Raw genomic sequence first — 60,948 nt, forward strand, 5'->3', positions numbered from 1 at the left:
TACATAATTAGGATCTTATAGCCTGAGAATGTTTGGTTTGGCCTTATTTCATGTTCTTGTTTGATGAAGAGCTTAGGGTAGGATCAGATATTCGAATGTCTATAGGGTCCAGTGTTATGTAAGGCTAGCATACACGAGTGCTGCAGGGTTGGTGGAAGTTTCATGGGTGAGTTGTGCAGGGTCAGTCGGCCAGTTATGAGATATTTAGCCTTCCTCTAAGAGTGAGGATTGAGAGCATGCCATACTTATATATATTGTTAGGGCGTTGTGATAATACTTGAGACAAATATGGGTAGGTGTGGAAGGTAGTATGGGTCCGTACTACTGAAAGCACATGACACATACACATAGCAAGGAAGTCACAACCCCTAGGGCTTTGTTGGGAGTTTGATCCCAGGTTATTATATGGAATGTCTGCTATCTTTCTATTATATTTTCAGAATGGTGGTTACTAGACGATTTGTGACTGGATCTGGATCAGGATCAGGAGATGGCGGTCAGGAGGGACTAGCAGTACCCAAGGTCATTGGTCAAATGAGGTCGGCTGAGTTGGACGCCAGGATTCGAGAGATCCTGCATGATGAGGTTGCTACTCTGTTCCAGGCACAGTTGCCGGAGATGTTTGGGTCTATCAAGACCGCTATGGTGGAGTATTTTGATGAGCGCTATGCAACCCTTACTGAGACGGCTGCCATTGTAGCCTCTACAGCTATAATATCTATTGGTGGTAGGACAAGTCAGGCTTTCCAGTACCGGGACTTCAATAACACGAAGCCCCTAACTTTTGATGGGTTTCAGGACCCGCTCATAGCCATGAGGTGGCTTTCTGACGTGGAGGGATGTTTCTTCACATGCTCATGTCTTGCTGACCAGAAGGTCAGATGTGCTCTGAACCAACTGAGGTCCAGAGCCAAGGGCTGGTGGAGGTTGATGACAGTGTCATATATTGATGATCAGAGAGCTGCAGTTACTTGGGAGCAGTTCAAAGAGATGTTCCATGATTGTTACATTCCACGGGTTGATCGGGAGTGACTAACACATGAGTTTCTGGATTTGAGACAGGGTTTGGAGTCGGTGACGGAGAACACCCGTATGTTTACTGAGAGGGCGATTTTTTTCCTGAAGTTTGCTTCCGAGCAGGCTCAGATGACACGTTATCTAAGCATGCTCAAGACTGACATTCGTCAGTTTGTTGCCACCTAACGTTGTGATACATCGTTGGAGTTGTAGAAGGCCGTTAGGCGGCTTGAGTTGGAGATTGAGTTACAGTTGTGGGAGCAGAGGCAGGCCCCGGGGCAGTCACAGTCTGCGCCGAAGCAGCCTAAGACCGCTAATTCTAGGTCTGGGGGCCAACGTGGCCACACTTGTGGGAAGTGTGGGAAGGGTCATTCGGGAGTTTGTAGATCTGGTAGTGCGTGCCGCAAATGCAGCAAGGAGGGGCATTTTGCGAACGGATTGTCACCAGCCAGCCCTGATTCAGGATATGAGGATCTGCTATCACTATAATCAGGTTGGTCATGTGAAGACCAACTATCCACAGGTCGCTGACAGGCTGACGCAGGCTCTAGCGCCGGTTACACTAAAAATTACTAATGGGAGACAGGGTAGAGCAGAGCCTCCGAACGCTCGGGGTTGCGCCTTTCAGCTTACAGCCGACGAGGTCAAGACAACACCGAATGTGGTTGCTGGTATGTTTCTATCCCTTATCTTGTTGATTATATTTGTTTTATGCTTATATGTGTTTTATGATTAGGTACATTTTTAGTGAACTCCTTACCTGCCTTGGAATTATTTGACTCTGAGGCAAGTCGGTATTTTGTCTCTCAGTCATTCAGTACGGAGTTTGGTTTTCCAGTAGGAGAGCTAGAGTGTCCGTTGTGAATCTCTATCACCAACGAACACAAGATTTTCGCTTCTTTTGTCTATCGGGGCTGCGTGTTGGAGATCTTTGGGGTATCTTTCCCAAGAGACTTGATTCTAATTCCCATGGGGGATGTATGCGTGATTGTGGGTATGGACTGACTTAGTCGCTTCGGTGCCATGATCGACTATGAGCGTCAACGGGTGGTAGTTTGAACCCCAAGTGGGGGAGACCTGATTATCTACGGCGAGGGAACCAGATTGGGATTAGGGTTTTGCTTAGCTGCCAAGGCTCGTCTGTACATTCAGCATGGTTGTGCGGGTTATTTAGCGTATGTGGTTGATACGCGGGTCAGGGATCAGGTTTCGGTTTTGGATGTACCAATTGTTAGAGAATTCACATATGTTTTTCCAAAGGAGTTACCTGGAGTGCCTCCGGAGAGGCAGGTCGAGTTCATGATGGACCTAGTGCTAGGTGCAGCCCCTATCGCCAAGGCACCGTACCGATTGGCACCACCAGAGATACAGGAGCTGTCATCACAGCTACAGGAACTGCTGGGCAAGCACTTTATCCGTCCGAGCAATTCTCCATGGGGAGCATCGATCCTCCTCATGAGGAAGAAGTATGGTTCACACCAGATGTGCATTGATTACCGGGAGTTGAATAAGTTGACGGTGAAGAACCATTACCCACTTCCATGGATAAATGATCTTTTCGATCAGCTGCAGGTAGCATCTTGGTTCTCCAAGACCTGAGGTCCGGATACCATCAGGTCAGGGTTAGGGAGGACTTGGAGAAGACCACATTCCGGACTCATTATGGACATTACGAGTTCGTGGCGATGTCGTTTGGGCTCACCAGCGCGCTGACAGTGTTTACGGACCTGATGAATCGGGTCTGCAGACCGATGCTCGATCGCTCGGTCATTGTGTTCATAGATGATATCTTGGTGTATTCCAAGACCAGAGAGTAGTACGATGAGCATCTCCGTGAGTTATTGGGAGTTTTGAGACAAGAACGGTTGTGTGCTAAGTTCTTGAAGTGCGAGAGGTTCAGTTCCTTGGACACCTCATTAACCAGGAGGGGATTTTGGTCGACCTGGCCAAGATCGAGGCGGTTATGCAGTGGGAGGTTCTGAAATCTCCCTTGGATATCAGGAGCTTTTTGGGATTGGCAGGGTACTACCGGAGATTCATACTGGATTTCTCCAAGATTGTTGTACCTTTCAGTCGTCTGATGAGGAATGAGGTGGTTTTTCGGTGGGGCCCTGGACAGCATACTACATTCGAGACGTTGAGACAACAACTTTGTGAGTCGCCAGTGTTGACACTCCCTGATGGAATTGAGGATTTTGTGGTGTTTTGTGATGCATCAATCACCGGATTGGGAGCGGTCCTTATGTAGAGAGGACGAGTGATAGCATATGCATCATGAAAGCAGAAGCCACACGAGACGACGTATCCCACACACGATCTTGAGTTGGGAGCGGTAGTGTTTGCTCTTAAGATCTGGAGACATTATCTCTATGGGGTCCGCTGTACCACATACACAGACCACAAGAGTCTGAGACACATCATGGATCAGCCAAACCTGAACATGAGATGGCGCAGGTGGTTGGACGTAGTCAAGGATTATGACTGCAAGATCCTTTACCATCCTAGTAAAGCGAATATGGTCGCGGACGCCCTAAGCCGCAAGTCAGCTCGGTCTTCTGTTCCAGCTGCATGTATGAGGATATTTGTGGACTCTCCACTCGTGAGCTTGATTAAGGAAGCTCATGTTGAGGGTATGCGACATGATAATTGGAAGCTTGATAGGATCAGGGGCGAGAACACCCGGTTTGTGCAGGATAGCAGCGGGTTGTTGACCCATTGTGGTCGGGTCTGGGTTCTGATGTCTGGTGGGGTCAGACATATTGTATTGGAGGAGGCTCATAAGTCTCGATTCTCCATTCACTCGGGGGCCACCAAGATGTACTGGGATTTGCGACTAAGTTAATGGTGGCCGTGCATGAAGAGGGAGATTGCTTGGTACATTGAGAGGTACTTGACCTGCCGGATTGTCAAGGTCGAGCATCAGAGGCCGCATGGAAAGCCACAGCCTCTGGAGATTCCCATGTGGAAATGGGAGCAAATCACGATGGATTTGATCACCAAGCTACCGAGGACGGCTAGGGGCTTCAACGTTATTTGGGTCATTGTGGATCGATTGACCAAGAGCGCCCACTTTCTAACGATACGAGAGAGTATGTTAGCCGACATATATATCCGCGAGTTCGTTTCTCACCACGGGGTACTGGTCTCTATTGTCTCAGATTGTGATGTAGCCTCCCGTTTCTGGCGAAAGTTCCACTAGGAACTGGGCACATGGCTGCTTTTCAGTACAGCCTATCATCCGAAGACAGACGGCCACAGTGAGTGGACCATAGAGTCTCTCGAGGATATGCTGAGAGCCTGCGTTCATTGACTTTGGTGGAAGTTGGGACTCCTGCCCACCTCTTGCAGAGTTCTCGTACAACAACAACTTTCATTGCAGTATTGGTGCTCCACCATATGAGCTGTTGTATGGACGGAAATGTCGCACCCCCGTCTGTTACGGTGAGGTTGGTCACAGGGTGATGGGACGGACAGAGATAGTTCTACAAACTATCTAGAGGATTCAACAGATCAGGCAGCGACTACAGACTGCTCAGAGCCGGCAGAAGAGTTACACCGACTAGCACCGATCTGAGCTAGAGTTACAGGTGGGTGGCATCGTACTACTGAAGGTCTCACCCTAGAAGGGTGTGATTCGCTTTAGAAAGAGGGGAAACTTGGGTCCCCGATACATTGGGCCATTCAGGATTATTTTCAGGGTTGGCAAAGTGGCGTATAGACTGGATCTCCTAGAGGAGCTTAGTCAGATCCACAACACTTTTCATGTATCGCAATTACGGAAGTTCATACTAGATGAGGAGGCAGTCGTGTCATTAGATGATATTCAGGTCGATGAGCGCTTGAATTACGTGTAGAGGCAAGTGGCCATTCTGGAGAGGAAAGTGAAGGTTCTATGGAACAAGGAAGTACCTCTGGTAAAGGTACAGTGGGAGCACATGATGTAACGCCCGTGGATTAGGGCTAGTCAATTTAGAGACGATAAGCATCAAAAATGACTTTTTGATAGAAGATTATTTAGAATGAATAATCTTAACTAAGTTGTAGTATATGTCACAAGGTTTCTGTGCATATAAAGAACGCCGAAATCCGAGTTATAACGAAGAAGTAATGACCTGTCGAAGTTTCGAGATAGAACCGGCACGACACAATGCGACGTAAATAGTGAAATTACCTTAGAGCGTTATTTAGCCCTAGTGATCTAAAAAAAAGTGGTAGAGTTCGTTAAACCGAGAGTGTGCATAAAAAGAATGCCCAAATCTGACTTCGTATGAGGAAGTTATGATTTTTCTAAGTTTCAGCTTAGCAGTTTGCAGCCCGAAACTCGAATTCGAGATCAGTGATTGTTGATTGAAACAATTTAAATGAGAATCGAAAATCTCGTCGATAGTAGTCCAATGGTAAAATAACAGACGAAAACGGACGTCGGATGAAGAAGTTATGAATTTAAAACGGAGTTTTCCTGTCCCGACCTACTAAAAATATATAATAAAAAATAAAGTCAAAATTAGCCGACGGTGTCTAAATGAAAGTTGTAGAGATTAGTCTCACCTACGCGTGGATATAAAGAACGTCAAAAACGAAGCTCGTATGCGAAAGTTACGCAAGTTTGAAGTCTACTTAATCGAGTATGCCCAGCGTAATTTTGGAGTACGCCCAACGTAAGGCTTAGTACGCCCAACGTACCAAGATTTATGCCCAGCATAATCTCAGATTTAGCACCCTATAAATAGAATGCGAGGCTGCCTTATTTCTTTGCTCATTTCCTCTTCTCTCTCTCTCTCTCTCTCCTGTTTTGCCTCGTTTTTCGTGCAAGAAATATCCCAAAGCCCTTGTATCATTCCCGAACCCCGAAGCAAGTCCCGAAGCCCCAAAGATCCCGAGAATTGCAATTCTCGAGCCAAAGCTCTGCCCACGAGAAGCCAATTTTTGTGAAGATCTTCCAGATCTACCGAAGAATACTACTTCTACAAGCCGTAGTGTTGTCCGATCATCTTCTGATCAAGTGAGTGTATAGTCCCTTTCACAAACACGATTTTAATACAAGTATTGTTTGAATGTATTAAGTATATGTTTTGTGTGAGTGTGTGGTTACTTTCTTCTAACACATAAATATAAAGTATTAGCTCTGAAATACGTGCTATGTGTTATATATTATTTGTCTATTTGAGATGGGCTTGGAACTGATGTTTTTATACGGGTGTTAAATGATTTAAACTATATATGTATTTTATATCTACAAATATGTTGGGTAGAACATGGGTAGATGAAATATTGGTGACTATGGAGTTAGCGCCTATTGTATAAACCTTGGTGACTATGGAGTTAGCGTCTATTGTATAAACCTTGGTGACTATGGAGTTAGCGCCTACTGTTAAGTAAACCTGGGTGACTATGGAGTTAGCGCCTATTGTATAAACCTTGGTGACTATGGAGTTAGCGCCTACTGTTAAGTAAACCTTAGTGACTATGGAGTTAGCACCTACTGTTAAGTAAACCTTGGTGACTATGGAGTTAGCGCCTATTGTATAAACCTTGGTGACTATGGAGTTAGCGCCTACTATTAAGTAAACCTTGGTGACTATGGAGTTAGCGCCTATTTGATAAACCTTGGTGACGATGTGACTTCGTGCCTGTTGAGTAAACCTTGGTGAATATGGAGTTATCACCTGAAAACTATGGATTAGTACCTGATAGATAAACTTTGGCAGCAATGGACTTCGTGCAAATCCCTTAGATAAATCCTTCGGAATGAATGGATGAAGGATAGTTGATTCTTAGGGTAAACCCTTAAGAAATAAAGGAGATATGGGGATGTGTGTTTGGGTTGATTGTTTGATGATTGAATATAATAAATGTATTATTGTGGGTTGAAAACCCTATATGCTCACCAGGCTCCTAAGCCTGACCCACTCAGTTTTCTTTGTATCACAGGTATCGATGCGAAGACCCATTTCACTGAGAGATTAAAAGAGATGTAAATCACTAGTGTAAATGAATATATGATATGTTTATGCTTATGTGTTTGTATCGGAACATGACATCCCGATGTTTTATTATTAAATGAAAATACATTCTCTTTGAGAAATGTTTTGATAAGTTATTATCATATCTTGTTTTGGGAACAAATTCCGCAACCGTTTTCTTTAAACGATTACTCTAACTTATAAAAACAAACCATAAAAAAATCGGTCTTTTCTGGCCATGAAATTGGGGATGTCAAACATGAGGGGATCCGAGTGGACCTGGGAGCCGGAGGCAAAGATGAGGGAGCATTATCAAGATTTTTTTGCCGCATCAGACTTCAAGGACGAAGTCTACTTCAAGTGGGGGAGAGTTGTAACATCCCAACTCCCTTGTATAAATTTTAAAGCTTTATGTTCAACTTTTTAGACGTACTCGACGAGTTGGTTGCCCCAGCTCGTCGTGTAGAAAAGGATCCGACTGCGTGAACTTTAGCACCTACTCGACAAGTTAGAGGACCCAACTAGACGAGTTGGAGCTGGAATGCAAAAACCTAATTTCCAGGGTTTTGCACCCTATTTAAAGGCTCATTAGCCACCCTATTCCTCTCTTATCACCCCCTCGACCTCAGAAAACCCTAACCGTGTATTACTCCTCATTATGTGCATGTAAAAGCTTGGAATGTGGTTTTAGTGAAAGAAACTTGAAGATTCAAGAGCTTGGATCAAGGAGAAGCTTGTAGATCCAGTACCTCACTACTAGAAAACAGCCCTTTAATGACGCGCAAACAATGACACGCGGTGATTTACGATACACAAAAGCGTGTGCCCTAAAAATAATGTTATCTCTTCTAAAATTTGAAGGATAGTGGACACGCTTTTATGCGTGCCCTAAAATTAATATCAAACAAAAAAATAAAAACACAGAGGGCACTTATTTAAAAATGGGTGTTGTCTAGAAATGTCGCTTTATATTTTTTTAATGAAAGGCGCGTTCTTTTCTTTTGCACCTAGGGGGAAACGAAAATCCCAAAAGTTTGAAAGGCCGCCATTGTTACCCTCTGCCTTATTTCCATCATTCTTCTCTCTCACTTTCTCTCTCTATCTCTCTCGCTCTAATACCCATAAAAACCCTAATAACATCACCAATCCTCTTTTTTCCCACAGTAAAATCGCAATATAATCCCGTCTTTTGAACATATCAAACCCACAGGGGTTCTCGACGGAAGAGATACAGCTTCATACGAGCCCTAATTTCTCATCTGAATTCGTTAACTTCTTCAAATGGTTCTCAGACTTTTTTTTCTCTCTTTACATTTTCTTCTCCTTCATTTCTCGATCCCCAGAAGGTCAGGAGAACGTTGCGTCTGCAATCGGATTGCTAGGTCGTAATCCTGAGAGCGTTGAACGTCGGTGTATGCTCGGTGTTTGTTAAAATTCTCAAAGAAGGTCCCATGAAAGAGCAAGCGGTTGTCACCTGGGCTGTATCATTCGATTAACACAATTCATCAAACCCTATAATCGTAAAGGAAGCCTAGCCCCCATAGCTTTCTTCACACTTCACCTCCTCAAAGATCTATCGGTAATAAATCAAATTATTCTTTGCTTTATACTATTTGTATGCGACCTTCTAATCTCTTTGATCCAAGTTCTATTTAGGCTCCATATGGAGGAAGTATCTTTGTATGCGACATTCTAATCTCTTTCATCTTTTTTTTACATCTCAACGTGTTTCTCGGAAGCATCATAACTGGAACCGCGCTTCAGCAACTAAAAGAGTTCTTGGATCAGTCGCCATCCCGGAGAAGACAGAGGAAACCATGGATCCTGGTTCATTGCTTTGGCGTGTAACCGAGCCTCGATTACAGTGGTACTTCTTGCTTGGACTTGTGTACTCAACCATCACCCCTATTCTCCTTCCATTTATCATCTTCTTCTTTGAGTTTGCTTATATGTTTAGTCATCATATGAACACATGTCAAGATTCGAATTTGATGCCTTCTATTGACCTCAAGAATGCAATATCAGTGAATAGAAACTCAGAAGATTCAATGAATTCAGGGAAGATTATGTTTTTGCGATTTGCACATGTGTTATTGATATCGTGGCTGTGTAAGTTGTTAGGGTTTTTGTATGTTAACTTGGTTATGTTCGAAATATTGTGTTCAGGGGATATTCCAGCTGCTACAGAAAAAGATGTTAACGTTGTTGTGGATGCTGCTCACAAAGCTCTTAAACGTAATGGAGGGAAAGAGTGGGCATCAACATCAGGAGCTCATCATGCGAAGTATTTGCATGCTATTGATTCAAAGGTGTTTGTGTGTGGTTATCTGTTACTTCATCTTCTTTGTCTCAAATTCATAAGTTCTATATACAGATAGTGGAGAAAAAAATCTGAATTGGCAAAACTTGAAGCCAACGATTGTGGCAAACCACTTGAAGAAGCAGCTTGGGATATGGTATGTTAATTGCGTATAACTAGGTTCATTAACAAACTTGCTAGTATATGACATTTAATCATTTAGGATGATGTTGCTGGATGCTTTGATTATAATGCTGGTCTTGCTGAAGAGTTGGATAGAAAGCAAAATGCATATGTTAGTCTTCCAATGGATACATTTAGGTGTCATCTTATCAGGGAACCTATTGGTGTTGTTGCATTGATTACTCCATGGTATACTTCATCAAATGATTATCTAATTACGATTCTGATTATTTACGATTCTGATTATTTAAAGCTTTAATCAAATGATTATCTAATTACGATTCTGATTATTTAAGGCTACAATAATTAGATTTGTATGATTATTTGGTTGTATAGCTTTCCAACATCCTGGGATTTCCCAAAATCACATGACCTTTGAAATATTAGAGGTGGATTACTTGTTTGAGACAGGTACATGACCTATTTCTTTTAATTTTTTCTGCTAAATCCACAAAACTGTATGCCTTTTCTGCAGAGTTAAAATGGAAAATAGTACTTGTTTGGTGGCACTGGGAAAAGATGATCATGATCATAAATTTTCTGATTATTGATGGTTAACAAGTGTGTTGAAGTAGTAAAAAAGTTTCTTCGTATGTGTAAACTTTAAATTGAGGGTATTTTTGTAACTTTACTCAGACATATGTCTACTTTTTGTCATTTGTCTTTGCTCTCTTCCACACAATGACAGTGCCACTGTAGTCCGAGGAGGCCAAAAAATTCTCACCATGATTCCAGGCAACCCAACCGGACATCCATGTCCCTGTAATCATTATTAAAAAAAATGAATCTTTTAACATTATTAAAGAAATAATTTGTAGTTATCTATATTCAACGGACTATTATCGTCATATTTGCATTTATGTGTGGTTATATATTTTTCCTTTCACAGTACTGTAAAGGAGAAAACATATATACCTGTAACATAAATGCATACATGACAATAATAGTCCCTAGACTATATATAAGTACACAAGTAAACTGCAAAGGAATCTTTTTGCAAAAATCGTCCTTATGACACAGTTTTGATCCCCAAAACTACACTGTTAGTGTAAATATGTTAATTCTTTAAAAGGGTAAATTGGTAATTTTATAGGAATTTAACATATTAAAACTCAAGAGTTAAATCTAGGGACAAATTTTACAACAAAAACCTGTTATCAGATGTCAGCCATGTTGAAAGAGCAATTGATGCTTTCCTTAAGTTTCTCATTTGGAGGGACCTGGACTCTCTAATTATGTCTAGAAAGAGAAAAGGAACAGGAAAGACAACACAGAGAAAGAGAAAAGAGAATTGAGCATGAACAACATAGAGAAAAAGAGAAGGAAAAGCAACAAAGGGAAAAAGAACATGAGTTGGAGAAAAAGAAGATAGAGAGGGAAAGAGAAAGAGAAAGAGAAAGAGATAAGGGTAAAAACAAAGAGACTTTCTTTTGACTTATCTTTGAGGTACACACTAACAGAAACCTGATCTGAAATAGACTAATGCAACATTTTTAATTTTTTTTAGTCCTAGTGTATCTCCTTCCCATGTGAAAAAGAAAGAAATAGAGTGCAGTCTCGAGAGTGATGCAAGCTGCAATTTGATAACACCTTTTTTATGTTCTTGGATTGTCAAATTTAACAGCCTAGCTGTTGAATTTTTCAAAATGATCATTTTGCCCTTGTCTCTTTCATCTTCTTCATCTCCATTCTCAAGCACCGTAAATCAAACAATTTCCAACATAATCCCAAAAATCCAATCTAAACTCAATACAAAATATATTTAGATTCGTAATCAAAACCTAGTTTTATAATCTCTTTCCCTGGAATCAAACATTACAAACGCTTACTAGATGCAATAACTCTTTTAAGATGGAAGAACAAATTCATAAAACATAGACAAATGGTAAAACTCATACATACAAACTACTAGAAATAGAAAATCAGAATAAAAATTTGATTTCAAATGAGAGAGGAGTTTATTGAATTTCAATTCAAGAACTAAATGAGCTCTAGCTATGGACCAAAAAACACTAACCACAGGGATTGAATTTTTTTTCTGTTTGTTATTTAAATATAATTTTGCACCTTAATTTTATGATTTTTTTTATTGAATTTAGCTTTTAGGATAAGCAATAAACTGTGCATAAAGGATACCCATATACCCTTTCATATTCTTATATTATGAAACACTTCAAGAAGACTGAAAATGTCATTGCAATTTCCAGGAGTTGGGAGCTGAAATTAATGAACTTGAAAAGCAAGAGACAAACTTGAAACTGAATTAAAGAAGGTGCCTTTAGCCTTCTTATTAATGAGCATCATATATATATATATATATATATATATATATATATATATATATATATATATATATATATATATATATGTCAGTTTGATTGTCTGAAAGTAACTCCATGTTTTAGGTCAAAAACTTGTTGGTTGTTGCAAATGGTCGTCTTCAAAATGCCACAGAAGAAAGGGAACAGTTTGATGATGCTAATAATCAGCTTCTTGTAGAAGCAGATACTTGTAATGCATGTTATAAAACCTAATCTGAATTTCATGATCATGATTCATGGCATATGAGGATGAACTTCTTGAAAAAGAGATTGCCAACAAAGATAAAGAGGTGCAAGTTCTTCTCTTTTTTCTTGTATCTGATTATGTAAGTTAACTAATTTAACCTGTATTTTTATTCTTTTTTAATTTTTTTTCTCAGATTGTCCAACATAAAGCTCACATTTCCGAGCTTAATCTGCATGCTGAAGCTTAAGCTAGTGAATACAAACAAACGGTAAACAATAGTTAGATTTTTTTGATTAAATTCTTGATATATTTTTTTACAATCTTAACTTCAAAAAACAGTTTAAAGCATTGTAGGCAATGGCTGTTGCTGACCAAGTCAAATCAGATGTTTTTGTTTCCCACATCTCAAATTCACCATCAAAGAAACTAGAAAAGAATGGATCAAGAACAAGAGGTTATGGTTTCCCTTTTAAATGCATAGGAATAGGATTAGCACAACAAATGAAGTCTGAGAGAGATGAAGAGCTTACTACTGCAAGAAAGCGAATTGAAGAGCTTGAAGCATTGGCTGCAAGTCGCCAAAAAGAGGCATAAATTTCAAATCATTTTATAGATAAAATTTATCTTTTTCTGAAAGAACATCATGTGAAACTTTCTGCATTAAGTGAAGAAACACTCATATATAGCTTACTGGATTAAGGGCTTGTTTCTTTCTACTTAGTATTTCTTACGGGTTGTGAACAAGCCTCTCATCTCACATTTGAGTTTATAGGAATCAACAATCACTGTGAAACTTCTAGTGTTTAGATTTCTTACTGGTTGTGAACATTTGTTTCTTCCCTTTCTACCCTTCACTTGCACATTGATGATTTGTCAAGAATGTTCAGACTATTTTCCATAAATACCCCATGGATTGAGTTCTGTCTCTAGTATGTTTAAACAGGTTTGTGATTTAGGAGTTGGATTCTATTTTTTTTAAAGTAGAATGCAGTTATTTGTATTTGTTATCATCTGTTTTTATCTTTTTGACGCAATGCAGCATGTTGCTGTTGAAGGCACAACCTTGGTCAAACAGGCAGAAGATGCTGCAAGTAATAAGCAGGCAAAAAAGAGATTGTAGGTTGATCCTGCTACATGGCCAATAATGATCTTTAGGGTCTGCTAGAAGGATTGGAGATTGCAGTTAAGCTTCTATCTAAGACTTCACATCAAGGACTTGATGAATTTAAGATATCATATTTTGGCATGGCTAGAAGCTTTGGAGGAAACGAGACTCAAGCAAATGTAAACACATAGAGAGTTGTTGGCACATAGTAAGCTAGATAATGCAATTGTATATAAATGAGTTCATTTTTTTATAACATTTACTCACTATTGGAATAATTATTTGTATTTGACATATTAGTGAAATGAACTATCTTTGTTATTTATGGTATTTTATTTTGTATTATGAGATTTTTAGTGTATTATTTAATTTGAAAATTAGTAAATCTATAAATAATATTTTTTTAAACATTTAAAACTATGATACGCAAAAACGTGTGTCATCTTCATTTATGACATGGCCTTTCTTGACAGGGGCTTTCTTGATACGCATTGCGTGTCATTAACACACGCGTTGTAAGGTTACGACACGCAATTGCGTGTCATCTTCCTTTATGACAGGGTCTTCCTTGATACACATTGCGTGTCGTAAACGTGCGTCCTAATTGCGCGTCTTAAATGAGCGTCGTAAATGCGCATCGTCTCTCTTTATGACAGGTCCTTCCTTGATGCGCATTTGTGCGTCGTCTGAGCCTTTTACGACGTGCAATGAGCGTCGTAAAAGGCTGTTTTTCTAGTAGTGCCTACTCTGTATTGGCTTCCATTTGAAGGTAACAAGTTGTTACCTTGATCATTCTAGTGTTAGATCTCATCATTTAAGGGTTTAAGGCCATTTCTAGCATATTTGTGGGTCATTTCTGGTATTGAGCATGATCTGAAGTTGTAACTTCAGATCTGAAGTGGATCATTGGTGGTGTTAGGTGTTGGTGTTTGGAGCCGTGTTTCGAGAGTTTGATATTTTAGTTCTGGTAAACATTGTGAAGTGACTTCTTCTCACTATATCAACAGGGTTTAAGGCACCAATGTCGACCCTTCTTTTGGATTGATATCCTGGTTATTACATGATGATATGCTTAGTGACCTGTTAGGTCGGTATCCAAGTATATAGGATAATGTTCTGTTTAGTGACTTGTTAGGTCGGTATCCTGGTATATAGGATGATGCTATGATTAGTTATCTGTTAGATCAGTTTGACTGTTTATACATGCTAGCATTTGTTATCTATGTGTTGATTGTATGTTTGGGGGTGGGTTGAGGTGGACCTGCTTTGTACTGAAGACCAACATACCTAGGGCGGCTCTGATAGACTGTAGGTCCAATGGGGCACATTAGTCAGGCCGAAGGCCCAGAGAACGGTCCAGACAGGATGAAGGCCCAGAGAGGCAGTCCAGACATGTTGAATGTTCTGAGAGTGGACCAAATAGACTGAGGGCCCGGTGTGGGCAGTCCAGTCATACTGTAGACTCTATATGCATGTTCTTTGTTATGATACGGTTATGGTTTGTAGCGTTGGTATTTTGGGGGAACTCATTAAGATTCGGGCTTACAGTTTTGGTTTTGGTTACAGGTACTTCAAATGATCACGGGAAGGCGAAGGCTTGATCGTGCACCTCCTCGCATTTTATGTTTTCGATTACTGGGATACTCTGATATGAAACTATTTTGAAAATGTTTTGTAATATATGATGGTTTTGTTGAATGTTTGAAAAAGTTTAAAATTGGCTTGAATTTTATGGATGTTACAAATTAGCTATGTCGGCTGAAGGACTACCTCAGTCCTCCCTATGACTCTATGACCATCCTCTCCCCAACAAATTGGGGTTCGATACTTCCTCCCATAAAGAAGCTCTACCGGCGCACCAATGTTGGAGTGATAACTATTGTTGTAAGAAAAATCGTCTAAGGGAAGGTAGGAGTCCTAAATCCCACCGAAGTCTATGACATAGGCTCTCAACATAAACTTAAGTGTCTGAATGATTCGCTCAATCTGACCATTGGTATGCGGATGATAAGCAGTGCTAAGATGCAACCTCGTACCTAGTTCCTCATGGAACTTCTGTAAAAAAACGAGATGTGAACTGAAAATATCGATCAGATACAATGGAGACTGGAATATCATGCCGAGAAACAATCTCGCGTACGTACAAGTCATCCAATTTCTCGGCCGAAGAACTCTCTCGAATGGCTTGAAAGTGAGCACTCTTGTTCAGATGATCCACAATAACCCACATCGTGTCGAATCTCTTACCCATCCGAGGTAACTTGGTGATGAACATAGAAATAAGTTCCCGTTTCCACATGGGAACCTCCAATGGCTTCAATTTGCCATGCGGCCTCTAATGCTCGGCCTTGACCATCCGACATGTCAAGCACCTCTCGACATACCAGAATATCTCTCTCTTCATGCACGACCACCAGTAACTAAGTCTCAAATCGCAATACATCTTGGTGGCTTCAGGATGTATCGAGAACTTGGGCATGTGCGCCTCCTCCAGCACAGTCTAAATGATCCTACCACAATCTGGAACCCAAACCCATCCATATTGGGTCAATAACCCATACTGTCAATAGCAAACCTTCCAATCTCACCCCCAAGTCTCTCCTGCTTCCAATTCTCCTTTTTGACTCCCACGACCTGAGCCTACCTAATTAAATCAAGAAGTGGAGAATCAATCGATATCCTCGTACATAGACTCTCAGCAGTAGAACTAGACGTCTTGCGGCTCAAAGCATCAACGATCACATTTTCTCTCCCGGGATGACGCAAAATACTGCAACCATAATCCTTGACCATGTCAAGCCATCTATGAGATATCTCAAACTTTGGTGATCCATGTAGATAGTACACTGGACCCCATATAAATAATTTCGTCAAATATTGAGAGCGAACACCATTGCTCCCAACTCCAAATCATGAGTCAGAAAACGACCCTCATGCGGCTTCAACTTCCGAGAAGCATAAGCAATAACTCTCCCTTGCTGCATAAGCACCGCCCCCAAACCAGTGATGGATGCATCACAATATACGACAAAATCCTCAACAACCTTAGGGAGGGTCAAAACTGGAGCCTCACACAACTTCTATCTCAATGACTCGAATACAGCCTGCTGCTCAGGCACCTAATAGAAATCCATGCCCTTCCTCGTCAGACGAGTAAGGGGTATCGCAATCTTGGAGAAGTCCTAAATAAATATCCGATAATATCTTGCTAGACCCAAGAAACTCCTGATCTCCGAAGTAAACTTCGGAACTTGCCACTGCATCACAACTAAGATCTTGGCCGGATCGAACAAAATCCCATCCTGGTTAATGAGATGCCCCAAGAACTGGGCCTCTCATAACCAAAACTCACACATCCAGAGCTTGGTATATAGCCGTCCTCGAATCAAGACTCCTAGAAGCTCTCGAAGGTGCTCCTCATGCTGCTCCCTGGTCTTGGAACACACCAAGATATCATCAATGAAGACAATGACTAATCGATTGAGCATCGGCCTATACACCCGATTCATCAAATCCATAAATGCCATAGGCGCATTGGTGAGCCCAAATGGAATCACCTTGAACTTGTAATGACCATAACGAGTCTGAAATGTGTTCTTCTCTGCATCCTCCTCTTTAACCCTCATCTGATGATAACCTGACCTCAAAACGATCTTGGAGAACTAAGATGCACCCTGCAACTAATCAAATAGGTCATCAAACTGCAGAATCGGATAAAAGTTCTTCACCGTTAACTTGTTCAACTCTCGATAATTAATGCACATTCGGTGAGAACCATCCTTCTTCTTGACGAACAAAATCGGTGCTCCGCACGGCAAACTGCTCGGCTGAATAAACTGCTTGCTTAACATCTCCTAAACCTGAGAGGATAACTCCTTCATCTTAGGAAGTGATAATCGATACGACGCCTTGGAAATCGGAGCCTTACCAGGGAACAAATCAATCCTGAACTCAACCTACCTCTCGGGAGGCACGTCGGGTAACTCCTCTGGAAACACATCAATGAACTCTCTAACGACATGCACATCTGAAACCAAGACCTGCTTCCCAGCTCAAGTATCCACCACATACGTAAGATAACCCACACAACCATGTTGAATATATTGTCGAGCCCTGATAGCCACACAAAAGGCTCACCCGATTCTGGTACCCTCTCCAAAAATAACCAGTTATCCTTCACTTGGGGTTCGAACTAGCACATGTTGACCCTTGCAGTCAATCATAGCACCAAACCTACTCAACCCATTAATCCCTACTATCATGCCCACGTCCCCCATGGGGATATGAATCAGATCAATCAGATAAGGCATCCAAAAAATCTCCAATACACGACCATGGTAAATGCTTGATGCAGATATCCCGTGTTTGTTGGCGCTAGAAACCCACAACAGACACCCCAACTATCCAAGAGTCATATTGAAACCCCTATTAAAAGATTGAGATACAAAGGACCGACTCACACCCGAGTCAAAAAGTACAAGAGCATGCAAGGAATTCACTAAGAAGGCACCTAGAAGAGACATAAACATAAGCATATCATAAAATAAATGATAGGATATAAATTAAACATACCAGTAATGACATCTGGTGCTGCTTTGGCCTCCTCTGCAGTGAGCTGGAAAGCACGACCTCGAGCCCTTAGAGGCTCCGCCCTACCCTGGCGTCCATCAGTGATCCTCATAGTGGATGACGTTGGAGCCTACACCGGTCTAACTGCAAGCAATGGGAACTAGGCCTTCATATTCCACACCTGATCATAATGATAAAAAATATTGGCGCTCGGTACAGGGCTTGCTGTCGACAATCCTTGGCATAATGCCCCTCCTTGGCATATTTGTGGCATTCAGATGAAGATAGACAAACACCATCATGAACCTTGCCACACTTGCCATAAGTACGACCCCTCTATCCTCCAAATCTCAAATCAGGGGGCTTGAACCACTTTGTTACAGGCTGTGACTGCACAAGATCCTGCCTCAGCTCCCTCGCCTGGAGCTCTATCTCAATCTCGCACCTCCCCGTGGCCTCCTATAGCTCAACGAGAGTACCAAAGCGTTGGGTGGACACAAACCGGTGGATATTTGTCTTGAGCATGCTCAAGTATCGAGTCATATGAGCCTTCTCAGAAGCAGAAAACTCAGGGAAAAAAAGAGCCCTCTCGGTAAACATCTTGGTGATGTCGGTCATCGTCTCAGTCCCCTACCTCAGATCCAAATAGTCTTGAGCCATCCTCTCTCTCTCTCTCTCTCTCTCTCTCTCTCTCCACCAATGGGACATATCTCATGCGAAACATCTCAGAGAACTGCTCCCAAGTCACAACAGCTCTCTATTCAAGAGTATATGATCCATTCACCAATCTCCACCAATCTTTCGCCCCTGACTAGAGAAGGTTCAGGGCACACTTGACCTTCTGGTCAGCAGGGCAAGAACATGTGAAAAAACAACCATCCACATCAGATAGTGACATCATCGCTACAATCAGATCCTAAACTCCTTCGAAGACTGGGGGCTTCGTACTGATGACTCCCTCCCATCGAATCCCTACAGTAGCAACATCTACAGTAGCTGTAGCAACGACAACCTCAGTAAGAGCAATGTAGCGATCATCAAACAAATCAATCATGGTAGTCTTGATAGACCCAAACATCTCTGGCATGGACCCATAGACAGCAACAACTACATCAGTGGTGATGATCTCCCGAATTTGATCATTAGTCATCCTTGGCCTATCCTCAACACTCGCTCCAGACCTGGAACTCGATCCTCTTGTGAACACCATACTGAAAAATAAACCAGAATATATCAAAAATGCCACAATATACATAGATACGATCACATGTCAAGTGTAAACTCTTCGGGGGGGGGGGGTGTGACTTTCTTGCTACGCGTATGGGTCCTATGCTTTCAGTAGTACGGGCCCATACTACCTTCCACACCTACCCGTATTTGTCACAAGGATTGTCACACCCACCTAAACAGATAAAATTAGGATACACATACATGCTATCCCCACTCTATCGAGAGTGGTGAAAAACTCCTCATCTGGCTGGCTGCTCACACACCTACTCATCCATGAAACTTCCACCAACCCTACAACACGCGTGTATGCTAATCATACATAACATTGGATCCTATAGACAGTCGAACACTTGATTCTAACCTAAGCCGACAACCAAACAAGGAACTAGAAATAAGCTTAAACCAAACGTTCTCAAGCTATAAAACCTTAGTTATGTACAACTATGATGCATACACCAAGAAACGACAATAATGATGTCAATTTCATACAAGAAATAATCCAAGGGTATCAGATATCATATACCGGGCAATTATATCATGTAATTCATGAAGATCACTAGCCTACCACTAGCATGTTGTTATATCATAAACATAATATCAAATAACAGTGTGGGTAATTTGGGGTATACTTTCTTGATCCGACTAATCGTACACATCGCATCCTTCATTAGTTACATTTGAAAACCATTTTAGAAACTTTTACAGTTCCCTGGTTTGATTATGGATTCACACGAATGCTCACCTAATTATCTCAAACCAAGGCTATCATACCAACTTGTAACATGCCAAAAATCATAAAAATTTTAAAATTTCAAAAACAACCCATTTTCATCCATAAAATGTTTACAAAACCATTGTTTCAAAAGTATTAAACAAAATCAGAGTATCCCGGGTCCAATATCATAAAGATTGGAAGATGTCGACATATAACAGGTAATATACATATTCAGAAGATAGATAATTATACAGTCAATAATCACAGGTAGTCCTACAGATCTACCAGTCTAACACATATCAACAACTATTGGATAATCCTATAAATCTATCGCATACCCAACATATCATCAATCAGTATATAACATGATATCCATCCATTGGGCCGACCTTGGTGCCTTCGACCCATAAATACAGTGAGGAAAACTCACCTCTAAGTCCGAACTAAAGTTGAATAAATCTCTGCTCCAAATACCGGCTCTACCCGTCACCTATTATTTAAATGATTGCCCAAATTAAAGTAAAATCAAAATACCCACAGTACCCTTTTGTAAGAATTCGTCAAATTGAAACGGCCCAAAAATCACTACTAAAAATTTCTTTTAAAACATTACTAAAACCATATTTATAAAAACCGTATCATAAGTCATAACATAATTTTCAAGTATTAATTCAAAACATAATCTCATTATCAGAGTAAAACACTCCCAGGATAACTGACTATGGTATGTGCACTGCAACCTCTCCGGGCTCCTCTTTTGAAAACTGATTACCTGAAACCAAGAACTGAACCCGTAAGAACGAAGCTTAGTGAGCTCCCCCAAACTACCACATACCATACAACAACATATAAAGCACATACTGGGCCTTGCCCACCGCATCGGACCGAGGTCTGGACTAACTGGGGCCTTGCCCCCTGCATTAGACCGAAGTCCGGAAACCGACTGGGACCTTGTCCCTTGCATCGGACTGAAGTCCGGACTAACTGGGGCCTTGCCCCCTACACCGGACCGAAGTCCGGACTAACTGGGGCCTTGCCCCCTGCATCGGACCGAAGTCGAGACTAACTGGGACCTTGTCCCTTGCATCGGACCGATGTCCGGACTAACTGAACATAGCATAACATAAACATATCAACTAGCATGAACACACATATACTGCATACTGCATCGGGCCGTAGCCCGGAACACATAACACATAAATCCTATCCGAGCCACGAAGGCATCAAACATGCTAACTACTGCATCGGACCAAAGTCCGGAAACTACTGCTAGCTAAACGGGTCGGCATTGTGGCCTTAGACCCGTTCCTACTGGAAGGAAACTCACCTTGAAATGCTGACTATTGAAAACTTGAGTGAAAGATCCCCGACTGCTTTCCCGGCTGCTCTCCGGCTATCATGACAAATCAAACACTAAATCAAAAGGGGAATCTTTTGATGGGTAAAATGACCATTTTACCCCTGCTATGGCATGGGTCACAATATAGCCCAAACCCTCAATTCCTTCTAAGTCCATCCATGGCTCCACTAATGGCCTAGTTTGCTACATTGGGCCCAACCCCATTATTGGGCCTTACCTTAAGCCCAAAACATATACTTGGCCCATAAACACTGATTCTTGATGGCCCACTAAGGCCCAAAGACCTATAGTCCAAGACACAGCCCACACTGAGGCCCAACAGCTCAAGGCCCAAATCTGGCAACGTACGCGGGGCGCACTCCTAGGTACGCTGAGCGTACTAGCTGATGGCTTGTACGCCATGCGTACCTCCTTGTACGCCCAGCGTACAGCCTTATTAATTCAACTTTCTAATAAGTTCTTAATACCCCGATTCAGAAGCTACAAACTCAAATCCAAGCCTTATTCCATGCATTAAGCCATAAAGTCACTGACTTGGTGACTTTATATGGCCCAAACCAACCCAAACTCTCAAAACACTCTTCTACTTCCATAAAGGGGACTAGATCTCATGCATGGACTTAATAGGACCACAAAGGTTGGAACTTTACTGCTTCTGGGACTCATGTGACTCTAAGGGAGGCAACCCTGGTCTTAGAAACGAGCTTAAGTCATAAAGTCCCAATCTTGGAACCAAAAGGTGCATAAACTTGTACTAAGGAGATCTAAGAGGTTAATCATCAAGCTCAAGACTTTTTACCTTGCAAAGGTCCGAAATGAAGCACTTATCCCAGATCTACAAGCTCTAGCTTCAAAGGTTCCTCCTTGCCAACCTTCTTCTCCTTGCTTCCAAGCTTTAATCCACCAAAATAGGTTCTCCAAGGTCAAGATCTCATAAAATGAAGGTAGGGACGTTCTAGGGTTTCTTCTGAGGTTGGGGAGGCTCATATGGGGGCTAGGGTTGGAACCATAATATCCTTTATATAGCGCTCAATCCGAAATTAGGGTTTCATAACTTTTAGCGTACGCTAGGCATATGCCTTGGACATCCGCGACCAAGCTGCCTCATTACGTTGGGCGTAACCCAGCTTATGCTGGGCGTACCCACGCGTGTTCCAAACATGCATGCATGGCCTTCCATGCAAACTTTTCTCTATAAGGGCCATTCTCATCAAAAATCTTCAAAGTGTCATAACTCCTTCGTTCTAGATCCGTTTCTGATGAACTTTATATCCACAAAAAGGTGGCGAGAAGTCCTACGCTTCTAGAAACATAACCCGACCCGAAAACTTCTCGAATAATAACTCCAAATTAATAAAGGACTAAAACGCCCCTGGCCTTGGCCTCTGAAATTCCATAAACGAATATTTTAGAACAGGGCGTTACACAAATCCTGGTAAAAGTCAATATACCAGCCGAGTCAATCCACCTGACTATGCTGGATGCTCCCAGCTGAATGCAGGGGATACTCGGTCGTTAACCATATGTGGGGGCTTAAGTGCATACGTGCAACATACCACTTGGTACGCCCAACGTACATGGTTGAATTCCTTCCTAACTCATTAAGTGCTTAATACTTAAGCGCTTACGTCCAAATTATAGATCCAAGCCCCAATTATTGTATTGTATGTCCATTAAGTGAAAAATACTAAAAACCCCATCATCTTAAGCCATTAAGACGACCTAACTCATGCATGGGGAAGAACTAAGAGCCAAAATCATATTTTTATGCTTCTAGACCTCTTAAAACGCCTGAAAGGACATCCTAAATGGATTGGATTATATCATACTCAAAATGCCAAAACTAATGGGACTAAAAGAGTATAAACTTCATGGATATACTAGATCTAAGCATAGCTTTATCAAGTTAAGAGTTATTTACCTTCAAAGAGTGCTCGAAGGTGATGTGATTCTAGATCCAAAGCGCTCTACACTTCTAGGGTGATCTCCTCTTCTTCCTTCCTCCTTTAAGAACACTAAAACACACGGACACACCAAGCTCAAAATGGACTCAAATGGACTAGGGTTTGCTAGAGGGTCAAAATGGGGTGGGGCTGATGAGAGACGTGGGTTGAAGGCCAAAAGAATGATTGAATAGGGTCCAAACCCTAAAAATCAGGGTTTTCACCTTGGCAACCTACGCCCAGCGTTCCCAAGGAACGCCCAGCATAAGTGCTCAACCTCCAATAATTACGGAAATTCCATTAGGGCTCAATTTAGTAATCAATTCACAACTAAGGTCTAAAATGAAATATATTCTCGTACTTAGGGATTAAAATGGGAATACATCAATGACACGATGTTACAAAGTGTGAGGGGGACACATCTTTGGCAAATGTGAGTTAATTTTGTGGATTTTTAAAGTACATTGTTAGTAGAATCCCATATCTTAAATTGAAATGGATTAACCTAGTTACCTAGGATGTATGTGCCCCATTTGGTATTAAGTAATGTGAGATGAATGTTGTATTTCGTTAAGTGTAAGAGAATCTAGGATGTTTGCATGTTATTTTCTTATTCGTTGAATGTGAAATGTGTGATAAGGCTATTGTTAGATTAAGTGTTGTACATGGATATAACGTGATGTGAGCATGTCAATATTTGTTTCAAAATATTCGCCTAAGTTGTTTTAGGACAATCATGCTAGTGTTGTAAAATCATTATTGAAGTGTTGTGTATGAAAGTGGTGTGTGATGTAAAACGTAATAATTAAATAATAAAAAATTACATGTCTACATGAAAATGAACCCTTAAAGAGGTAGTATGTTAATAAAGGAAAAATCATAATATTTGCATGATTACTTGTAGAGGGTAAAAGTGTAATTCCTTAATTGATTAATTATTATTAAATTCAAAAAAAGGGGAATACACTAGTGGAGCGAAGGGTAGTAACCTTGACATATGTATATATGTAACGTCCGTAGATTAGGGCTAGTCAATTTAGAGACGATAAGCGTCAAAAATGGCTTTTTGATAGAAGATTATTTAGAATGAATAATCTTAACTAAATTTTTGTATATGTTACAAGGATTCCGTACATATAAAGAACATTGAAATCCGAGTTATAACGAAGAAGTTATGACCTGTCGAAGTTTCGCGACAGAACCGGCACGACGCTGAATGACGTAAAAAGTGAATTTACGTTAGAGCGATATTTAGCCTTAGTGATCTAAACGAAAGTCGTAGAGTTCGTTAAACCGAGAGCGTGCATAAAAAGAATGCCCAAATCTGACTTCGTATGAGGAAGTTATGATTTTTCTAGGTTTCAGCTTCGCAGTATGCAACCCGCAGTTCGATTATAAGATCGAGTGAATTCTAGCCGAAGCAATCTAAACAAGAATTGAATATCTCGTTATTAGTAGTGCAATGGTGAAAAGACAGACGAAAATGGACGTCGGAGGAAGAAGTTATGAATTTTTAACGGATATTTCATGTCCCAGCATGTTAAAAATATAATAATAAAAAATAAATTTAAAATTAGCCAACAGAGTCTAAATGAAAGTTGTGGAGCTTAGTCTCACCTACGCGTGGATATAAAGAACGTCCAAAACGGAGCTCGTATGCAAAAGTTACGCAAGTTTGAAGTCTGCTTAATCGAGTACGCCCAATGTAATTTTGGAGTACGCCCAACGTTCTCGGAACCGCCTCAGCTACGCATGCAATGACGTCACTCGAGTACATACGCATGCAATGATGCCGCGTACGCCCAACATAAGGCTTAGTACGCCCAACATACCAAGATATACGCCCAGCGTAATCCCAGATTCAGCACCCTATAAATAGAATGCAAGGCTGCCTTATTTCTTTGCTCATTTTCTCTTCTCTCTCTCTCTCTCTCTCTCTCCCATTTTGCCTCGATTTTTGTGCAAGAAATATCCCAAAGCCCCGATATCATTCCCGAGACCCGATTCAAGTCCCGAAGCCCCGAAGATCCCGAGAAGAAAGATTCCCGAGCCGAAGCTCTGCCCGCGTGAATCCCGGTTTTGTCGCAAAAGATTACTTCAAGAGTCGTAGCGCTATCCGATCATCTTCTAATCAAGTGAGTGTATAGTTATGTTCTTTTAACACATAAGTATGAAGTATTTGCTATGAAATACGTGCTATGTGTTTATATATTGTTGTTTATTTGAGATGTTGGTGGAATGGATGAACTATATAGGTTTTAATGAGTTAAACTGTATATGTATTTTATAACTACAAATATGTTGGATAGTACATGGGTAGATGAGATCCGTGAGTATGGATCAGATCAAGAGGTTAGTTTTAGATCCGTGAGTAGGGATCAAATCAAGAGGCTAGTTTTAGATTCGTGAGTATGGATTAGACCAAGAGGTTAGTTTTAAATCCGAGAGTATGAATCAGGTATAGAGATAAAACTTGTTATTAGTCCGGGAGTATGGATTAAGACTAAGTTCATTGTCCCTAGTCCGGGAGTATGGATTGGGCACAGTTATTGATCCGGGAGTATGGATCAGATCAAGATTAAGGTAGAGTTAATTGTCCTTATTTCGGGAGTATGGATTGGGTCCAATTATTGATCTGGGAGTATGGATCAGATCAGGAGGTTAGTTTTAGATCTGTGAGTATGGATCAGGTAGTTTTAGATCCGTGAGTAAGGATCAGGTGAAAAGGTTAGTTTTAGATCCGTTAGTAGGGATCAGGTAAAGAGGAAAATTTTAGATACGAGAGTTTAGATCGTGTGTTGTGAGGATCGATGGGGTGGGATAAGAGTTGTCTTTCTATGGTGAAATTGTACAAGTTTAAATGTTCTATATTTATAAATATATGATATAACATTGTGGGATGAAAACCCTATATGCTCACCAGGCTCCCAAGCCTGACCCACTCAGTTTTCTTTGTATCACAAGTATTGATACGAAGACATATTTCACAGAGAGATTTAAAGGAGATATAAATCATTAGTGTAATTGAATGTAAGTTCTGTTTATGCTTATATGTTTGTATCGGAACATGACATCCCGATTTATTATTAAATGAAAATATATTCTCTTTGAGAAATGTTTTGATAAGTTATTATCATATCTTGTTTTGGGAACAAATTCCGCAACCGTTTTCTTTAAAAGATTACTCTGATTTTAAAAAACAAAGCATAAACAAATCGGTCTTTTCTGGCTATGGAATTAGGGATGTCACAATATATCCTATCTGGATTATTGCGGGGACCCGCTGGGTTGAATGTCAGCTACAGGAAAAGAGCTTAGGCAAAAGCGGTGTCAAATGATTTTTCTAGGAGAACATTCGAGACATGGTATGAACGATGGGCAGGCTGGAGTGATGTGGTCTAGACATCATGTGAGATTGGGAGGTGTAATGCGGTGGAATTGGCACCTTTTATACCAATACTTAATGATAACGCATGTATACGTATGTCCAAAGTCGGAGTAGCGTATGTAGAGAACCGTGAGCAATGATTACGAGTGAGAGTCGCACATCACCTAGTGCATTAGGTCGTGCCAGTCACGTTAGTAACGAATGTGGTACTTGCCTTGGGGTTTGAAGTGAATAAATCAACCCTAACTAGGAAGTATTACTTTAATAATTACAGTGATGGTAAGTAGTGACTAATTATTAAAATAAAGAGGAGAAAAATATTACATAATAATATTATAGCGGTGAAAAGATAGAAAATTAGTTACAACATGGTTGAGGAGAGTAACTGACAATAAGAATTTCTAAGAGAAGAATAAAATTAAATGAGCTAAACAGTGTTGGATATGCGGTGTGATGTTATGTCTTGCTTGTGAGTCTTTGATTGTGTGAGAATGTATTGTGTGATCCTATTATGATATGTATGTTCTTTTAACACTATACTGTAATTGACTTAATTAGCTTATGCTAACATTTGTTCTTTGCTTATTGATTATTGTGAATTGGAACAGGTAGCTTGACATGATGCATTGGTGAGAATGGGAACTCTTTGGGTAGAAGTATTTGGTATCTTTAGATATCATACAATTTGGACATTTTGAGTTTTCCTCATTTTGTTTTTGTGAACTTTAGATTTTGATGGGTTGTTTTGACATTAAGGTAACATTGGTGATGTTTTTGAAATATTCATAATAAGTCTTCCGCAAATGTAATCTGTTAAAAAATGTTTAAAAAAAACCTTTGGGTGAAAAATCACAGTGTTACAGAAGGCAGATTCCAGCGAGAACAATGGTGGTGGCAGTTAAATGTTGGTGAGGATCAACAACAATATTTCTACCTTTGTGGGGATCTCAAATTTCCGACAAAATACTCGTAATTCCTTCAACCAACATGTATATTTAGTGCGGAGAGGAGGGAATGAAAAAAAAAAGATAAAAAAAAAACCGAAGTCTCACATGTTAATGTCGCTGGAAATGGTGCTTCGGCGTCGTTGATGTGACGTTGTCGGTGATACCTTTGGGGTCGCCGGTGATGAGCTTTGTTGCCGATGTAGTGGACGATGATGTGGCTTTGGACGGAGAAAATCGAGGTTTCGCTGAGGCAGAAAGGGAAATCGATCGAGGAAGAAGATGCGATAAAAGGGGAAAGAACGAGGGAAGATGGGTATTATCTGCGGAGGGTATTAGCGGCGACGGACACTAGCAACGATGGTATCCTTTAACGGCGACGAACGGAGTAATAGCGGCAACACCTTTAGAGGGAATCTTTGGTGATACTTTTTTTTAGTATTAGTGGTGACACTGTCATCAGTAACGGTGTCGCTGCTAAAAGTTGCATACAATGTGGATTTCTAGTCGTTGGATTAGGCACTAAATCAATGGCTATGATTTCACCTCAGCGTTTGACACGGATCGGCTTTAGCGCCGACGCACACCTTTGGTGGCCATAAATAACGCGGAAGTTGTTTGTCGCCACTAAAGGCTATTATTATTCTTGTAGTGTACGGCCAAATTTGGAAAACTGGAATCAACAATAAATTCTAATAAATAAACTTCTAAATAAGATATGAAATCTCAAAAAACAAGGAAAACGGATATTTTGTCAATTTATAAGGTGCTCCGGCCCGTCGGTACCTTTCTGTCGATATATCGAACGCCTCCAAAATTCCTTATGAATCAAAAGTTATGTTCTTTTTAACTTGGGCCTCTTTTGGTCTTATTTGTGTTCTCACTTGCCCATGAAACTTCTGCCATATCATTTATGTGCTCGCATCACTTCCAACAAGGTTGGGTTTAATAGATTTATGTTTATTACCTTGCTTAATATTGCAAAATCTGAAGTTGTTTGATTATCCGATCAGATTTTTCTGTAATGTTTAAAAAAAAAAAAAACAAAAAAAAAAACAAAAAACTTTTCTTTAAGTAGCAGTTAGTGTCCTGGTTAATAACCTACACTAGATATTAGGCTGTTGCTAAAATTTGTCGCAAATTAGTGATAAATTTATGGTCTTGTGGCCATTTGATGGGTTTCAAATTTTGTGGCAAACTTGATTGGAAGATGCACGGCTTCATTGGTCACTGAATTTCGAAGTATCCAATGCTAAATTCGTCTTTTAAATTTTGGCATGTTTTTTTTCCAATCTGTCGCTAAATACCATGATACAATGAACTCTTTTGATTTTTTTTTTATTTTTTTTCTTTGTTTTATTTTTTTTATTTTTATATATAATATTTTCAATAAGATTAAAGGCCAACCAATTCATTGTATTACCAAAATAGAGTTCCTATTGTGTATGATGACATATTTCTAAACTTGAAATATTTGTCAACAAGGTTATATAAATGATAGTATATAAATATACCACATTATGATTTACGCAATTTAAAACATGAATGCAAATTGTTGCTGGGTTAATCGGTTGGTTCAACGGGTCATGGGTCGGATCTAGTTCATGATCCAGGAGTGTTTGATTGAGTCATGCTGAAATAAAGGGATTATACCATGTTCTAGAAGGTGCACAACAGAAAATGGTCAGGTTGACCAAGTTTATAGGAGATACGAGATTAGCATGTGCATGTTTGTTTTTTTACTTACAAATAGGTGTTATTTTCCTTTTGTATTTTCACCTTTTTCCATCAGAATAGTGAAGCTTCTGCATATCCTATTTGTTGTAACTACGTGAGAGTGTGTGTTGTGTGTGTGTTTTCAAGGGCTTGTGCCAACAATTGTCGCATTACTGAAAGGAAATAATCAATCAAACATGTGAATCATTTACAAGTTTATTTTGGTTGATCCGTTATATGTGATTAGCTTATTCGGCGACATAGAGTGATTCCATCACCCACAGGAAGCTGACAGATCTCTACTCTTGGATCAGCAGCAAGGGCTTTGTTGAGCTCTAACACGAAGTCTCTGTAATATCTAACATACTTCCGAAGTGGGGCATCTGCAGGTGCCACCAAAGACCCATTCCAAAGGGTGTTATCATAACCAATCACACCTCCAATTTTAACAAGATCGATTAACCTTTTGTGGTAGTTAAGGTAGTTGTCTTTATCGGCATCCACAAAAATGAAGTCAAATGATCCATGGAATTTTGCATCTTCTATCATTTGGTCAAGAAGAGGAAGAGCAGGACCTTCTCTAAAGTCAATCTTGTGAGCAACACCTGCTTTCTCAATAATCGGAAGGCCAATTTCGTAATTTTCACGGTTTATATCCAAAGCCAATATCTTTCCGTCTTCTGGTAGAGCAAGCGCAGTAGAAAGAAGAGAATAACCGGTGTAAACACCAATCTCCATTGTGTTCTTAGCATTTATGAGCTTGAGAAGTAAGTTCAAGAACTGTCCTTCATCAGCAGACGTCGTCATGAGATTCCTGCATTTAGTAGTACAAGTAAAACAGATTAGACAACGAAAAGCACCCACAATGGTAATCCTGTTACGTACTCATAATATGTTATAACATTAGGAAATGCTTGCACTTATGACTTACCAAGGGTGTTTAGCAGTGACCTCACGAAGCTCTTTCATGGATTCTGGCTCTCTCGGGTAAACACTGGTTTCAAGAATGTATTGGTAAAGTGCATCGCTTTGAAGGAGACTCTTGTGGCCAACTTCTTGGTGTTTTGCAGGCTGAATTTCTCCGGTGGCGGCCATTATTGTGGGGAATCTCTGGTGTTGGAGTATGATTAATGGTGGGTTGAACTTGAAATTAGTCTGAAATTGAAGGATTGGGTGTATGGGAATATATAGGGAGTGGGCATTGAGTATCGGAAGGTGGAGGGGTGTTGCCGGTATGGTTGTGGCCTTGTTGGTGGGGTTGGTGAGACTTGAGTTTTCGTTGCAGATGTGGACTTAGCCAACCATAGTGGAAACCACGAGTTGCTAAAACCCACTTGTTTTATTCTAGTTTTTTATAATAAAAGGATATGTCAATTTAGTTGATCGGTTATATTAGGGTGAGAAACGCGGCTCCAAACCTGACCCAAACCGGACGGAACTCGATTCAAATAGAAACTAAAGACCCTCAAAGGAAGATCTGGGGACCGGAGCTCAATGAGTAATCCGGTTCTGTTTTTCACTTGTCAAGGATTTGGGCTTGCCGCTCGCAATATAACTGCAGCAATATGTAAATAGCCGAATGGATACTGTTATGCAATTTTTTGAAAAAGAAAATCGTTACATTTGTTATGAAGTTTGTTAAATGTGGTTTTATGCTTATTTAAAAGTTAGAATTTAGTTGGGGCATTCAGAATGTATTAAACTTAGGCCATCTCCAATAAGAGTTTAATGGGAAATTTAATCTAATTAAACTCAAATCCTCGTTGTCGGAAAATGACTAAGATTCAATGGAACAGAGAGTTAAATCTCATTGAACTCTATATTCTCTTTCATCACACACACACACACATACATATATATATATATATATATATATATATATATATATATATATATATATATATATATATATAAATTATTTTTTATTTTAAAATTTTAATTAATGTTAATTTTAATTGTAGTTTTTAGTTTTTAATTTCATGCTAATTAATTTTTTTTTAAAATAACAATAAATAAAAAGAAAAATGATAAATGATGTGACAATTCATTAAATTGTACAGAGTCTAATGGAATGTAAAGTTTAATAGGTAAAGTTGTATATTGAGTGAAATCTACATATATTAATCCATTGAACTCATATGAGTTCAATGCATTGAAGATGGTCTTATTAGAGTTTAATGGATTGACACATCATCATTTTATTTATTATATAACTTTATATTAATTTTCCTATAATGTATTGAACTCAATAGAGTTCAATGAAATATATATTTAGGGGGTGTTTGGCTTAGCTTTTTACAGCCAAAAGTCTTTTTTGGAAAAGAAAAAAAAGCAAAAGATGTTTGGCAAACTAGTTTTAGAAGCTACTTTTGAAGTTTTTACATAAGGAAAAGGAACTTTTTGGAAAAGTCAGGAAATCCTGACTTTTTGTAACTTTTCCAAAAAAGACTTTTGGGGTTTAAAAAGTTAAGCCAAACACCCCCTTAATAGTTAAAATCTTTTTGTTTCCCACTGAAAAATTTAATGACCATTGAACTTCATATCATTGAATGACAAAATGACATCCCACAATGATAGAGTTTAATTCATTGAATGCCAAAATGACATTCCACAATGATAGAGTTTAATCCATTGAATGTCAATTATGCATGTCAATTCATTCAACTCTCACATTGAACTATGCATTATGGATGTTCTTAGTAAGATTAGTAATACGCCGATAACAAATTACAAACACTTACTTTAAACACTTCATTTTTTTAAACAACTATAAAATCAAATAGTTTAGTACTTTTATACGTAAAGTTAGGGCAAATTAGCACATGGGCAAAGAATCAAGAGACTACAATTCTTGTCATGTCTATTATTTTTTATATTTTTCTTTATCACATGTTTATTCAATAAGATAAAGAGATTCCAACTATATTAGGGTAAATCATATATATATATATATATATATATATATATATATATATATATATATATATATATATATATTATATGATGCATGCTTACAAGTTTTAACATTAACACCTTGTTCTTAAGTTTTTTTTTTTTTGTAAATTCATTAAAGTAAAGAGAAGGAAAATTTTGACAGAAAGAAAGGAAGGCGAAGAAAAATATTCATTATTCTGTGTTTTCGAATTCGAAGGAGATGAAAGGAAAGGAAATGAAAATTTTTAGTTTTTGTGTTTCTGAGTTAGGAGGAAAAAGAAAATAAACTTAAAATTTTCCTTCCCCTCACTTTCTTCCCAAATCCGCCCAATTTGAAAGGAAATTTTGGAAGGAAAATATGACTCCAAAATCCTTTCCCTCCCCTCACTTTCCTTCCATTAATGAAACTCGGGAACACGATTTTCCTTCGACACCCCTCACTTTCCCTCTGTATCCTCTCATTTTTCTCCTTAAGTGGAACTCGGGAACAAGACGTAAAAGAAATATAAAATCAAATCAAAAAATATTAAAAGAAAAATTAAATCCAAATAAAACACTAAAATGTTTGTTCCGAAATCCAAAAAATAAATTAAACTGTTAAAAAACTCACAACTACGATTTTCCCAACATCTTCATTTCTTATATCATTTTAGGACAAGAAACAGAAGGTTTTCAAGAACTTACAAGAGAACCTCACTACATAAATCCTAAACTACTCTCATAACAAAACACTCAAACCCTAAACTAAAGATACAATCAAAAGATGTAAGAACTAAGATCTACTCATCCAAAACAAATGATCAACAAGAAAAGAACAACAAATACACTGAACTATTAACGATCTAACAACGAGAAACCCTAAACACAGAGAAACCCTAATCGTATAGCAAAGCTTCAAGTTGAATAAACCAGATGAGAAGTGATCGAGAGTACTCTCCAGATACACTCTCTCTCTTCTTTTATATGCTATCCAAGTAAATCGGATCCAACCCAAGTCTTCTTGACCCGCTTTAAGATCCGCGTGCATTTTCCTGTAAAATCACTTAACTCCAGAAGAACAAGACTTGTACACATTACACCCTCTAAGTTATAAATAAATATGAGATTGCAAAACTGTATTACCCTTATTTTCAACATCCCCCCTCAATCGAAATATTTATTTTTCATTTTTTTTAAAAACATCTACAAGACCCATTTTGTTAGACAGAAAATCATGTTGTTTTATAGTTAAAGATTTGGTAAGAACATCTGCAGTTTGTTCAGAGGAACAAATTTTGACCAATTTTATCACACCACTAGAAAATTTTTCTCTAACAAAATGCAGATCAATTTCAAAATGCTTTGTCCTCTCATGAAAAACAGGATTTAAAGCCAATTTAATAGTTGACTCATTATCACAAAAAACTGAAACTGGAATTAATTCCTTAATTCCTAACTCAAACAAAATTTTTAACACCCAAATTATTTCACATGTAATAGAACCAAGAGCCCTATATTCAGCTTTAGTAGAAGATCTAGAAACAGTAGATTGTTTCTTACTCTTCCAAGATATCAAACAATTGTTAAAATAGACCAAATATCCAGACACTGACTTTCTTGTAACCAAGCACTTAGCCCAATCTGCGTCTACAAATCCTTTAAGTTCAAAACTGTCAAATTTTGTTATAGCTACTCCCTTTCCTGGACTATTCTTTAAATATCTTAAAAGTCTCAAAGCAACTTTAAGATGAGACCTGTTAGGTCTATGCATGAATTGACTAAGCACTTGAACAACATAAGAAATGTTAGGTCTAGTAACAGTTAGGTATATTAATTTCCCTATCAGTTTTTGAAATTCCATTTTATTTTCTAATAAAGCATTTCCTTTATCTTTTCCACCAGAATCTAACCCAAAATTTGTTTCCAAAGGTGTACTTACAGGTTTACATGCAAGCATACCATACTCATGTAATAACTCTAAACAATATTTTCTTTGATTTAAGCATAAACCATTATTAAACCTTACTACTTCAATTCCCAAAAAATACTTCAAAACTCCAAGATCTTTAATTAAAAACTGAGTTTTCATGAAATTTTTAACTTTCTGTAATTCATGTTCACAATTTCCAGTCAAAATAATGTCATCTACATATACAAGTAACACAGTTAACGAACCTTCAAACTTCCTCACAAATAAGGAATAGTCACTTATACTTTGCTGAAAACCATATAAAAATAAAGAAGAACAAAGTTTTTCATTCCATTTTCTAGGGGCTTGTTTTAATCCATATAAAGATTTAGTAAGTTTACACACCCTAGAATCACCAGCAGAATAATATCCAGGAGGAAGAGACATATAAACATCCTCAGTTAAATCACCATATAAAAAAGCATTATTAATATCAAGTTGATATAAAGGCCACGAATTATGAACAGATAAAGAAATAACAATACGAACAGTCACAGTTTTTGCAACTGGAGAAAAAGTTTCTTCAAAATCTATTCCTTCTCTTTGGTTATACCCTTTAGCTACCAAACGAGCTTTATATCTTTCTACTTCACCACTGGATTTATATTTAATTTTGAAAACCCACTTACAACCTATTGGTTTTCTATTTTTAGGCAAATTAGTAATTTCCCAAGTATTATTTCGATGGAGTGCCTCCATCTCTTCATTCATTGCTTTAACCCAGTTAGGATCAGTTAAAGCTTTCTTATAATCTTTTGGTTCAACAATTTTATTTAAATTTGAAATAAAGCATTTTGTGTTATTATCTAATAAGGAATAATTGATAGACCTTTCAATACCATATTTATATTTAACTTCAACAATATAATCAGCAAACTTAACAGACATATGTGACTCACGTCTAGACCTAGAAGAACCTATAGACTGCTCAACAGAAGGAATTAAAGGTGACTGACTACTTTCCTCAGAAATATCAAAAGAAGAAGGAACAAAACCAACAGAAGGAGGCACAACTGCCTCGCCACTACAGTTGATAATATCATTAGAATTATTATTATCCAAGTGAGTGGTTGCATCAGCACCATCCAACTGTGACTCTATTCTCAACTCATCAGGATCAATAGAATCATTTAAGTATTCATTAGTATCAAAATCATCATAGGAAAATGGATCACTAGGGCCAAAAATATGTAAAGTTTTGTCAACATTTGTTGACTTTAATTTGTAAGGAAACACAGACTCATAAAATTTCACATCCCTGGACATAAAAGAAGTTTTAGTATCCAGACTAAAAAGTTTATAAGCCTTTTTATCAGATGAATACCCTAATAAACACATTTTTCAGCACGCTCAGAAAACTTATCATTAATATTTTGTTTGACAGCAAAGCAAAGGCAACCAAAAATTCTCAGATGATCGAAATTAGGAGCCTTTTTAAAAAGAAGTTCATAAGGAGAAGAACCATTTAAAACTAAAGTAGGCATTCTATTTATCAAAAAACAGAGGTTAAAACAACATTTGCCCAAAACCTTAAAGGAACTGCTGATTGAAACAAAAGAGATCGTGCAACATTAAGAATGTGCCTGTGCTTTCTTTCCACAGCCCCATTTTGTTGTGGAGTATAAGCACAGGAAGTCTGATGAATGATACCTCGTTCTATACAAAAACATCTCATTTGATTATTAACAAACTCAGTACCATTATCAGAACGCACAACCTTAATATTAACACTAAATTGATTTAATAAAATATTCACAAAAGATTTAAAAGAATCAAAAACTTCACTTTTAGACCTTAAAAGAAAAACCCAAGTAGCCCTAGCAAATCATCAACAATAGTCAGAAAATATTTAAATCCTTCTACAGAAGCAAGTCTATAGGGACCCCAAACATCTAGATGAATTAATTCTCCTAACTGAGTTGAACTATGTTGACTAAGAGAAAAAGACTATCTAGTCTGTTTAGCTCTGTGACACACATCACAAGGGGGAAGAGATTCATTTCCTAACTTCAGCTTATCTTTTAATGAGTTTAAAGCTTGGTCAGCAGGATGACCAAGTCTGCTATGCCAAGTTAACTTTGAAACACAACATTTAGAATTATTTAGACTAACTGAATTACCTGAGGGAACATGATCTAGATAATATAGTCCCCCAGACTCTCTACCATTCTCCACCATCTTCTTTGATAGTGAATCCTGAATTTTACAGTTATGTTCAGAAAAAATCACCTCACATCCATTATCCTTACACAATTTATGTACAGACAAAAGATTAACATTAAAATCTGGCACAACAAAAACATCAAATAAAGTAAGATTAGAGGATAAGTGAATATTCCCAATCTTATTTATTGATGCCGAAGAACCATTAGGATGTTTCACAAGAAGATTAAGTTTAGACACATCCACAGTGTCTTGGAGTTGTGACTATGAGGCAATCATATGTTGATTTGCCCCAGAATCAACAATCCAACTTTGAGAATTATTTAAACTAACAGTGGAATTAAAACAATATGTTGATGTACTTGCCATATTTGCAGCAACAGATACATCCTCACTAGCAGAGTTCTCATTTATGAGACGAAGAAATTTAGAATACTGTTCACTAGTGAGATAGTGACATTCACTACTAGGAACTGAACCAGAAGAAACTCCAGAATTGTTGGTTGGAACAACAGAAGAAGAGTTCACAGGAAAAGACTTATTTTGATAATTATTATTATCATTCTTAGGTTTAAAATCTTTTGGATAACCAATCAATTTATAACATCTCTCTATAGTGTGACCCTTAAGATTGCAATGCTTACACTGTAAACCTTGATTTCTAAACCTATTTTGACCTTGACCCCTTTTTGAATCAGTAACTTTACTATTAAAAACAGACACTTGGGGCTTTGAAGAAGAAACAGAACTCAGAGAACCATTTTTTTGAAGAGATTCCTCTCTAGAGAGAATTGAAAAAGCTGTTTCAACATTAAGTAAAGGTTCCATTAAAAGAATGTGACTTTTAACTTGATTGTACACATCATCAAGACCACTCAAAAACTGCATTAATTTCATCATTTTAGAATGATCATTAAGTTTAGTAGCAGCCACACATACACATTCAGTTAAACTAGTCAAACCATCAAATTCTTTCCACAAAGAGTCAAGTTTATTATAATATTTGGAAAGAGAAGTACCATTTTGTTTTAAGGTATTTATCTGCTGATAGATATTAAAAATTACTGAACCATCAGCCTTATTATAAGTTTCAAATAATTCATCCCAAATACTTTTAGCATTATCAGAATGAACATGACTAGCATATATAGTTTCTGAAATTGATCCTAGCAACCAATTACACACAACAGCATTTACACGTTCCCATTTGGCACTTTTAGTGTTATCAGTTTTTTCCCGAGTTAAAGTTACATCTACAAAACCCAATTTATTTCTAGCCTTAAGGCCCCTAGTCATAGCACTACGCCATACTCGAAAGTTTCATTTCCAGTCAATTTTATTGTAATAATAGAAGCAACTGAATTATCAGATGGATGAATGTACAAAGGGTCATCAAAATCAACAGGAACATCCTTGGGAGTATCACTCCCTTCAGAAGTTTCACCAGTCATGACTAGTCACAAAAGACACATAAGAAACAAGCAACCGGAAATACAAAACAGAAAAAAAAAAAAAAACTTAAAAGAAAACAGACACCTGTGTGACTTAAAGTCCAGATGGTCACCACTATTTTTCGGGGCCCAAGGCAATCAACACAGAGTCTAGATCAGAAAACAAATTAAAGATAGCAACGAGACCAATCAAGGAAACAACAAGTACAAACTAAATCAAGTAATCAAATAAGCACAAATATGTCACTGATGTACTCAAGACATCAGAACTCACACATCTACGATAAAAAAGTTGAGAAGGGAACTAGAAATTGCTCACAGTGATACTAAACAGATGTTACAAGGCAAAAGACCGCTCACCTCCCCTAGGGTTGTTCCCTGTCAAAGTTATTTCAGACACTAGTCCGTTCCCTGACAGAGAACTTGAACCTTTTGCAGGGATTAAGTGAGCAGACAAGAAACGCTGAGAAGATTTTCCAAGATCGAACCACAGATCCTCAAGAATCGGACAATATCATCAAACTGCAAATGACATAACAGCTTCGCAGTAACTTGTTTCTTAACAAAAAATATGTAATCAACAAACAAACGATCTGAAGATGATCGGACTCAAGGATACACAGAAAAAAATATGAGTAAGACAAACCTGTACAAGAATGTCTTCAAATCACCAAGATCTTCAACAAATACTACACCATAGCTCTGATACCATGTTAAAAAACTCACAACTACGATTTTCCCAACATCTTCATTTCTTATATCATTTTAGGACAAAGAAACAGAAGGTTTTCAAGAACTTACAAGAGAACCTCACTACATAAATCCTAAACTACTCTCATAACAAAACACTCAAACCCTAAACTACAGATACAATCAGAAGATGTAAGAACTAAGATCTACTCATCCGAAACAAATGATCAACAAGAAAAGAACAACAAATACACTGAACTATTAACGATCTAACAACGAGAAACCCTAAACACAGAGAAACCCTAATCGTATAGCAAAGCTTCAAGTTGAATAAACCAGATGAGAAGTGATCGAGAGTACTCTCCAGATACACTCTCTCTCTTCTTTATATGCTATCCAAGTAAATCGGATCCAACCCAAGTCTTCTTGACCCGCTTTAAGATCCGCGTGCATTTTCCTGTAAAATCACTTAACTCCAGAAGAACAAGACTTGTACACATTACACCCTCTAAGTTATAAATAAATATGAGATTGCAAAACTGTATTACCCTTATTTTCAACATAATCATTAATTATCTTTTTTTTCGGTCTTGCTGATTTATTGCTTCTTTTATATATATATATATATATATATATATATATATATATATATATATATATATATATATATATATATATATATATATATCTCCAGAAAAGTTCCAAAATTTTAGTCCAATTTGTGAAAAAGTCTCAAACTAAATTTTGTTTATAGAAAAGCACAAACTACCTGCTAAATTTTCGGAAAAAAAAAATCTTTTTTTGCCGGTTTCGTAGATTTAGCCGTTATTCTGTCCTTTTTCGTTAGTTTGTTCAAAATATTAGGAATTTTTTGAAAATTAGCCGATAACCAAAATATTATGACTTTTATGAAAATTACTATGGAATTAATGGATATTATTATTAACAAATCATTTATAAACATAATGAATATTTTTTATTATAAACAAAGGAAATATATTTGTTTCTAATTTCTAGGAATAGAATGGTCGACACGGTCTGTTGTTTGTTGACCACTTCAAACTCATTGTGTTCCTCCTATGTATCGTTATACAAGAATTGATAATATTTATTAATACACAATCAATAAGTGTCTACTTTTTATTAGGTGTGACTCTATAGGATCACATGTTATTAGAAAATATCATTAAATAATAATTTTTGAATATATAGATCTTTCATTATGTTTTTTTAATGTAAATACCACCTAACTTCCATACATTAATCGGTAACAACTATCAAATTACAAACATAGTGAAAAATAAATTTTGAATGAAAATTTAAATAGATAATCACCCTACACTTTTTTCCATATAAACTATCATTCACGATTCACTTTTTCACATTTGATAGATGTGTGTTAGCCTATGGTTGTTACCGTGTGAGGTATCGATGTTGGGTGGTAGTTAGGTTAAACAACATAAAAGGAGCACCAACATTAGAAGAACACTCACTGAATACATCTCACCATCATACCCATAATGATGCATAGGAGGAACGTAGAGAATTTGATGTGGTTAATAAGCAATAAAGGAGTACTTAGACCACCAATTTATTCCTATAAATTAACAAGTATATTTTTTTTATTATGTTTATAAATGATTTGTTAATAATAATATCCATTAATTCCATGGTAAAAGTCCCAATATTTTGGTTATAAGGTAGTTTCCGAAAAAGTCCCAAAATTTTAAACAAACTAACGAAAAAAGACGGAATACCGGCTAAATCTTTAAAACCGGACGAAAAGGATTTTTTCGAAGTTTTAACAGGTATTATGTGTTTTTCTGTAAATAAAATTTAGTTTAGGATTTTATCGTAAATTGGACTATAATTTTTGGACATTTCTCAAGATTTTCCTATATATATATATATATATATATATATATATATATATATATATATATATATATATATATATATATATATATATATATATATATATATATATATATATAAGAGATGACTAGAAATTTGGTCCCGTGATTTATCCTTTCTTTGGGGGTTTGGCCCATTTGGTTTTAAAATTGCAAATTTGGTACTTATTAGCATGTCTCATTGTTATTTTGTCTTATATAACACTTATGTAACCTTTTTATTAGAGCTTATGAACAAATATACTTTTGGCCTAGATGTAACAACTAAGGATTAATTATTTCAATTGAATACTCTTGAGTTCAAATCTTATTTGAAACATAAGTGGTATACTAATAATTTAAAATAGATTAGTTGTGTCAAAAAGTATTTATCTTAGTAATATACCAATAATGAATTAAGAATACTTACCTTAAGTACATCCTTAATATTTTAAAACGAATATAAAAAACTTCAAATAAACATAAAATCAAATATATGAGTACTTTTATATGTAAAAACATAAAGTTGACAGCAAATAGCACATCCCAACAAGAGACTCCAACAATAGTAATTACATAATTCAAAATAAAAAAATATAAAATAAAATTAAACAATACCGAAATAAACAATAAGACAATTTTTTTTCAAAAGCCAAAAACAAATTAAACGTTGATTATATTGATTATATTTCTTTATAATTTTTCTTTATCAAATTTGTATTTTTTTTTTCTACTATCTGTATAGGAAAAAAAAGGTAGTTAGTATCTACTAATTATAAGATAGAACTTCAAATTTGGTCCATGTGGTTTGTCATTTTTTGAGTTATGGGTCCATGTGGTTTCAAAATTAAAATTTGATCATTTTGGTAGATTTCATTGTAGTTTTGGTATAGATAACACTTATTTAACTTCTCTTTAAAATTTTATGAAACTATCTATTATGAAACTGGTTGTGAAACCCGTATGTTATACGGGTTGTGTAACGCCCCGATTCTCAGGTATTGAATTAATATAAGAATTTTCTTGTTTTCAAGGTCTACTCGACGAGTTGGTTGCCCTACTCATCGAGTAGCAACGGTTTGGTCCGCGTGTTTAAGTGACCTACTCGCCGAGTCTAATAAGGGACTCGACGAGTAGGAGCTGGCAGATGAAACCCTAAATTTCGGGGCATTGCACCCTATTTAAAGGATCATTGGCCTCCCCCAGCCTCCCCTTTATAGCCTCTTGTCTCTCTTTAACCCTAATTCGAGTGTGTGTGTTCTTTTGGAGAGTTTAAGCTTGGAGGAAGGATTTTGGTGAAGGAATCACTTGGGAAAACAAGCTAGTTGAAGCAAGAGCTCGTGGGATTCAAGTTCTGCATCAGTAAGTACTCTCTTGAAGGCACTAGATCGTTTTCCTTGGCTCATTTTCTCCTAAGCCCTCTTGTGCATGAGTTTTAAGAAAGGTTTCTCGTGATTAAGCCAAGATCTGAAGTTGTAACTTCAGATCTAGTCTCCCCTTGGCTTATAGATTCATAAAGTCATCAACTTTTCCTAGTATGAGCTTTCCCTCGAGGATGTGACCTCATTACGAGCTTAGTTTTTTTTCATTTTAGGGTCTTAAAGCCTTGCATGCACATAAAGTTTTCAACTTTATGAGACAAGCGTGTCTAAGGAAGTTGGATCTGCAATTTGGGGCCTTAGCATGGCTTAAAAAGTGTATGTATGGTTAAAGGGCTAAAGGGACTCGGCAAGTCGCATAGCCGACTCGGCGAGTCAGATGAAGATGGGCATGAACTCGGTGAGTTGGATGAACAACTCGACGAGTCCGATGAAGGTTGCCGTAGACTCGACGAGTTGTATGAACAACTCGGCGAGTCGGTTAAGGTTTCCCCAATTGATGGATGTGTGTGAACTTGTCGAGTTGCAAGGAGGAAACGCGACGAGTTACCTTAGAGTTTCGATCGCGAGCCTTAGGAACTCAATGAGTCACTCTGGTGACTCGGCAAGTGGACGAGTATCTTAAGGAACTCGGCGAGTAGCTGAGGATACTCGACGAGTTGGGGTCAATATGGACTGTTGACCTTGACTGTGACTTTGAATTTGACCAGGGGTTGACTAGTTGACTTATGGGGTACCTTGAAAGGTTGAGAACTTACGAGTATGGTTTTATTATGATAATAGGTGGTGGAGTTTGTGGCAGCGATCCGAGAGTTGGAGTTTATCTATCGAGCCGACTTTTGCGAGGTGAGTTATCCTCACTATATCAACAGGGTCTAAGGCACCAAGGTCGGCCCTTGATGATTTACATACTGGTTTAGGATGGTTGCTATGTTAGATTTCATCCTGGTTTTAGGATGGTTGTTATGTTAGATTTCATCTTGGTTTAGGATGGTTGCTATGTTAGTAATATGTTAGATTGATATCCTGGTTATACAATGTTTGCTATGTTAGAGATCGGTTAGATATGTATGACTATCTGTTATTGCATGCTAGCATATAATATTTATGTGCACATGTTTATTGGTTGGGGAAAGGGTTGAGGTAGGTCCTGCTGTGTGCAGTAGGCCAAGACACCTTGGGCGGACCGGGTAGACTACCGGTCGGGGCCGGGCAAATCTAGTTAGGTCGAAGGCCCAACGAGCGGTCTGGATAAGCTGAAGGCCCCGAGGAGGGAGGTCCAGACGTGTCGAGGGCTCGGAGAGCGGTCCAGATAGACTGAGGACCGGGAGTCGTTCAAGTCAGACCGATGGCTCATTATGCATGATGTATTGTTGTTTATATGTTTGAATGATATTGTTATATCTGTATGACGTTGGTATTTTAGGGAAAACTCACTAAGCTTCGAGTTTACAGTTGTTGATTATGTTTCATGTACTTCTGATGATCGCGGGAAGGCGAAGACGTCATTGTACCGCTCCTCACATTTTATGATTTATGATTTAATTCTGGGATACTCTAACAATATACTATTTTGAAAACAAGTTTTGTAATAATCATGTGCTTTGAAATGTTTTACAAGTTTAAATTTGACATGATTTTTATGGGTGTTACAGGTTGGATAAAACAAAAAAATAAATATCAAGGTTTAAACAAAAATTTATTTAAATTTGAAATTTAAAATTTAAAAGGAAACATATCAAATACTATATGAGTTGTAATATTGTAATTTAATGTCTATTTTTAATTAAGGCAATTATTAATTGAGATATAAATATTAAGTGTTAATTAAGAAAAGATAAAAAAAATAAGAAAATGACAAAATGGAAAAAAACAAAACATTTATTCAAAAATACCAAAAAATGACATGTGTCCAATTTAATGAAAAAGTGACATGTGACAAAATTATTTTCATTTATTTTGGAGGATAAAAACTCTCTCTCTCTCTCTCTCTCTCTCTCTCTCTCTCTCTCTCTCTCTCTCTCTCTCTCTCTCTCTCTCTCTCTCTCACACACACACACACACAGATACACTCGCACACATCAATTTCCATTTCCATTCTTATCTTTGGACCTTTATAAATTTCTCCAGCAAAAACATTATGAAAAAGAATGTTTTTATGTGATGCTTACGTTCATATATATTTGCAGCAACTGTGAAAAAAAAGGAGGTGTGAATCATCTGGGTCTAGACCATTAAGCATCTTTTATTTGTCGCTTTCATTTACAATCATGAATAATTTGTGGTTTTTAATAAATAAAATAAGTAATATTTTTGAAAATTAAAGCTAATTACCCAACAATGTGGCATCATCCTTTAAAATATTGCATACGTTATCTACGTATAATTGACTTTCTTGATTTTCTTTTCATAGTGCATATACATATATATACACTTTCCATTATAACATTCTGCTTTTTTTTTCCTTCATTTTTTCCATTATAGCATAAGACCTTAAAAGTTAAATGATGTTCCAATCAATACATACATACATATACATACAAATACACTTTCCATTATAACATCCTATTTTGTTTTTTTTCAGTTTTTTTCATTATAGCATTGTAGTTTCTAAATCGCATATAAATACACAAACTACATACAAAAGGATCTATACATATAAATACACATATACAAAAATAATAGACATCCCAAAGCACATATACATACATCATATACATTCAAATCCACAAGCACATATACATACATCATACACATTCAAATACACATATATGATGCATATACAAATATATAAAATCACATGTACATACATCATACGCATCAAAAATACTAATATACATACACATCCACATATAAATACACTTCTATATACACAAAATCAACATATTATATGTAATAAAATAGAAAAACGAAAACCTGTCGTGTGGTGGCCGTGACGGTAGATTCCGGCGAGAACAGTGGTAGTGGCGGTTAAATGCTGGTGGGGATTGACAATAACATTTCTACCATGGTGGGGATCTCAAATTTCAGCACAATACTCCAAATTACTTCAACACCAACAAGTATATTCAGTGGCGAGAGGAGGAAATGAGAAGAAAACGAAAAACGAAGCCACTTGTTAATGTCGCCGGAAATGGTGCTTCGGTGCTGCTGACGTGACGTCACCGGTGATACCTTTGGGGTCGCCGATGATGAACTTTATTGTCAATGTAGTAGACGATGATGTGGCTTTGGACAGAGAAAGTCGAGGTTTTGCTGACGGGCATTAGCAGCGACAGTATCCTTTAGCGACGACAGGACCCTTAGTAGCAGTTAGTGTCCTGGTTAATAACCTACAATAGACATTCGTCCTTAATCATTTCATTGGTCGCTAGGCTGTTGCAAAAATTTGTCGCAAGTTAGTGATAAATTTGTGGGCTTGTGGCCATTTGATGGGTTTCAAATTTTGTGGTAAACTTGATTGGAAGAAGCACGGCTTTATTGGTCACTGAATTTCGAAGTATCCAACGCCAAATTCGTCTTTTTTTTTTTTTAATCTGTCGCTAAATACCATGATAGGATGAAATCTTTTGATTATTTTTTAATATTTTCAATAAGATTAAAGGCCAACCAATTCAAGATACAATTACCGAAATAGAGTTCCTATTGTGTTTGATGACATATTTCTAAACTTCAAATATTTGTCAACAAGGTTAAATGATATATAAATATAAAATTAACATTATGATTACGCAATTCAAAACATGAATGCAAATTGTCGCATTACAGAAAGGAAATAATCAATCAAACATGTGAATCATTTACAAGTTTATTTTGGTTGATCCGTTATATGTGATTAGCTTATTCGGCGACATAGAGTGATTCCATCACCCACAGGAAGCTGACAGATCTCTACTCTTGGATCAGCAGCAAGGGCTTTGTTGAGCTCTAACACGAAGTCTCTGTAATATCTAACATACTTCCGAAGTGGGGCATCTGCAGGTGCCACCAAAGACCCATTCCAAAGGGTGTTATCGTAGCCAATCACTCCCCCAATTTTAACAAGATCGATTAACCTTTTGTGGTAGTTAAGGTAGTTGTCTTTATCGGCATCCACAAAAATGAAGTCAAATGATCCATGGAATTTTGCATCTTCTACCATTTGGTCAAGAAGAGGAAGAGCAGGACCTTCTCTAAAGTCAATCTTGTGAGCAACACCTGCTTTCTCAATAATCGGAAGGCCAATTTCGTAATTTTCACGGTTTATATCCAAAGCCAATATCTTTCCATCTTCTGGTAGAGCAAGCGCGGTAGAAAGAAGGGAATAACCGGTGTAAACACCGATCTCCATCGTGTTCTTAGCATTTATGAGCTTAAGAAGTAAGTTCAAAAACTGCCCTTCATCAGCAGATGTCGTCATAAGATTCCTGCATTTAGTATTACAAGTAAAACGGATTAGATAACGAAAAGCAGCCACAACCCACAATGTTTTTATGGTATTCCACTTACGTACTCATGATATATGTTATCATATTAATTAGGAAATGCATGCACTAATGACTTACCAAGGGTGTTTAGCAGTGACCTCACGAAGCTCTTTCATGGATTCTGGCTCTCTCGGGTAAACACTGGTTTCAAGAATGTATTGGTAAAGTGCATCGCTTTGAAGGAGGCTTTTGTGGCCAACTTCTTGGTGTTTTGCAGGCTGAGTTTCTCCGGTGGTGGCCATTGTGAGGAATCTGTGGTGTGTTAGTGTGAAATGGAGATTAATGGTGGGTTGAACTTGAAATGAATCTGAAATTGAAGGATTGGGTGTATGGGAATATATAGGGAGTGGGCATGGAGGATCGGAAGGTGAAGGGATGGTGCCGGTGCGGTTGTGGTTGTGTCCTTGTTGGTGGGGTTGGTGAGACTTAAGCTTTCATTGCAGATGTGGACTTCGCCAACCATAGTGGAAACCACGAGTTGGTAAAACTCACTTGTTTAATTCTAGTTTTTTTATAATAAAAATATATGCCAATTTAGTTGATCGGTTTTATTAAGGGTGGAGACTGGTTCCAAACCCGATGCAAACTGGACCATACCCGAATGGAACCAAAACCGAAGACCCTCAAAGGAAGACTTTATCTATAGAAAACTTCAAATAAACATAAAATCAAATATATGAATACCGGAAAGACTTTATGTATAGGTTTCATAATCGATTTAGTCTTTATCATTTTTTAAGTCAATTGAGTCCTGATTAGGTTAACTTACTCAAAACAGGATTATTAGTGGGTTAACCAGTTAGTGAAACGTTTGTTTGTTTATGTGGACTATGGCATGGCATCTAAGGGTTAATAAACGATTCCCTTTCAATAAAACATAGTTTTATGCATATGTAAAGTGTTGCACCCGGTGAAAAACGAGAGAATCTAAAAAAATAGCTTGTTACGGTGCATCGTGCATCAGAAGATAATCTCCACCACGTTCTAGCTCATCGATTCCTATAATGTATGTAAAATGTAGTAATATTTTTCCTATGTGTTATTGCAGTGTCGTACGTACATGGAGGAAACAAATTACGATTCAGATGATTACGGAGAGGAATAGCTCGACTTTGAACTCATCGATGTTACAGTGGAAGAACATTTCAAGCCAAAAGGGATGGACAGGTACAAGGATGCAGTCTTGAACATTTTGTCTAATGATGAAGATAATGAAGTTGAATCTGATGAACATAGTGGCAATAAATATGTTGAGAATGGCACTACAAACGATGGAAGTACAAATAATGACAATACAGACGAAGAGGTAGATTGTAACATCCTATTTCGAGATAACCTAAACTTGGAGGCTCGAGTGGTAATTGACATGTGAAGGTCATGGGTTTCAAAGGATTAAGTTTCGACCTTGAGGAATAAGGTTCTTGGACTTGGTGTAATACTTTGGGCTTTGATAGGCATTGGGCTTAAATCAAAATTTGGGACCACAACGTGATAGAGTGATGGCCACGACGTGATGCATGGTTAATGAAAACAACGTTTCATTTTTCACCACGACGTTACAAGATAGGTACCACGACGTGGTGAACGCTCCAACACGAAACCCTAGCCTCTAAGCATGATTAAGAGCAAGCCCTTGGATTAGGGTATCCTCTTCAGTGTCCAACCCTCCAACACGAAACCCTATCTTCTATGCATGATTGAGAGCAAGTTTACTTAATTTTGGGTTTGTTCTTTAGACTTTGGTGAAGCTTAAGGGAGGAGGGAGTCTATATTGGTGCAAGGAAGCACGGACCAAGCCTGGATCCAACATCTTCTTTATATTTATGCTCTATTTAAGGTATATTGTTCATACCTTGGCACTTCTTCTAGATACAAGTTTGAGCTTGTTTTTGGGTGTTTTTGTCCCTTCCATGGATGCTCTTAGTATTTGAGGAACTCCAAAGCTTGTTATGGCTCTCTTATGGTCAATAGACCTCTGATGATTTAGAAAAGAATAATGTTTGGAGTCACCTTCTGTGCATACACAAGTTTTGGTCACATTAAGGACTTAATGGACTTAGGATTATAGATCTAGCCATGGGATGAAGTCCTAATGGATAAAGTAGGAAACTTTATCCATTAAGTCATTAAAAAGGACCAGATTTGAAGTTTTGGGTTTATATATGTAACGATTAAGCACTTAATGAAGAATATTGCATTCAACCATAAACCACGCCATGGCCAAGAGCTTGCCACGATGTGTTGGTCGTTGACAGAATGGGATGTGATCATTGGAGTCTCGTGTACATGGGCTAGAGTCAACACTCGATGAAATTTCCTTCGATTTGGCGAAGATTACCAGAAGAAGCTCAAATCCCAAACCTACCCTCTATTCCAGGTTACCAGGTGCAGATCATTGGAGTCTCGTGTACCTGGGCTAGATTCAATCCATCATTCCTTCTTCATCGTTAATTTCAATCCCACCGACGCAGAGGGGCGGGATGGCCATAGCAGTTCCTACACACTGGTGGAAGTGACGGTGGTGGAAAGATATGTGGAGGCGGTGTTGGTAATGGCGATTATAATGGAAGTGATGGTACAGATGTATATTATCATAATATAATCGAAGCAAACCCTGGAAATTCATTGATTCTCAGCAATTCGACGAAAGATAGAGGTAATTTAAAATATTCATAATTCACGGATTTCAATTTCTTGTTTTACCAGATCAAGTTTCATTTGGCTTCCGATCTATTAGCCAATTTTGATCTGATTTACTCATTCAAACAGATGCGAGGTGATTTCTCGAGGGCTGAGGAGTATTGCAGTCGAGCAATCCTGGCAAACCTTAGCGATGGAAATGCTTTATTAATGTATGTTGATTTGATTTGGGAGACACAAAAGGAGGATAAATGTGTTCTCATAGAATGGTATTCTTGTAGAACGTAATTCCCGTCTGGAATTAGTCTCATAAAATGTCATTCTCCTGAGAATGGTTTGAATCAATCGATTATGGACCATTGAAGAAGATCAATGACATTTGTTCACAAATTGTATGGAATCAAGAATTCCAATTCTGTTGGAATGGAATCATGAATGCTAATTCTATTGGAATGGAGTATGGATTTTTTTCTCACTAATTTATGCATGTTCTACAATTCTTGGTTAATGGTTTTGGTGCAATTCACAAGTCCACATATTTTTCCAAAGGAATTTAGCTTTTTATTTTTCATTTGCTAATGCATTATTGGAATCTAAATTACAATTTGGTTTTGTTTTCACAGAAGTTGATGTTTGAAGAACGGACCACAAAATTAAAAGTGAATCTAAGCAGCATTATTCTAGTTTTATTCTTTAACAATAAATGTAATTCTTAACAGTTGTTACCCGTATTCTATAAGAAATTATGTATTTATTGTTTTTATTCTTCAATTGATTGTTCAAGGATTTGTTATTCTACAAAAAGTTTTTAAAGTCATGATGAAGAAATAGGTTCAAGAATATTTTTATATTTGAATACACTCATATACATATTTTGTCAGAATGTCCGAATTAAAAGAATTATAATTCGTAAAATTGGATTTTGAATATTAATAGAATCTTTGATCCCTTAAAATATGTAATTTTCCTTTATTAAATCTATATTAATTGACTAAAATATCTTTGTAATTAAATTAGATGATATCTTTCAATTATACACTACTAGAAAAACAGCCTTTTACGACGCTCATTGCGCGTCGTAAAAGGCTCAGACGACGCGCAAATGCGCATCAAGGAAGGCCATGTCATAAAGAGAGACGACGCGCATTTACGACGCTCATTTACGATGCACAATTACGACACGCGTTTACGACACGCAATGCGTATCAAGGAAGGCCCTGTCGTAAAGTAAGACGACACGCATTTTCGTGTTGTAACCTTACGACGCTCGTGTTAATGACACGCAATGCGTATCAAGAAAGCCCCTGTCAAGAAAGGCCATGTCATAAATGAAGATGACACACATTTTTGCGTATCATAATTTTAAATGTTTAAAAAAAAATATTAGTTATAGATTTACTTATTTTCAAATTAAATTTGTATTTAATGTTTCATAATAGAAAATAAAATATCATATACAAAAAATAGAATCCATTGCATAAATTTAATGTCATACAAATAATCGTTCCATGAAAAGATAAAACAAATCAATAGAAGTTGTAACAAAAATTTAAAAACGAATTAGATACAAAAAATACAATCCATTGTCGCTTTGCTTATTCAAGATCAACATGTAAGTAGCAAACTAATATGTATAAATTCACCCTTGTTTCTAATCATTTTCTTAAATAATTTACAAACATAATTCATCCATAGTACCTGAACTATAGTTGCAGCCTTGTTTCTTCTTCTTCTGAACTCATTTCTTGCAACCATTGCTCTAAGCCTAGTCTGAATAGATACAACAGCTCCTTGTCAATTATGTGAAAAATACAACCGGAGAGTGGCCTACCTTCATAATAGCAACAACTAACGAAGCACGAATGAAAGAGAAGCCAATACTCACAACAATAGCTGCAGTGAATGCATCTAGGTCCTACAAGATCATTAAAATCACTATTTAAATACACACTACATATAAAGTTGTCAATATTCTGATTGCATGTACTTAATATATAAAGACTCCAACAATAAATAGATATGATATGTTACCTTCAGACACCTTTGAAGGGGATCCAAAATGCCATACCAATTTGGGATCCATTTTGCACTTCCATGCCATAAAGATATGAAAGCAGAAAATTAGCAAATATTAAGAACTTGTATGAAGTATTAAGAACTTTAGATAACATCTTAATAAATAAAATAATACCTTGACACGTGGCTGACCACTAATCTGTAGATGTCCCTAAAAAAATCGAGTTTCTTTGAGCAGCTCTAAGCAAGTATCCTTCAACCAACTTCTGCAATTTTAAGGAAATAGTGAATTATGTACAATTAAAGGGTGTGATCTGATAAAGTATAGGAGACAAAGGGAGTTGTTGCCAATACCCACCTCATCATCATACCTAGAACCAAAATCAAAAAGATCTTATTCCAAAAATTACCTTTGAACATATAAATGCATTATATTGATTATTGAAGTAAAAAAAAAAGGAAAGAAGTAGATTAAAGTTCCTGGGGGTAGGGATGAGCAGCGGAAGCAGGTACCTTCTTTCAGAACCGGAACTGTCGGTTATAGAACCGGAACTACCTTAAACGATTTCGGTTTCGGTTCTTAAAGTCTCGGAACCGCCTTAAACGGTTCCGGTTCCAGTTCTCATTTTCAAAAAAATGATAACCGCTGGATATCCGCCGGTTCCAGTTTCAATATCGGGTACCCGGAACCGGCGGTTAACCGGAAATGGTACCGACGGGTACCCGCCTATTTCTAAAAAGTTATATATTTAATTATTTATATATTTTTGATTTTGTCTAGGGTTATATTTGGTCTAAGGTTATATTGACTCATTCTAAAAAATACGCCGACACACACTTCTTCTCTGAGTTCTCTCGTCTCCCTCGTCTCTCTGCCTCTCATTGTGATTGAATATAAATGGAGCCAAATAGGCAAATACCACATCGATTAATGAAGAGTAGAAGACGACAGTGGACCACGTTGCTTGATTCACTGTAGTAGACCATCTATATTCAATCGTTGATCATCCCTACTTAGGTTCTCCCATGTCCCTCTCGTCAAGGTCAGATTCTCGATTTGTTATGTTGTTATGTAAATATATGAAATTTGATATTTCGATTCTCGATGCTTTAGGTTGTTCTTTTAGATTGCATCTGTTTTCTTAAATTTGATATCTCGGTTCTTAGATTGCATTTATTGACTATGAAATTTGATAGCTCGATTTGGGAGTATAGCTAATATCCAATGCATCTTGTACTATTTTGTGGTTAAATTGTATGATTGTATTGATCGCTATGTGGATTTGAGTTTTTGACAGTTCATTATACTGTAACTTTGCTCGACGGGACTCAGTTTGATTCAATTCGTGATAGGGAAACGCCATTTAAGTTCACTCTCGGTCAAGGTGATCACCTATTAACACTATTTTATTGTGTTATTTGACAATAGGGCAAGTGATCAAGGGATGGGATCTGGGTATCAAGATGATGAAGTGGAGTTTAAAGTAGAAGATGGTAACTTTAGCACATAGTTGCTTTCTTGTAACGACCCAAAAATCACAACTACAAATTTCTTTTAAAACATTACTAAAACTAGATTTATAAACAACGTATCATAAGTCAAACATAACTTTCGAGTATTAAATTCAAAACATAATATCATTATCAGAGTCAAACATTCCCAGGCTAACTGACTATGGTGTGTGCTCTGTAATCTTCCCGAGCTCCTCTTTTGAAAACCGAGTACCTGAAACCAAAACTGAAAACCGTAAGCACGAAGCTTAGTGAGCTCCCACAAACTACCACATACCATACAATAACATATAAATCACATACTGGGCCTTGCCCACTGCATCGGACCGAAGTCCGGGCTAACTGGGGCCTTGCCCCCTGCATCGAACCGAAGTCCGGGCCAACTGGGACCTTGTCCCCTGCATCGGACCGAAGTCCGGGCTAACTGGGGCCTTGCCCCCTGCATCGGACCGAAGTCCGGACTAACTGGGGCCTTGCCCCCTGCATCGGACCGGAGTCCGTACTAACTGGGACCTTGTCCCCTGCATCGGACAGAAGTCCGGGCTAACTGGGGCCTTGCCCCGTGCATCGGACCGAAGTCCGGATTAACTGGGGCCTTGCCCCCTGCATCGGACCGAAGTCCGGACTAACTGGGACCTTGTCCCCTGCATCGGACCGAAGTCCGGGCTAACTGGGGCCTTGCCCCCTGCATCGGACCGGATCCGGACTAACTGGGACCTTGTCCCCTGCATCGGACCGAAGTCAGGGCTAACTGGGGCCTTGCCCCCTGCATCGGACCGAAGTCCGGACTAACTGGGGCCTTACCCCCTGCATCGGACCGAAGTCCGGGCTAACTGAACAGAACATAGCATAAACATATCAACTAGCATGAACACACATATACTGCATACTACATCAGGCCATGGCCCGGAACACATAACACATAATTCTTGTCTGAGCCACGAAGGCATCAAACATACTAAATACTGCATCAGATCAAAATTCGGAAACTGCTACTAGCTAAACGGGTCGGCATTGTGGCCTTAGACCCGTTCCTACTGGAAGGAAACTCACCTGAACTACTGAGCTCTGCTGATAAACCTCTGGCTGCTACTCGACAATCCCCTGAACCGCTGCTCCTCTAGCTCTCCGAGCTATCAATATACATATAACACTTAGTCTGACAGTCAACTAAGTCAACTCTGGTCAAAGTCAACCTTCCAGGTCAACCCTACTCGCCGAGTCCTCCTAATGACTCACCGAGTTCATAAGCTCAGGGTCTTTCTATTCGCGACTCGACTCGCCGAGTCATTCTATGACTCGCCGAGTCCAACTAGTTCCAAGTCCTATCCTGTCCAACTCGCTGAGTCACCACCCGACTCACTGATTCGAGTCTCAACTCGAAGGGTTTGAGGTTTCGTGACCTGACTCGCCGAGTCCACTAATAGACTCGCCGAGTCCAAGGCAATCTTCAACCAACTCGTCGAGTTGTTCTTCCAACTCGCCGAGTTCATGCTTAACTTCATCCGACTCGACGAGCTGTTCATCTCACTCGTCGAGTTCCTCCTCATCTTCAAGCTACTCGTCGAGTCCACTCGAAGGACTCGCCGAGTCTATTCAGATCTTCATACATGCAGAGGACTTTTGAGTCATGCATGGACTCCATACTGCAGATCTACCCTTCCCAAGCCTATTCCCCACGTAAAGTTGCAAACTTTACGTGTAGAGAAGGAGATCTAGGCACCATACACCATAAACTTAGGATTTGAGACAAAGGGGCTCAACAATCAACCCATAGACTGATGCTTTATGATTCTCTAGGCCAAGATACACATAGATCTGAAGTACCAACTTCAGATCTGGGCTTCTAACTCGAAATGGCTCAAGAACTTGCCCTAAAAGCCCCAAATCCTATGATAAAGGTTGATCTAAATGCAAAAGAGGGAAGGTCACGACTCATTACCTTCAAATGCTCTGGAAGACCTCACAAACTCTGGATCTACTGCCAATTCTTGAATCCCCAATGTGAGCCTTCTTCCTTCTTCCTTCAAACCACCCAAAATGGCAAGAAAACTTGAATGAGCAACAATGGAGGCTTAGGGTTTCTGGTTCTGGACTATAGGGCCGCAACTGAGCCCTAGGAAAGAGAATAAGATGCTTAAATAGGGTACCAAGTCCCGAAATTAGGGTTTCCAAACCCAGACCTGACTCGCCGAGTCCACTTGCCGACTCGCCGAGTCGGTCAATTGCTTTACATCCGGATCCCGCTCCGACTCGCCGAGTTTCTCCCTGGACTCGACGAGTCAACCCTCTTCAACTTAGGGTTTTTCCTTTCCTTTCTTGACCTTTCTGATTTCGAGTGTTACAACTCTCCCCCACTTAAACTAAACTTCGTCCTCGAAGTTTGCTATGGCCAACTGTTCTACGAACTGCCTCCAACTCTCTGCCTGGAAAAACTAATACCCTTTCGTCCATCACTCCAGCCACTCACAGTGTCGGTCACTACTGTTGGTACATACTGAATCCTTCTCTTTTCTATAATTTCCTCTACGCTACTTCCTCCGACTGAAAATCCTGTTGCCCCTCATCCGCCTACCGGGTGCACTGAGACTACCCAGGTCTAACTAATCTGCCGATATCTGAGTTACCGGACTCCCACCGGTCACTACACTCCATCGCAATCTCCTAGTCGCCTCCAACGACTTCTGTAGATACTTCGATTATATATAACTGTTCTATCCACTCTGCCGCTCATACTGAAACGATGTTGTTGGAACCAGCTTGCTTATATCCCATCTGATTACTCAACTCCTAGTAACTCGAGCCTTCCATCCTGAAAGAAAAGCTTCCTGCCTAGCTATCCTTACAGATCACTTATACTTGGCAGAAGGCTCAACTGATCCTGCTGAGAGGGACTTGCCATTTCCAAATCAACCAACTATACCGTCAGCACTTGCATTCCAACACAAATACTAATACTGTCCAACACTCTGAAACTTTCCAAACACTGAACTGCCTGCAATACTGAACATGCCTGAAACTCTAAACTGCCTGAAACACTGAACTGACTGAAACACTAAGCTGCCTGAAACACTGAACTGACTGAAACATTGAGCTACCTGAAACACTGAACTGACATACGACTGCTTCCCAAATATCTTGAGACCCTCCTGGTCTCCAATCATTCGTCAGTTATTTGCAACACTGAGTTCCAACTCAACCGTGGAGTCAAAGGACTCCTCACTTAGTCGCTCCCACGACTTCTGAACGAAATCTCTCTCTAGAACTAGTCTCCACTAGTTATCCTGTCACTGTGGCTCTAGCAACCTTCCGATCCAACCGATCGGGTCCATATGTCACGTCCTGACATCATCAATTCCACGACTAACAACATGATGGCTCCCAAACTGACGGTAGCCCTTAACATACCCGAACCCCAACGGTCCACTGCTACTCTGATCTCATAACTGATGTGACGATCTATAGCCAAAATTGCTGACTTAGCCATAACTGAACCATTTGGGAAATCCGAAATCTAACCCGTGGATTCCCATATCCTCACTGCTGCACCCGAACTGGTGGGTACTACTGCTTTCCCGCGTCCAACACGCGCTCATGCTACCTACCAATCTGATAAAGGCTGCGACTACGCTCGCAGACTTACAACTCTCTAATACTATCTGGCTGCTAGTGAATGCTACGGCTACCCCCGCAGACTTACAACACCACTACTACTATCTGACTGTTAGTGAATGCTACGGCTACCCCCGCAGACTTACAACACTACTACTACTATCTGACTGCTAGTGAATGCTACGGCTACCCCCGCAGACTTACAACACTACTACTACTATCTGACTGCTAGTGAATGCTACGGCTACCCCTGCAGACTTACAACACTACTACTACTATCTGACTGCTAATGAATGCTACGGCTACCCCCGCAGACTTACAACACTACTACTACTACTATCCCGAGGACATCCTGACTATCCCTAGTCCCGCTAGTGATTCCTCATCCTGATTTCTCAAAAACAGCCCTCAGTCTTTGAATACTGCATCATCCTCGACATCTTGTATCCTTGATATACTTAGCGCTTCGTCAAGGAACTCTTCGGCTTGGTTCCCAAACCAACCGTCTACTATTCCGGATACAAGAAGCTATTGTTGGGAAGTTTCCAAACTCCCAACTCCTAAATCTACACAATCCTGCATGCTGACGCTGACACTGGCTACTAATACGTAGACATCTCTTGCTAACCGTTCTCAGGATCCTCATTCCGACTCACTTGAGCCTCTACAGGTGGTCCTCCAATCCTGGATTCTCAACCAGCTTCTAACCATTTCGATTACATGAACTAACTGTTGGGAAGGTCCTCGAACTCCCGATTCTGAACTTCTCAATCCATCGATCACTGTGCTACTATCATTTCCTCTCAGAGGCCGCGCACTCATTCTGAGTCCATGTGGCTCTTATCCTTGCATACTCGGAGGGTTCTCCCCCACTTGGATTCGGCTAGATCCTTATTGCTCACTGGTCGAAAGGATTTCCAACCTTCCTTCCATTAAAAGGGCGACATGCTGCCCGCCGACGTTTACCCTTGCCAGCGCTCCAACTAACTCTTATCAGATCCGCACCCTTCCTGCTATCTGACTGAGCACCCTTCGATCATTAACTGTATTTGCTTTAGGGACTGCATTCCGAGAACCTGCGTTTGGGGTGCACATCCCCATACCACCTCCTTACTGACCGCTAGCTGCTCCACTAAAAACTTTAGGTTATCACTACTGAAAATATAACTAATCATTACCTGACTAACGCCTTCCGCAAGTAGTAAGGCACTATTGCATCTTACACATACATGCTACAGTTACTGTATCCGAAGTAACCTGATCTGGAGGGAACGACCTCCAATTCACCATTCTAACTCCAAGGTATGCAGATGGCATAAAACTCAACCACAAGTAGGTAATACAATACCCCAACACTTAAGCTTATTGATAACAATGCAACAACATAATAATAATATCACAAATAATAGCTGACAGAAAAGCAAAAGATACATACCTCCATCACTCAGTGTTGCTCGTATCCCTGCTGAAATCTACCGGAAAACTCGGCTCCGAGCTGTAGGCGGCCTTGCCCGGCCCTGATGTCCACTGGCGGCTCTCGAAGTCCCAGGAGCAAGAGCTGATACCTGCCCTGCTGTTTACAAACTTGGACAGTGGGCCTTTTGTGGCCTCTCTGACCGCAATGGAAACATATCGGGTCAAGTCCTTGGGCAATGGTAGTAGTACAATCCCTGCTGATATGACCCATTCGACCGCATCTGAAACAGCCCAAATCATCACCATTTCTACGCCTGCACACACCCATGTGCGTCCTTCCGCACTTCCCGCATCGACTGTGGTTCTGATAGTTCCTCGCCCTCAAATCCGAACCCTTGGGCCTCTTACCCGAACCTGAGGCTACCTGAGTCTCATCCGCTTTCCTCTTCCTTTCCGACTCCCTGACCGCCGACTGAACAATAGCTGTCTGATCCTGGAGCCTCTCGATCAATCTATCAGTGATCCTCACGACCATGTCGGGCAGATCCTCGCGAATGGCTCGCGAAACTTCCTCAACTATCCAATCATACAGAGGTCTCTCTTGGAGACAGGGTGCCCCACTCACTCCTGTCCCCTGATGGCAGAAACTAGATATGGGATCTCCTTCCCTGATGGATCCCTGAACTCCATAAGATTCGGGACCTAGACGAGCCCCAAACTGTCCTGAAACTATCCCGGCCTTAAAGGCCTCAAGATGACAGTCCATGAGCTCCACAATGGCCTCTCTAACCGAACCGAAAATCACTGGAGTCTGATCAATGATGTTGCGCGTGATCTCTGCGGAAATGAAATCCCTCATCTAATCATCAAGCTGCCCGGCTCTAAAGCCCGAGCCAGATCCTTGCTCGACGTCTGAACTGCTAACTGGTAGCTCGCGCAATGTCACCATGCTGAAAATATAACAATTCCTGATCAATTTACACACTACTGCTGAGGGATTTCTCACTCACTCCACCATTCCCTGGTTTCGTCTTGGCCCCTCTTGAATCGAGTACGGATCCTCTTCTTTCAGTAGTATGGGCCCCTACTACCTTCCACATCTATCCGCACTTTCCTCAAGAGTTACCTCAACTCCACCAAATCACTTCTACTGATCTCTACTACTCCCATCCTAGGCTTGCCCTAGGGAACTTCTGACTCCACCCAAACCAGTCCTCAGCTGCTGAAGGCCTCCTTGTAATGCCAATTAGCCACCACCTGAATACCATCACATGCAATGAGGCTCGGATAATCCTTCGAGTAAAAGTCTCGTCCCTACAACGGTTGGACTCAGACAAGAGCTGCGCAATAGGGCCAAATCCAGCACTCTGAGATTATTCAATCCTGATCACATGTGATGTGACGTATTCACCTAATGGCTAACTCCCATCACTCAGAATCCCACAAAGCACAAAGCAAGCAGCATTCGGATAAAGGAAACATACTCAGGCAAAGCTATTCTCATAACAAGAAACTGCACTAGCATACAATGCTAAGCTCATACTATCAGGCATAACCTACACAAGCTATCATGCTATTATCTACTCATTACTAGCATGAAATCCTTATCAAGCTGAACACATAAAGCAGGCACATAAGGCATCATCCTAGATCCTTAGTCCTATTCTAGCATGTTGTTCTACTGAAGCTGGAACTGAAACTGAAACTGAAACTGATACTGAAACTGATACTGATAATCATAACATAACTTGTATGGGTAAATTGGGAGTACTTACTTGAGCTCGGCTGATTGCATGCACCACACCCTTTTCTCTTTTCAAAACTCTTTTTGCTTTTTCTAAAACTCTTTTCTTTACACTTTTTCTAAAATTGTTTTCTTTTCACAAAATTCTTTTGTAACTACGATTTTTCTTTTGAAAACTCTATACCACTTCCTTAGTTTGAGTTTAGGCACACTCGGAAGTGCGCCCGAATCCCTCAAACCAAGGCTCTGATACCAACTTCTAACGACCCAAAAATCACGACTAAAAATTTCTTTTAAAACATTACTAAAACTAGATTTATAAACAACGTATCATAAGTCAAACATAACTTTCGAGTATTAAATTCAAAATATAATATCATTATCAGAGTCAAACATTCCCAAGCTAACTGACTATGGTGTGTGCTCTGCAATCTTCCCGAGCTCCTCTTTTGAAACCGAGTACCTGAAACCAAAACTAAAAACCGTAAGCACGAAGCTTAGTGAGCTCCCCCAAACTACCACATACCATACAATAACATATAAAGCACATACTGGTCCTTGCCCACTTCATCGGACCGAAGTCCGGGCTAACTGGGGCCTTGCCCCCTGCATCGGACCGAAGTCCGGACCAACTGGGACCTTGTCCCCTGCATCGGACCGAAGTCCAGGCTAACTGGGGCCTTGCCCCCTGCATCGGACCGAAGTCCGGACTAACTGGGGCCTTGCCCCCTACATCGGACCGGAGTCCGGACTAACTGGGACCTTGTCCCCTGCATCGGACCGAAGTCCGGGCTAACTGGGGCCTTGCCCCCTGCATCGGACCGGATCCGGACTAAGTGGGACCTTGTCCCCTGCATCAGACCGAAGTCCGGGCTAACTGGGGCCTTGCCCCCTACATCGAACCGAAGTCCGGACTAACTGGGGCCTTGCCCCCTGCATCGGACCGAAGTCCGGGCTAACTGAACAGAACATAGCATAAACATATCAACTAGCATGAACACACATATACTGCATACTACATCGGGCCGTGGCCCGGAACACATAACACATAATTCTTGTCTAAGCCACGAAGGCATCAAACATACTAAATACTACATCAGATCAAAATCCGGAAACTGCTACTAGCTAAACGGGTCGGCATTGTGGCCTTAGACCCGTTCCTACTGGAAGGAAACTCACCTGAACTGCTGAGCTCTGTTGACAAACCTCTGGCTGCTACTCGACATTCCCCTGAACCGCTGCTCCTCTAGCTCTCCGAGCTATCAATATACATATAACACTTAGTCTGACAGTCAACTAAGTCAACTCTGGTCAAAGTCAAAATCCTGGTCAAAGTCAACCTTCCAGGTCAACCCTACTCGCGGAGTCCTCCTAATGACTCGCCGAGTTCATAAGCTCAGGGTCTTTCTATTCGCGACTCGACTCGCCGAGTCATTCTATGACTCGCCGAGTCCAACTAGTTCCAAGTCCTGTCCTGTCCAACTCGCTGAGTCACCACCCGACTCACTGATTCGAGTCTCAACTCGAAGGGTTTGAGGTTTCGCGACCTGACTCGCCGAGTCCACTAATAGACTCGCCGAGTCCAAGGCAATCTTCAACCAACTCGTCGAGTTGTTCTTCCAACTCGCCGAGTTCATGCTTAACTTCATCCGACTCGACGAGCTGTTCATCTCACTCGTCGAGTTCCTCCTCATCTTCAAGCTACTCGCCGAGTCCACTCGAAGGACTCGCCGAGTCTATTCAGATCTTCATACATGCAGAGGACTTTTGAGTCATGCATGGACTCCATACTGCAGATCTACCCTTCCCAAGCCTATTCCCCACGTAAAGTTGCAAACTTTACGTGTAGAGAAGGAGATCTAGGCACCATACACCATAAACTTAGGATTTGAGACAAAGGGGCTCAACAATCAACCCATAGACTGATGCTTTATGATTCTCTAGGCCAAGATACACATAGATCTGAAGTACCAACTTCAGATCTGGGCTTCTAACTCGAAATGGCTCAAGAACTTGCCCTAAAAGCCCCAAATCCTATGATAAAGGTTGATCTAAATGCAAAAGAGGGAAGGTCACGACTCATTACCTTCAAATGCTCTGGAAGACCTCACAAACTCTGGATCTACTGCCAATTCTTGAATCCCC

At 39.1% G+C, this 60,948-nt stretch overlaps 2 protein-coding genes across 2 annotated transcripts; both read right to left on the reverse strand.

Moving 5' to 3' along the window:
• Window positions 1–29,090: 29,090 nt before the first annotated feature.
• LOC145087528 (caffeoyl-CoA O-methyltransferase-like) lies at window positions 29,091–30,101 on the reverse strand. Its single transcript, XM_079025496.1, has 2 exons — window positions 29,872–30,101; window positions 29,091–29,754 (listed from the first exon to the last, which is right to left on the reverse strand). The coding sequence occupies exons 1-2, from the start codon at window positions 30,033–30,035 to the stop codon at window positions 29,184–29,186; spliced, it is 735 nt and encodes a 244-aa protein (XP_078881622.1). The 5' UTR covers window positions 30,036–30,101; the 3' UTR covers window positions 29,091–29,183.
• Window positions 30,102–45,094: 14,993 nt separating this feature from the next.
• Window positions 45,095–46,192, reverse strand: LOC145087529 (caffeoyl-CoA O-methyltransferase). Its single transcript, XM_079025498.1, has 2 exons — window positions 45,942–46,192; window positions 45,095–45,803 (listed from the first exon to the last, which is right to left on the reverse strand). Exons 1-2 carry the CDS (start codon window positions 46,103–46,105, stop codon window positions 45,233–45,235), a joined length of 735 nt encoding a protein of 244 aa, XP_078881624.1. The 5' UTR covers window positions 46,106–46,192; the 3' UTR covers window positions 45,095–45,232.
• Between the last annotated feature and the right edge of the window lie 14,756 nt (window positions 46,193–60,948).

This window comes from Lactuca serriola, chromosome 2 (genome assembly GCF_051521515.1).
Source record: "Lactuca serriola cultivar US96UC23 chromosome 2, Lser_US96UC23_V15, whole genome shotgun sequence".
NCBI lineage: Eukaryota > Viridiplantae > Streptophyta > Magnoliopsida > Asterales > Asteraceae > Lactuca > Lactuca serriola.

Bases quoted from the DNA above. Each gene is read 5' to 3' on its own strand.
- LOC145087529 (XM_079025498.1), bottom strand. From the start codon at position 46,105: ATGGCCACCACCGGAGAAACTCAGCCTGCAAAACACCAAGAAGTTGGC. The intron at 45,804-45,941 runs GTAAGTCATTAG...TACTAAATGCAG, and splicing joins GTCACTGCTAAACACCCTTG to GAATCTTATGACGACATCTG.
- LOC145087528 (XM_079025496.1), bottom strand. From the start codon at position 30,035: ATGGCCGCCACCGGAGAAATTCAGCCTGCAAAACACCAAGAAGTTGGC. The intron at 29,755-29,871 runs GTAAGTCATAAG...TACTAAATGCAG, and splicing joins GTCACTGCTAAACACCCTTG to GAATCTCATGACGACGTCTG.